Genomic DNA, 71,425 nt, shown 5'->3' with positions numbered 1-71,425 from the left:
CCCAGATAAAAGCACCCTCCAGATGTACTCTTCCTATCATCTAAATTTCCAGCCCAATCCGAGTCACTATATCCTACTAATGACATATTGGAATCATTTGTATACCATAGACCAAACTCAGTTGTACCAACCACATATTTCATAATCCTCTTAACAGCTGTAAGATGAGACTCAGTAGGAGAGGACTGATAACTACCACACAAGCCAACACTAAAACAAATGTCAGGTCTACTATTAGTCAGATAAAGAAGACTCCATATCATACTACGAAAGAGTGTTGGATCTATAGGTTTGCCTGACATGTCTTTAATAAGCTTAGATGTTGTGCCTATAGGAGTTCTAGCATACCTAGAATGATCAAGACCAAATTTTTTCAACATGTTAAGAGTATATTTAGACTGGGAAATAAAAATTTCATTTGACAACTGTTTGATCTGCAACCCTAGGAAAAACGAAAGATCACATATCATGCTCATCTCAAAGTCAGACTGCATTAAATCAACAAAATTATTTATAGCAATAGGGCAAGTGGATCCGAAAATGATATCATCTACATAAATTTGAGATCCTGCATAAGGAAGATAAAGTCTGGAGGGACAGGACTAGTCGTCTAATTTAGATATTATGGAGGAACAACAAGGTCGAGTAAGTGACATGGGAATTTGAGACAAATATTAGGGAATCAGTATCCCGAATTGTTCAGATAAATTTCGAGGACGAAATTTCTATAAGGAGGGGATAGTTGTAACGTCTCAAAATTCATAATAAGACTTAGGGCATTGATTAGGGTGTCAGGAGGGCATAAGTCGAATTATATGTGAATTAATTGAATATTTATGTGATTATGTGAATTGCATGGGTTATATTATATATGACTGATATTGTATGTTTAATTGTATTAAATATGCTTATAGGTCCATTTTTGTTAAAAATGACATTTTCGTAATTTTAACCCGTTGAGGGTATAATTGTGATGTACTCTTCCTATCATCTAAATCTGGAAATTGTGAGTAATGCGGGATTAGAGAGTCAAAATGACTATTCTGCCCTTGTGGGCTTTAAGGAATGAGTTATTGGGCAGGAGCATTTTGGTCATTTCTCAGCCATGGGATAGGCTTAGTGTGTCAAGGGGAAGCTTTCAAAACCAAACCAAAATACAAAAGAAATAGCTTCTCTCTCTCCCTCATTTTCTCTTTCTCTCTTGGGTGTGTGTGTGGGTTCTTTGAGTTTTTGGAAGGAAAACTCTTGAATTGAAGCTTGAAGGAGATTTTAGGGCTGGGAAGTGAAGGAGTGCAGCTAGGGGTTCAGATTTATCCAACTGAGGTAAGAATTTTCCCTTGATTGTGTGAGTTTTTCTTGTGTTTTTGGTGTGTTCTTGAGCTTTGAAGCTCAAGTGTTGATTTTTAGTTTTAGTGAGAGTTTGGTTGAGTTTTATGGTGGGTTTTGATGTTTATGAGACACTGAGACCATTTCCATGGTCAAAATTAGTTAAAATCGTGTTTTGGGACGATTTTAGGGAGGATTGCGATTTCTAGAATCGTTGAAATTATGGGTTCACGCGGCTGAGCCACATCGCTGTTCTTGGGGCATTGCAGCCCGCATGAACCCAGCGAGACAAGGAGATACCTTTAACCGCCTTAGTGCCGCAACACTAGGTGGGTTGCGTCGTGTCGCATGCCCTATGGTTTTGGGCTCGGGGCTTTCTAACTTGTTGAGCATCGCGACCCTTAATGGGGGCCGTGGTAGCTCAAATTGGGAAAAAATTAGAAATCAGGTTTTGGGTTACAGGAACCTAAACCTAAGGTCTCGGGAATGGTTATACTACCCGGTTTAGTAGACTTCAAAGTCTTGGAGGCTAGGACTTGGTTCAAAAGCCTTTATTAGTTCGATTCTTGATGAGTATTCCTTATTTGGTTGTGACTAGGGTGTATTGCTAGGCTCGGGAGAAAATGATCGCACTCAGGATCATTATACCTAGTTTGCTCAGGACTTGAGGTAAGAAAACTGCACCTGGAGTGTGCTTAGGGCTTGAGCCCCAGTTATCGAATATGATTATAACTGTGCTTATGATGTTTTATTAAACATAGTTGACTGCGCTATGCATATTTGTGTTAAGTGATGTATGCTTACTGTTATATCTGAATATAGAAGCTCGACTTATAAACCAAGAGCAACAATAGTGTGCGAAATGCAGGCCGGAATGGCAGGGCCAATATAGCAGCTCGACTTATAAGCTGAAAGCGGCAAAGCATGCGAAACACAGGTCGTGAAGGCGAGTCCAATGTGAGGGTGCAGTCCCCACTTGTTCGACAAGAATTGGAGATGAATGCTTAAGTATGCATCTCTCTCGGTTGGGTCGGACGACCATCGCATTGAGCGTAGGGCTGCTCGGCAAAGCGTGTGGAACGCAGGTCATGAAGGTGAGTCCAGTGTGAGGGTGCAATCCCCACTCGCCCAACAAGAACCGGAGTTGAATGCCTATGTACGCATCTCGATCGGTTGGGGTTGGTTGGCTGGGCCACTCGGCAGGACTGTTTCTTGGGCCGTGTAATTAAGAGCGAGTTCTGTTTAAGGGTGTAGTACCCACTCACCGGCTAGAATCATAAGTTATGTACCTGAGTACGCACTTCGCTCGGTTGGGCCGCTCGGCAGGGCTGTTTCCCTGGGCCGTGCAGTTGATTCAGAGAATAAAAATGATCTATTTGTAAACTGTAAAAATATGTTTACTAGTTGTATGATTGGAATAAATGTATTGGATAATTGTGAAACATGCGTTTATTGCTTTGAATATTTGGATATTGTTATGCCTTGTGAGGTTTTCTTGCTGGGCCTCGGCTCACTGGTGCTCTATGGTGCAGGTAAGGGCAAAGAATAGCTGGACCAGCCATGAGTTGGAGGGCTTCGGGGGCGTTGTGAACATATGCGGCCTGCTCGACCACCACGGGCGAGATTACTTGCTGGATCTAGGATTGAACCCTAATTTTGCTGCCTAGGCCGTCCCTTTGTATCTATTTTTGTGTATGTAACACTTTATAAACCCATTTTGGGATCTTGTGTACAAAGTTAAACCTTTTTAATAAAACGATTACTATTTGACCAAAAATTTTAATACCTAATCTTCAAGTTAGTCTTAATTACACATTTTAAGTCTAAATGACTCGTTTAACGAGTTAAGCACTATTTTAAAATACATAGTGTAACAGTCCTGGATTAGTAGAGCATTACACAAATGTTTTATTTTCTTTTGGACTATAAAATATACCTCCTATCGTCTCTTTGGAATACCCTACAAACATGAAAAATAAAACTCTAGTTCGTTTCTCGGATGTACCCTCTCTCCTAAGCAATCGAAGACACTTCCCACATTAGCGATATACGCTTCGTCGTCTACTTGGGATGGATTGTTGCAGACTGAGCGGCTGACTAATCTCTCGCTTTTGTTATAGGCCAAGGGTACTTGGCGACCTTCCAGGTTTGTCAGTGGCGGGGAACGATCTGCCCGACTTCGAGGCCACTCAAGGTTCGCTACTCTCAAAATATCAGTATTTCGACGTTGAGGTTGCACTTCCTCATTTATTAGCGGTGTGCCCCCTTCAATTTACTCTCAAACACGCCGTGCAAGCAGCCGAACGTTGCAGCAAGTCGCCACTTATTGGGAGTAAATCACTAATGGGAGGGTTGTGCAGCGTCGTAGTGGGAGAGTTGTTAAACAAATTTTTTGCTCTGAACATGAAGCATATGTCTTTGTATTAGACGCTGATAAGGACGATCCAAACCCTCAAATTTCCATTTCATGGGATAGCTTTACCTTTTTTGTTTTTTTTCTTGGGTTTTAGGTTTGTTGTATTAGATCATTCTTTATTGATTGTTTTGTGGGACATGGTGCAAAATAACATTTAATGATGTGTGAACGTAAGTAAATGTCCATGTTTTTAATTTTGTAGTAAAATAGTCTAATCTTCTCCTTAATATCACATATTACCAAATATGTCATTTAACAAATTACTATTTTATTCTAAATATTTTAATATTATGATATATGTATATTAGTTTTGTTTAATTAGTTTTTATTTTAAAGTTATTTTGATTTTTTTTCGTTTTTTATGGGTTGTTGAATGATATATCATACCACAAAATATATATACTGAGTTGAAAAATAATATACCATCAAAACTTACAAAATTATTACTAAAAAATGTATATATTATGCTAACAAAGTTATATACTACTATTAAAATGTATATAACATGATACAAAATTATATACTACCACTATGTATAATAAAATAGAAACTAAATATCATAAATATATATACTATACCACAAAAAACATATATACTAATTGAAAAATAATATACCAACAACTTATAAAAAACTTAAAAAATCAATATAACATTAAAATAAAAACTAATTAAACAAAACTAATATATATATATACCACTATATTACAGTCCTAAATAAATTATAAAAAATGACAATTTAGGTAATCACTAATGTAAAAGAATCATTTCTCTACAATTTAATCTACAATTTAAAAAATAATTACATTAACTTCTTCCCCTTATTTTGATCATTTCCTATCATTTCTCTTAAAAAAAAATTAGGAGCAAAAATGTATACAACTAAAATAAAACTTTACTAGTCCAAGTAACTTTTGGCCATTGGTGTCTATCCATAATTATTAGAGGAAGCAAAAATTTTAAAGCCACATTCTGCGCCGGCGGGAAGATTAAATCATCGGAAAGAGAGTGGTTTGTTCTGTGAGGATTAGGGCTAAAATGACAGTGAATTTTTCTGGCTTCGCAGGACGCAGATTGGATCTGAAACCCTAACCTACATTGTCTAATTCAGAGTATTCCTGACTTGAATTTCAGCTTTAAAGCCTTTCTGTACAGGTAATCAATTGTCATTTTCCACGAGAAACCCCAATTCTGATCTCCAAGTCTGTATTAATATTTTAATACTTGCATTGGAGTAGACATTCTGGTCTGGGTTGCCGTTGTTAGAAGCTTTTGCTATCATCTTCATGGGAAAACCTCTTTGCTATGGTATTGTTTTCTCGTCTTTTCCTTTTCTGGGTTTAGTAGCTTCGTGTTGTAAAATTCATGGTTTATTATAGTGTGTAACGGTGATTGTGACTTGTGCAGTACAGTTTGAAATTGAATGCTGTTGTCGTTTGTTTTGTTATCAGATGCGGGGAAAATTGAAGTTTCTGAAAGTTTTATCAATAGAATATATGGTGTTTTCTCTGAAGGCACACACTTTGCTTCACCACTTTCCTCCTTGAGGACAAATGAATTCGACTTGGTAATGACTTATTCTTATCTAGTTTGTTTTTGATTGTGTTATAGTTTTTCTTCTATGATTTCCAACTCACAATTCATTTGTAAATTACTTTGAAAGGTGCGAGCTTTACTTGAAATGTTACAAGGGTTTTCTAGTTCCTTATTTTATTGGGACAATGATGTGAACCGTTTTCGTGCCAAAACTGGGATATATGTTGCTCATCTTTCTCTGACAAGTCTTAACGCCGTTATCAATCAACTTATGTATACCGGAACTTGCTTGCAACTAGTGGGAGTTGTGGTCGCCAAAGTTGAGAAACGGGCAGGATCTTCTCCACCTACTTTGAGAGCATTTGCATGCTCTGCTTCTGCTTGGCTTCGTGTATGTATCTGAAAGCTAAACATCTAATAAAAGTATGTTCATTCTAAAATTTTGTTATAATTTTCTTTCTCTAACTTGTTCTCTTGTATCAGAGATTACGTGATATTGCTCTAAAGGAACAGACGAAGATGAGCAATGCTGGAACTGGATTTACTCCTACCTTGTTGGGATTGACAAATTCTTTATCCAGGTTTGTAATGATCGTTAATTTAGCTTTAAGTACTCTTATCTGAGTCAGGGGTAATCCCTAATTGTTGTTGATTGAGCTGTCCTTACCGAAACTGATATACCAATATTTTATTTATTTATTGTTATTTGTCTAAGTTTAAATTTCTGTATTCTTTTCACCTGAATCATTTTCTAATGTAAATTTGTTTGCTCAGTAAATCAATTAAAATAAGGTTTGTGAGTGGACACATTTTGTTTTTCTTTTCTCAAAAGAGTTACCAGCATGAATTTGTTTATAGGTAGACATGCTTGTTTACGTATTGTCTATGTTACTTTATTTCCTTGACCAATCATGTCTGACACATGCTGCCTTCAGTTTGCTAAAATTGTCTCAGTTCCATCAATGATACATTAATTGAAAGTGCACTCTTGATTTTTCTTATGTAGATTGCTGATTACTGTTTATTGATATTAGCCTTTGTTCAGGTGCTGAGTACCTATTGCAAATAGTGCATAGTGCTGTTCCTCAACTATTTTTCGACTCTAATTCTTCTGTTCCAGCAGCTGACATAGCAGTTCATATCCTTGATTATCTTTACAAGAAACTAGATGAAGTGTGTCTTGTGCAAGGTGGTGAGGTTGTGACTGGTTTCATGGCACAGTATTATGCTTTTAGTTATGTTCTCTTCATCATGCAATCAAAGTTCATAATTTTTAATAATTTCAGGAGGAAGGATATCAGATGCTACTTTATATATTTATTGGAAGTCTGTTGCCCTATATTGAAGGTCTTGATTCGTGGCTTTTTGAAGGAACACTTGATGATCCTTATGAAGAGGTAATTGTATTAAAACCTTTTTTTTTGTCCTAAAAGTTTAACAATTTTGTTGTGTTTCGGGCATTTGAAGATAATTTATTCTTTCTCCTAATCTTACAAGAAGGATAATGTGGCACAAAAAAGGAAGTATATAAATGAGTACTTTTTTTTGGGTCCTGTGAGTGTGTATTTGATAGATTGATTACTCTCTTTTATTTATTAGTTGAATGTTTTCTACCTTGCATTTTATTTGTACCATGTATAGATTTCATTTCATTATTTGTGTAGGCAGAGTATAGTTTGAGGTGTTCTTTGTTTTAAGAATGCTATATTTATATACTCTAGGCTTTTCTGATCTTGTTTTCTTCTTTGCAGATGTTCTTCTATGCTAATAGAACAACATCTGTTGATGAGGCTGACTTCTGGGAAAAGAGCTATCTGTTTAGGCAAACACAGTGTCTAGAGTTAGATTCTGATATAACTGCTCTAATTTCTTCCTGTGGCCTTGGTACTATGGTAAATGAAAAGAAGGAAGTTGGCCAAAGGGAATCCATCTCGATTTCTAGTTCTAAAGGGAAGGACCGGAGCAATGTGGACCTTCAAGCCTATCCTTTGTTTATCAAGGACATAGCTAGGGCAATTGTTTCTGCTGGAAAGTCATTGCAGCTGATTCGGCATATTCCAATAACATCCTCAGTAATAGCTGGCAGAGGATATGAGTATGACGTTGATACTGGTTTTGGCAATTTAAAGGATGGTTTTTCTCACGGTCAAAGCATTGCTGGTTTAACATTGTCAGAAGCTTTTTGTGTGTCATTATCGGGTCTTATAGGTCATGGTGATCACATCTTCCGATACCTTTATCAAGACGACTGGCATAAGAACAATATTATTCAATCATTTGGACTTTCTTTGAATCAAGAAAAAATTGGAAGCGATGAACATGAACTTTTGCCTGGGGCTTGCTTTGAAAAATTTTGGTATAAATATTTTGTTGATACACTATTGGAGAAAAAACTGATTAATGTTGAAACAAATGGAGCTATAACAAGTGGAGAGAAAATGACTGAAGCTGATGCAAATAAATTACTTCTTTTGAGAGCCTTCTGTCCAGAAAATCCTGCTATTACTGTGTGCCAAGAAATCCTTTCTAGGAATAAGGAGGCCTGGAAAGCATTAAATTTATCCAGAAATTTCTATTTGCCCCCTCTAAATGATGAGGTCTTACGAAAGGCTATATTTTGTGAGAGTGACACAATTTCTGCTGTGGAAGGAACAGACTATACTTTTGGTTTCCAGTTTGGTGAATCTGGGTATCTTCGTACACAGGATGACTCTAAGATGTTGGAAACCTTGTTTCCTTTTCCTACTGTTCTTCCTTCCTATAGGGTACCTTTTATTTTTCACGATTTCTGCAAGTTCCATTCCTCCCCAAATCTGGAGCTTCTATAGATTTCCTTCGGTGGATTTTTGTAATTGTTTTTATTGTTTCTTGGAAACAGGATAGTTCTTGTCTGTTAGAGCTCTTACCTTTCCAGAAAAATAGCACCCTTCCATCAAGAGTTCTTAGCTGGGTTCGGAATTTCAAGCCTAAAAATAATCTACTTCCTGTGGTTGTTATGCAAGAGTGCCTTACTGTGTATATCAAGAAGCAGGTAAAACTGAGCCAGACTTGGTGCGTTTTTTTGGTTAATAATGCTGTTCATGTATATAAAATTCACTTATGTTGTAGGTGGATTGTATTGGCCAACATATATTGTCAAAATTAATGAATGATTGGAGGTTAATGGAGGAGCTAGCTGTTTTGCGTGCCATTTTTTTGTTAGGATCAGGTATCTATTAAATTGAAATTCTCATTTTCTCTGTCTCTTATAGACATTGACACATTCCGTTCTCTCTGTAGGTGATCTGTTACAGCACTTTTTGACAGTGATTTTCAATAAGTTGGATAAAGGAGAAACATGGGATGATGATTTTGAGTTGAACTCAATATTACAGGTGCAGTGACATGTTTCTAAGAACTACTGTGTGCTGTTAGAAGTAGGTTTTATGGATATATTTTTGAAGGGAAGAAAAGTGGAGTGATATATAGAAGTGCAAGCATGTTTCTGATAATTGTTTTGACATTGTTTTTGTTTTTTGTTTTTTGTTTATTTATACACATTATTTTTATTTTTGAAATTTTATCATTGTTATTATATATATTATACCGCTATTTCTGAAAAGAAATAGAGTAAGGACTGTTGATGTTAAACTACTGACCCTAAGGGTGTAGTCTGCTGTGTCATAGAAATTACTGTCCAAAATTTCATATAATATTAATTGTTTATATTAAATGAAATTTTAGGCACTAGTCAATAACTTGGGATGAAGGAGTTCACAATTGTATGTTACTGTGTTAATTGAATTAGATCATGTGACAGTGCCTGTAGTTTTTTTCACTATAACGGATCTTATATGTTCAGGCTGTTTTTCCATTCTTTCACTCGTTTTAATGACCATACCTGTTCTTAATACTGCAGGAATCCATAAGAAACTCTGCTGATAGTGTGCTACTAAGTGCTCCAGATTCATTAATTGTGTCCCTGACAAAACATCCGGGTGTAAATGACAATGAGCAATCTAGTACGGGTTCCCTTCCATCAACTCCTCATAGAAGTCGTGCACACATCTTCGGAATCGATGGCCTTGATTTACTAAAATTTACATATAAGGTCTACTCTATTGATAGTTATGCTCTTTCTTGTAATCCATTCATGTTTATTAAATGTGTATATATTTACATTTCAACAGGTGTCGTGGCCACTTGAACTCATTGCTAATACTGAGGCAATAAAGAAGTATAACCAGGTATTTTTCCACTTTTAGTTTTAGTACCTATTTTTAGAATCTAATTCTATTTCAGACAATAATGTTTTAAATACAATGTAGGTGATGGGGTTCTTATTGAAGGTCAAGAGAGCAAAATTTCTACTCGATAAAGCTCGGAAGTGGATGTGGAAGGTTTATTTCTACCCGCTTGTTTTCTTGTTCACACTGTATTATCAAGGTGTATTAGCATGATTTTGAAGTGTTTTATGACATTAGTATATTCAACTACTGTAACTATTAGAATATGAGGAATTATCGTGATTGGATTTTTTCTTCACTAAATACCAGCTGTCTGGTGTAATTTGGCTTTTTCATTGACCTTTTTCTTTTTACTTGCAGTGTAAAGGTGCTCCAACAAATCACTATAAGCATCACTGGTTGGTGGAGCAAAAACTTCTTCATTTTGTGGATGCTTTTCACCTATATGTGATGGACAGAGTAAGCTTTTGTGAAATTAACTTGAAACTTGGACTTTTAGTTGCAATCTATGGCCTGTGGGAGTGTACAAGGTTTTTATTTTTATTTTTATTTTTTATCTCTCCTGTCCCTCACTTCTGCTTATAGTTTTGTTTGCTCTAAGGCATGTTAACGTGTGTTCTGGCTTCTTTTATCTTTTAAACCTGTGGTTTTAAAAGTTTCAGTTTACCTCTTGCTATTTTCTCCATCACCTGTTGGTTGTCAAAATTCTACTGATGTTCCTTTTTGGGTGCATTGTCCTTTATACTTCCTCTTTTTCAAGGACGGTATTTTCTTTTAAACCAACGAAGAACTTGGCTTTAGGGTATTTCATACTGAAGTTAATCTTAAAAGTTCACTTGAGGGTAGTGGTAATTATATTCTGCATTTCAGAAGCATAACATTGCCACCAGAGTATTACTTTTCCTGGTACATTTTGCATTTTGCTTATGTTTGATAAAAGGGTGAAATTTTAAATTTCTAATAGGATGTAGTAATCAGGTATATCACAGTGCATGGCAAGAACTCTGTGAGGGCATGGCAGCTGCTCGTTCTCTGGATGAAGTGATAGAAGTACATGAATCCTACTTATTGTCAATTCAGCGACAGTGCTTTGTAGTTCCAGATAAGCTGGTGGGTAGCTCTCTCTCTCTCTAACTGCCTGGATCTTGTATGATTATTCTGTCGAAAAGCTTATCAGAATTTATTGTTTTCTTTCTCCCTCAGTGGGCTCTCATTGCGAGTAGAATCAACAGCATCCTTGGATTAGCATTAGATTTCTATTCCATACAGCAGACACTGAGTGGTGGAGCAGTTTCTGCAATTAAGGCCAAATGTGAAATGGAAGTTGATCGCATTGAGAAACAGTTCGATGATTGCATTGCTTTCCTCCTAAGAGTAATCTTCTTTCATTTTCCTTGTTTCACCTCAACAAGTTTTGAGTTTTAAAAAAATTGTGCCTCTCACATGCGGTGTTAATGCAGGTACTTTCTTTCAAGCTGAACGTGGGTAACTTTCCGCATTTGGCAGATCTGGTTACACGAATCAACTATAACCACTTCTACATGTCTGATAGTGGGAACTTGATGACTGCCCCATACTCTGAAAATGCAGCAAGAGGGAGAAAATCATTTGTTGGCAGAACAGAGTGATTGTTTCTGTTGTTTGTGTGTTGTTATTTTTTTTTTCAATATAAATTTAAAAATATAGTAGTATAGTGTGCATAGCAGTGTCTACTTCACATTAGTCTGAAGAAGATCACGTGAACTTGAGCCTGAGCCTGAGCCTGAGCGAAACAGTTTGCTCAACTTTGGTTTGCCAGGATGGAAGTTCATGCATCTGCTGCCTCGGAAAATTTGGCACCGGCATCCGTCCTGTTAGTATGCAATGGAATATGTATGGATGACTTGGGATGATAATCACAATGAATTTTGAGGCTTCAATTGTGTCGAAAACAGAGTATGAAATGCTTCTCCTCAAAAAACAATGGGACACCACGCCGGTAATAAATCTCCGACTAGAAAATGGTTGATCTTAAATATGTAATTATTTGTAGTTGTACAAGCAAAGTTTGGTCTATATCCATGCTGGTTCTTGCCTTTTCCCCCACACGCAACGCAAACTTGTTTTTATGGATGTCTTACAAATTGAGGTTATATTTACTTACAAAGTGGGCATTCTGTCAAAAGAGCTGGACGTAAATGAGTATGAACTAATTAGAGGGCCCAAATAGTTGTAAAAAGTTATATTTATAATAGTACTACACCATAGTTTAACAAAATAAATTTGTTATTATAAAAAATATCAATATCATTCTTTAATGGGAATAAAATATTCCTGTATAAAATAAATCTATCCTCCACACTAAGAAACACGAAAATAAGTTTAATGCATGTAAAATTGGTTAGCAAAGCTTCAGAAAACTTGTCAATGCTCCAAACTCCAAAAATTGGAGATTTGTGCTCACATTCCGAATTCATGAGATGGCTATACTATACAACACCCTATTGAATATTTAGCATCCTATTCCTTAGCCATGGACGAAGTTATCAGACCATTATTAGGTTGAATTAATGGGTTTGAGGGGTTGTCCAGCTTAAAGCTGCAAAATGTTGGCCAGATTTTTTGACATGGTATGAGTTCGGTACGAGTGAGGCATGAGCAAGACACTACATGGAAAATATGAGCTTCGTCAGACAACATGTGATTGTAGGTTGTGCCAGGCCCAGTTGTCAAGCACAAAGACACAACACGACAAGTTTGAATGCACGGTACAAAATCATAAACAAACTGGTTTAAAAGTTCGACACTTGTATGAAAATTACTAATTTTTATATTTAAGCCAAAGGTATGAAACTTATAAATTATAATAATTATTTTATATTTTTAATACAAATTTAACAAGTAATATTTAAATAAAATATGTAATTTTTAAAAAAAAAATTATTTGCATACGTGGTATCTATTCATAAAAATTAAAATATTTAAAATATAAATATAAAGAGATCCTATTATGTATTTGCCTACTTATTTGCTTCAGTATCATTTTATAAACTTGTTTAATTAATACAAAAATACAATGCTCTACTTTACAAATCAATATAAGTACAATTTTAGTCATATTTATTTACAATATGACATAAATGATCATTTTAATCACATAGTATTTCTAATTTGATAGAAAACACAACTAAAAATTAAAGCACTTGATCATATTAAGCTTGTGCATATACATATGTGTACATTTATATTAATGAACAAACAAATGAAAGACAAGTTACAAATGATAGAAAAGAAAAAAAATGATTATCATTTATTTTTAGGACAAATGAGATTTTTTTCTCCTCGAACTATGGTCCTTATAGAGTTTTGCCCTTTAAGTTTTTTTTATGGCACATTTCTAATAATTTTTATAGTTTGAGGAATTTTTGTCACGCAAAAAAATGTAAGGAGAAAAAATTCCTATTTATTCTTATTTTTAATTACTGACTTTAGAGACTAACACAAATATATTAAGTGGACAAATTATATAACAACACAATGAAAAGACAAAAAATGATAGATGTGCGAGTACAAGGCCAAGTAATGTAGGGTGAATGGAGTGGGAAATTTGACTATTGATGAAATAAATGGGATCGTATAACAAAATGACACCAAGCTAAAAAAAAACCTCACATTTTTATTATAGTATTCTCCTGGTTTCCCAAAATGCTCTTAACATAAATTTTCCTTTCTTTTTCTCCTATTGTTCTCCCTCTCTATCTCTCACATTTTCCCTATCTCTCAAGCTCTCATACATTAAAAAAAAAAAAAAAAAAAAAAGGCAGCCACTATTATCTTAATCTATACTAATTTTTGAGCTTGGATTTCAGGGGCAAGCTGTGAATCCTTTCAAGGCAAGAACTTCATTTTGAATTTTGGATATAGGGGCAAAAATCGTATGTGTAAGTATATATTTGTTATATGTAGTGAGGAAACTTGTTTATCTACATTGCTTTTGCTATTTCGAACAAATATGTGTATATCTTCGTGTTTTATTGTAATTTTTCACTGTCGGAATGGATTTTTGCTCCTTTCTTGGTTTTTTTTTCTGGGTTTTTTGTCTGCCTCGATAAGGCTCGATGGTCCTCAATTGACCTTGATAAAACATTCATATGTTTATATTAATTGGCTACCTCGATATGCCTCGATGAGACTTAATGGACCTCGATAAAACCCTCACACATTTAGGGAAAATGGTACCTCGATAGAGGCATAGAACTTAATGTATGTAGTATATGCGTAGATGGGGCTCGATGGGTTCATAAGAAATTTGTTGGACAGTCTGCCTCGATTGTACTCGATAGACCTCGATAGGTTGACCTCGATAGGTCTCGACATATCTTGACAAAAATCGATGTTTTGTTGTTTTATGTTATAGTTTTAATTTTTGACCTATTTTTTTGTTTTTTCGATACAGATTCAACTGTTTTCATATTTGTTGTATTCAATGGTGTTTGGGAACTGGAAAATAGGGATTGGATTTTCAGGGATGCGAAAATCAAGTTCTGCCTTTGGAGAAGGGTGTGACGTATGAGCAACTGCTTGACATTCTGTACGATGAGCTTGAAGTGGATAAATGTTTGCATGACTTGAAAATTGAGGTCCCGTACACATGCCTATCACAATCCATCAAACTTACCGTTATAAAAAAATGATAGGCATGTGCGTGTATTCATTGGGTTAGCATCGAAATCTATAGAGAAGCTAATTCCTCTATGTGTGACATTGGTTAAGAAGGGAGGTATAAGAAATGCATCGGTCTCTCCCAGTGTCAATAAAGAAGTTCGATTTGAAGAGAACATTTCTCTCCCATGTCATGGTTTCAAAGGAACTCAAAGTGAGATTGGGACATTTGTTCCCGAGACAAATCCAGATGTTATAGTCCATGATGATATCCCTGTTAGAGATTCATCATATTTTCATGACACAACAGTGTACGATCCCTATGGCTACGATCCTTATGTCAATGACGATCTTGTTGCTGATGCAACAAATCTTGGTGGGCTAGATATTAGGGCAAATTTTCCAACATAGAGTTCAGATGTTATGGTAGTTGAGGAGCGCATAATAGAAGATCGGCAAACATCTGGGACAAGCAGTAGTCATCCAGGTCCAAGTAGAACCGATGATAGTTTTAGATTAAGTTCTCCATTGGACTTAGCTGAAGATCGTAGAACATGATGTGCTCCCATGTTCACCAAAGAGGATATAGAAGCCTCACATCAACATCATTCCTCAACCGACAAAGCTTCAAGAGAATGGCACCTTGGCAAGTTCTTTAAGAACAAGCTTGAATTGAAAACCAAAGCATCCATATTTGCGATGAATAATAATTTTGAGTTTATGGTGAAGAAATCTGGGATTGGTATGTGGTACATTACCTGCAATGATCTTGATTGTGGTTGGAGATTGAGGGGTAAGAAAAAATGCAATCAGAAATGTTCAAGATTACTGTATACAACGAAGTACACACTTGCTCACAAGAAATTCGAGATAAGGACCACCGTCAAGCATCACCGTGGGTTGTTGGCCATCTAATCAAGAGGAAATTTGCTACCGATGGTACTCGGTACATGGCAAACAACATAAGGGAGGGCATGAAACACCATTTTGGGGTTGAAAATGAGCTATGAGAAGGCATGGAGATGCAAAACAAAAGTTCTTATGTAAGTCAGAGGGACACATGAGGAATCATACTCCAAGTTACCTGGATACCTGTGTTAGTTGTTGCAGAAGATTGTGTATTAATATGACCTTATCGAGGAAGATTTGGTACAGTATTATTTTGGACTTGTCGAGGCCAATCGAGTCCTATCGAGGCCAATCGAGGCAGATTTGTTTAAGCATCAATTTACCTATCGAGGCCAATCGAGTCCTATCAAGACAAATTTGGTTAAGTATTATTTTTTACCTATCAAGGCAGTTCGTTTGACTTGTCGAGTTTTGTTGAGGTAGACACATTATGTGAATTTAGTAGTTTTTTATTTAATAACTTTATCAAAAAATAATGTTTGATAAAAAAACCATATACAAAACTAACTATATACTATACTATACAAGAGATGTATCAAGAAAATGTAAAGAGCATCACGGTGACAAATTCTGATAGAATAGGTCCACACACCACTTGGTCTTGAAATGCTGCATGTTCTCATCGATAACGGTATCGAGTGGTAGCCTGGAAACCAAATGCTCGATATGTTTGATGGCAAACATACCACAATCCCCACTGCATATAATCGATTTTGTGTCAATATAAGAAAAAAATAACTTTAATATTCAGATTTCAAAAAACACTAATTAAATAGGAGAATACATTCTCTTAGTCTGAGGACACTCCTCAGGAGAAATACGACAATATGAAAAAGGCTTTGCTTTCTGCTCAAGATATTTCTGGAGGTCGTCATGGTCGTCAAACATGCAGAACACCACAACAACAAAGGCAACAATAAGCACCAATGTTTGATCACTACCTCCAACAGAGTCGTACTAAGCACGCTATGGTTGGAATCATAAATGTTGATGCACCACAATGAAATGGATACTTCAATGGCAATCCAATGCGCAGCTTGCTCGACGTGCAAGGCAAAATATACTTCACTCACATTGTGCCAGGATGCGAGGGGCTGATTATCATTGCCCTTCAGCATTTTCAGCACATCGTCGTCCCATGTATACTTAGTGCCGATATCTTTGAAATGATTCCAACAACCTAGGCACACTTGGGGGAATGTGGTGTTCATGATCGCAACATCTTGCCGAAATGCAGCATGATAAAAGTGGTGTCGGCAGCATAGCATGTGCAGAGCGACATCAATATTCTGTAAAAACATGAAAATTCGTTAGTATCATCAACGAATTTTATTTGTTAGTACCATGAAGATTGACTAAATTGTTGTCTTTAAGTGGTTTTGGTTGGGACAATGAGCATATGATGTTATTATGTGAAAAAAGTGCATTTGATGAGTGGGTGAAGGTAAATACAATATAGTTTGACATATATTTATATATAATCATATATATATATTAATGTTTGTTATTTATGAGAACATGCGATTGCATTGTTTTATGAATACACATAAACGTAAAGATGCAAGTGGATTATATGGAAAATCATTTCCTTATTACTACAAGCTAGCAGAAATATATGGTCGAGATCATGCTATTGGAACAAATGCTGGTAATGCTGGCGATGATGAAGAGGAAATACAACAAGAGGATACAATTGGTGTGGATTTTGGAGTTGATGATAATATAGCTGATGGAGGGGATGATGAAGAAATAGATGGGTTTGATGGTGTCTCAAATACTCAACACCCTAGTAATATGCATCGTAGATCCACTTAGAGTACTACTAGTGTCCAACAATCTAATAAAAATAAAAGGTCAAATGTAATGGATGGTATGTCAGATAATATTGGTGTATTAGCAGAATCTGTATCAGAAATCGTCCCTAAGCTTCAAGGACTGATCAATGCATTATCGAATGATAAAGAAGTAGCTGATATGCAAGCCAATTTATATACTGAAATAAACAAGATTGACAGCCTAACTACAATACAATGTATTAAAGCCACCAACATGTTAGCAGAAAAGCCCTCATTGATGCGATTGTTTTATGCAATGTCAAATGAGGAGAAAATGCAATATATTATGAATATGTTGCAAAATGATGCCTAATAGTTATTTTGAGATATTAGAACATTACTATTTATGTTACAACCTAGACTTTTGTGTTTGTGTTTAAGTTTGATATTTTTTAAGATTGTTATTAGCAATAATTTTTTTGGATTGATTATATTGACTTCATAAATAAATAATGTGTATATTTATTTTTTTTCTTAACAATAATATACTAATCTAGTAAGTCTAAGTCTACGATTTGATAAATAACGTTAAAAAATATTATTATATTTATGGGTAACATTTTATAATTATAATATTATATTTTAAAAATATATACCACTCATAGTATTTCATATACATTTAAGAATATATATATTTTTATTTATTTTTAATTTTTTAATTATATATATAATTAAATAAAAAATAAAATAAAATTAGTAATTTTGTCAATTAAACATTCCGATTCTTTTTTTTTGGTTATATATACAAAATAAAATGATTCTGATTCTTTTTCAGTCAATTTTAGTAAACAAAATAATATAATAATAATAATAATACAATAATAAAGATTTAAATTAATTTATTCTAATTCAGATTATTTAGTAAACGTGCCATTAGTATAGCCATTCCAAAAGTTAAAACCCCCGTCGTTCCTTCTCCTTCTCTCGTTCCCGCTCTTTCGCTCCCGCTCTATTGAACATTTACAGGAGAGAGAGAGAGAGCTTTGAAAAGTTAATGCCGTCCTCTGAAACTTTTCATGGAGGAAGCCAAGCTCCTCACAATCGCCGACCTAATCCATGGTGCTCGTCCTCTCACTGCCTCATTCTCTCTCCACTCACACCTCCGGAGCACTGCGCTCTCCACTGCATCCTCCCATTCCGATCAGTTACCCTCTAGGTCTTCTGCTCGACCTCTTCGTCCCAAACATGATTTCAACTCTAACCCTAATCCCAAGCCTGAAGTTCTCACTCCACTTGACTATCCGGCTATCGTTATCGGAACTGTAACTCTCCCAGCGGTTGTAGATGGTGCTTCTTCCTCTTCTAATCGTACCCTTCGTTGCTCCCACAACTCTTGCTTCCAGTTCTCCGATGGTTCGTCCACTGTCTGCTGCGACATTCTTGACCTCGATCTGTCGATGATTGGAAAGAAAATCCGTGTTCTTGGTTGGAATTTCATTCCTTTTAAACGGGGAGGTGGTTTCTTAGAGATTATTCGATGGAGATTTTCGGACTTAGAATGTGGTTCTCCTCGGCATTTCGATGCGGAGTCTTATTCATTAGTTTCAGGCTCTTCCCATGGCTGTGAAAATGGTTCCAAGTCTCGCTACCGCCTCCACGGCGTATTGGAGTTTATTAGCCCGATTTCTGTGGTTCCCTGTGCATCAGGTGCTGGCAACTTGCGGAACACTGCTGAATTTAAAACAATTTCTGGTTTGAATCTTCGCGGATTTTTGGTTCAGATTTTGGTCTGTGAGTGTAGATTGTGTAGTTCTAAGGAGTCCATTTCCGTCTTGAATGATTCAATTCAAGAGCAGAGTAATCATTCTTTTTCCAAACCCTTTATTGTATATTTTTGTGGGCAAGCTTCATCTTGGCACCCAGTAATTACAAAACAAATTGGGAATGTTGTAACTATCTCAGGTTTGAAGAAAAAGTTAGTTTACATAGGAAACGAACAATCTCGTTTGATGTATGTTACTGTGGAGAAGTCTTCTTTAAGCATTTCTAGATATCGGCATAAATTTCTTCCAAGTATCAAACTTAACGTCGAGGGGAAAGGAGAATGTGGATCCTATACTGGCATAGTGCGAGGGGTATACATGCAAGGGATGGTTGTCGAGCTTGATAATGAAGTGTGGCTTTTACTAACTAACCAACTGATTACTCCGCCGCATAGTCTCAGGGTTGGCGCTCTGGTAAGTAGCTTTACTTAATTAATTTTCCTGACATCAGAATGAAATTGATGAACTCTATATGTGCCTTATCTCCCTTTACTGGTTTCTGTTTAGATATCTTTGAGAAATGTTCATTTTGTGAATCCAAGCTTTTCCTGGACGAAGATGGTTATACTTGGTGCTTGCTACAAGACTAGTATTACCGTGAAGTGCTTCTCTCCATTGGTAACTGGGTATGTTTTGCCAAATGTAAATTATATGAATTCTCATGGTAGCCATCTGTGGTCTGAATCATGAAAATTTAAACTTGCTCCTCGTGCGTTTGAATGAATCAATATCGTGATGAATCTAGAAGAAAAGGGGGAAAGCCTCCGTTCTCCTCTCTAATTTGGGTTTTGCTATGTCCTACTTACATCTAAATATTTGTTTCCTCATTCTAGAAGATGATTTGCCTTGCATATGCCACTGTAATTTAGACTTTAGGTTTTCTTGTAAAAAAATGCCCATTTAGAAAAATAAAGTAATAGTCAATTATCTGTTGCAGGTGTCATATGATATCACAATCACCCAGTATGTTGGGGAACTTCATTGAGTCGTTAGTCTTTTCTGCCAGATTATGGTACATTTTTCCTTACTTGTTTGTTCTGAAATTTATGGTTCTATAAAATGTTTGAAAATGTATATGCTGTTACTGTCGAATTTACTAGCTAATTGGTATTATTTTTCAGGGTGTTACTTCTTGTTTCATGTTTTCGGAAAAAGTTTGCAAGTATGCTTTCTGAGAAGGAGATATTGGGGTCAAAACATGTAACTCCCCTTGTTTTAACTTTAGTCATTTGAAGCTTTCTTTTTTGTACGTGTTGTAAAACAACAAACAAAAGAACTAATTAAAGAATCAATGTAAACAAGAAATAAAAACAAGATAACAACACAAAGATTACTTGGTTCGGTTCACTTTTATGAACCTACTCCGAGGGTCTGACAGCCTTATAATGGCTGACTTACTTTATTCATCAAGAGTATTACCATGGAGAGATGTTACAATGCAGACTTGCTCTCTATCACCAATGGTTTCTTGAACCAATCTTCCCCTCAAATTCCCTGTTTACAAGATACACTCTTCTCACCAAGTAGTCTAAAAAACTAAGTGTTGTTATATCCGAAACTCTAAAATGCCTAAACTATATATATAGGCAGTAGGCCTTAACAAACTTAACTGATTTAAGTAAGGCCACGTAAGCCAGCTCTCTAATGTTGCTGAATCACTTTCAACAAATCCACCTTGATTTAGTCACTTAAGAGATTAAAATATTAAGTTCTGAACATACCAGAGCCAATTTGGCTCAATCAACATGCTCCAAATCCAATCAAGTTTAGGCAGTGCCTAAACTTGTTCACTGTCACTCTTTCTCAAAATGTCAGCTGGATTATCTTCTCTGTTGACCTTCGTAGCTAACACTTGCTTCTTCTGTGCTACAATGTCTTGGATGAAATGAAACTTTTTGTCGATGTGTTTTGACCTTTCATGCAGCATTGGATTTTTAATCAAGTGTATACTGTTGTGTTGTCTGAATCTATTCCAAATTCACGAGTCAAACCCTTCAGCCAAGAGCTTCTTTGAAAGCTTCCGTGGCTGCCATATATTCTGCTTCTGTAGTTGATAAGGCTACAACTTTCTAAAGGTTTGATTTCTAGCTAACAGCCACCAAGAACTTTGAAAACAAATCCTGTCAATGACCTTGTATCAACATTAGCTGCATAATCAGAGTTGACATAACCAAATCACTGTTTCTTGTGAATCATCAACATTTCCATAGATCAGACATTGATTTAATGAACCTTTTATGTACCTCAAAATCCATTTTAATGCTGCCCAATGCTCTTCCCCAGGATCAGCCATAAATCTGCTCACAATACTCATAGCATGGCCCAAATTAGAAACTGGGTAATTTTCTAGTATTTTATTTCTCCACATTTAACATATACAAGGTTAGGTTACCCTAATTGTGAAAGAAACCCTAGAATTAATACAAAGAAATTTGTATAATAATTATTTTCCTATCATAGACAATTGCTAGAATATTCTACACTTTACAACAAATAAACTAAAAACAGAAACTTTCTAAAATAGTTTGATTTTTTCCAACACTCCCCCTCAAGCTGGCTTGTAGATATTCTCCATAGCCAGCTCGCTACTCAACAAATCAAACTGTTTCTTGAACAATCTTTTTGTGAAGATATCAGCCACTTGCTCTCCGGTAGGGATATAGGTCATACAAACTGATCCATCTTCCACCTTTTCATTAATGAAGTGTTTATCCACTTCCACATGTTTTGTGCGATCATGAAGAATTGGATTATGAGCAATCGAAATAGTAGCCATGTTATCACAATACAACCTCATAGGTGATGATGGTGATATCTTCAATTCTCCCAACCATCTTCTTATCCACAGAATCTCACACATACCATGTGCTACAACTCTAAACTCTGCTTTGGCACTGTTTCTAACTACCACATTCTGCTTTTTACTTCGCCATGTAACTAAGTTACCTCCAAGGAATGTGCAATAGCCCGAGGTAGGCCTTCTGTCAACTACACTTCTAGCTCAATCTGCATCTGTATAAGCTTCAACTTGTAGATGTCCCCGTGGTCTAAACATAAGGCCTTTCCTAGGTTTTCCTTTTAGTTACCTTAGAATTCTGTAGATTGCCTCGAAATGAAGTGGTCAGGTGAGTGCATAAACTGACTCACCATACTCACTGCTAATGCTATGTCTGGTTGTGTGTGAGATAAATAGTTCAGCCTCCCAACCGATCTCTGATAACACTCTCGGTCCTTTACATCTGCCAATGGCGTGGGTTGCAACTTCACATTTGGTTCTACCGATTTCTCCCCCTGAATTGAATTTTTGGTAAATTATTGAGTATTTCCTAAGAAAGTAACATCCATAGATGTATAAAACTGTTTGGTAACAGGGTTAAAACATTTATAACCCCGTTTATTAGGAGGATATCTTAGGAAGACACACCTTTCGGCTCTAGGTTCAAGCTTAGACCTAGATTTTTTAGGGATGTGCACATAAGCAGTGCAACCAAAAAATTTCAGAGGTAAGTGAATAAATTCTTGAACCTGAATTTTTTTTTTTCAAGCATTTTAAGTGAGTAATGTACTGCAAAACACGAATAGGCATCCTATTAATAAGATAAGAAGCAGTGAGAACGTCTCCCCATAGATATTTAGGAATGTTCATATGAAACATCATAGCCCTAGCTACTTCTAGCAAATGTTTATCTTTACATTTAGCCAAGTCATTTTGTTCAGGGTATCGGGACAAGTGGATTGATGTAAAATCTTTTTTTTTTTGTTAAAAAACTGCCGAAGATTTTATTAAAATATTCAGTCCCATTATCAAATCTTAGAATACTCATTTTGGTTTGAAATTGGGTTTCAATCATAGAGTAAAAATCTCGAAAACTGTGTGCTACTTCAGATTTTTCTTTCATTAAATAAACCCAACAAAGACAAGTATGGTCGTCAATAAAAGTAACTAACCAATTTTTACCGGAAATAGTGTTAACCTTAGAAGGTCCCCAAGCATCACTATGAAAAAGATAAAATGGTTGTGAAGGATGATAAAATTTGGGAATATAAGATTTACAGTGGCTCTTGGCCAAGAAACAACTATCAAAATGAAAAGATAAATGATTCAATTTTTTGAATAATCCAGAAACAGATGTTTAAAGTAAGAGAAACTAGGATGACTAAATCTATAGTGCCAAATCATTATTTGATCATAAACAAAAAAAGAATTGATACTACTAAGTCCTTGAGCATTTTTATTACTAGATAAAATATTCCCAAAATAATAGAGACCATTAATCATCCTAGCTCTGCCAATCGTCTTCCCCGAGTTCAGGTCCTGAAAAATGCAATGAGATTCATAGAAAACAACCTAATAATTAGAATCTTTAGATAATTTGCTAACAGATAAAGGATTACAATGAAGTTGAGGAATATGGAGAACAAATTTAAGATCTATTCCCTCAGATAATTTAACTAAGCCTTTTCCTGAAACAGGTGAGAAACTACCATTAGCAATCCTAACTTTTTCAGTACCAGGATATGGATTATAGGATTTAAATAATTTAAGTGAATTGGTCATATGGTCGGAAGCTCCGGAATCAATGATCCACGGAGTGGTTGGTGTAAAAAAATAGTTGAGAGCAGAATTGTGGGTTGGACTTTAGCAGCGCCTGAAGATGCTCCATCTGCTCTTTGGTGAAGGGGCTTGTTTCGGCCTTATTGGCTGTAGGAGTTCCACGTCCTGCCTTGTCAGCCTTGCTCTTTCAATTGTCTGGTTTCCCATGAATCTTCTAGCAAGTCTCACAGGTATGGCGTGGCTTCTACAGAAATCACACCAGGCCCTTGACTTGTCATCAGATCTTGGTGAACCAGTCCTTTAACCTCCTGAAAATGCCAAGGCTGATCTGACAGTAGTTCCAGCAACCTGTTTTCCCAGCATAACATTCCTTCTGCTCTCTTCTCTTCTAACCTCCGAAAAAACTTCACAAATGGAAGGCAGAGGTTGCCTACCAATAATCCTCCCCTTTACTTCATCAAACTCAACATTAAGTCCAGCTAAGAACTTGTAAGTCGTATTATCCTCAACAGTCTTTTATGGTGATGACCATCCTCAGCAAATTTCCACTCATAAATGTCAAACAAATCTAGATCTTGCCATATTCTTTTCAACAAAGTAAAATATTCAGTAACATTATCCTCACTTTGTTTTACATCACCGAGTTTGAGATTCAACTCAAAGATTTGAGATTGATTCCCTAAATCAGAGTAAATCTCGGTCACATTGTCCCATAGTTCTTTAGCAGTGGGGTAACATATGTAATTCGAGCTAATCTCCTCCTCCATAGAATTGACCAGCCAAGTGATAACCATAGAATTCTCTGCATCCTTTGTAGCAAACACTGGATCATCCTCGTTAGGAGTCACCTTCTCACTAGTCAAGTAGCCTGTCTTTCCACGTCCTCTCATATACATCCGGATCAATTGAGATCATCTCAAAAAATTATCACCATTAAGTTTAATGGTGGTAATTTGAACAGGGTGGGATTTAGAGGTGATTTTAGGGTTTTCGGTAGTGTTAGGAGTGACAGTGGCATTGGTTGGGTTGGTGTCAGATTCAATGGAGATTTCAGACATTGTGAAGGTAAGAGAGAGAGGGTCGGCACTGATACCAAGTCAGAAATTGAGTAATTTTCTGATATTTTATTTATTCACATTTAACATATATTTATACAAGGCTAGGTTACCCTAATTTTGAAAGAAAGAAACCCTAGAATTAATACAAAGAAATCTGCATAATAACTATTTTCCTATCATAGACAATTGCTAGAATATTTTACACTTTATAGCAAATAAACTTAAAATAGAAACTTCCTAAAATAGTTTGATTTTTTCCAACAACAAACCATAGCATACGAAAGGCACCCAACAATATTAGTCTAAGGTAACTTAGACATATACTTCTTTTCTTCTTCAGTCTTTGGTGCCTGAGATTGAGAGAGCTTGAAGTGGTTTGCAAGAGGTGTTGTCACTGGCTTTGCATAGTTCAAGTTAAATCTGTTTAATACCTTCTCGAGGTTGCCTTTCTGAGATAGTTTGATCAATTTTGGCCTATGCCTGATTATTTCAATTCCCAGTATCTTACTTGTTGGTCCTAGATCTTTCATTTCAAATTCACCATTCAGTTTAGCTTTGAGCTTATCTATTTCAGTTCTACCCTTGCCAACAATCAGAATGTCATCAACATATAGCAATAAAAATTCTTGACTGTTGGAGTAAACACATGGATCATATGAGCTTTTAACAAAACCAATGATGGTAATAAACTCATCAAATCTGATGTTCCATTGTCTAGGAGTCTGTTTTAATCCATAAAGAGATCTTTTAAGTAAGCATACTTGATTTGGATTTCCATTGTCAAAGCCTTCTGGTTGCTTCAAAAATATTTTCTCATCAAGTTTCCCACGTAAGAAGGCTGTCTTTACATCCATTTGGTCAACCTCAAGATCATACTTAGCTGCCTTAGCCATTATAACTCGAATGGATGTTTGTTTCACTACAGGAGAGAATATATCATTGAAATCCACTCCTTCTTTCTGAGTGAAATCTTTGGCAACTAATCTTCCCTTGAACCTTTCCTTTTCTCTCTGGTATACCTTCCTTTTTCTTAAAGATTCATTTGCAATCTACAAGTTTTTGTCCCTTTTCTTTATCTTCAATATCCCAGGTGTTATTCTTCATAAGAGACTCCATCTCATTTTCCATAGCAAGTCTCCATTCAATACCCTCTTTACCGTTTATTGCCTCATTGTAAGTTGTAGGTTCAGAGTTGTCAATTTCTTCAGTTGCCGCAAGTGCAAAGGCTATGAAATCTGCATAACCAAACTTGTCTGGTGCTCTAACCTCTTTTCCTTCTCTATCTATGGCCAACTGATAACTGCTTAGATCAATCTGAGTGCTAGTAGAGCTCTTACTTTCTTCTGATCTTGTAACAGGTTCTGTGGTTTGAATTTTATTGAGGTTTTCCACCTCAATTCTAGCAGTACTACTGTCTTGATTCTGATCAGATTCCTTCACCTTTTTCATGGGCATTTCTTCTTCCCTGAAGACAACATCCCTGCTTATTATACACTTGTTGAAACGAGGTTCAAGACACCACAACTTATAACCTATTACCCCATCAGGATAACCAATGAACATGCACTTCACAGCTCTTGGTTGTAATTTATCTTGCCTGATGTGAGCAAAAGTTGTGCATCCAAACACCCTTAAATTATCATAGGCAGGTTTCCTTTTTGTCTAGATTACTTGTGGTGTTTTGAAATTCAGAGCAACTGAGGGACATCTATTTATCAAGTAGCCTGCAATCTTGACTACCTCTCCCCAAAAATTCTTCTCTAGTCCGGCTCCTTTTAACATACATCTTACTCTTTCAAGTAAAATCCTGTTCTTCCTTTCAGCTAAGCCGTTTTGTTGGGGAGTTTTTCTCACTGTATAATGTCTAGCTATGCCTTCCCTTTTACAGAAATCATTAAAGTCACCTGAGCAAAATTCTAGCCCATTATCTGTTCGAAACTTCTTTACTTTCCTACCAATTTGATTCTCTGTCAGCCTTTTCCAATTCTTGAAAATGTCCAATGCCTGATCTTTTGATTTTAGCAATATCACCCACACTTTCCTGGAGAAGTCATCTATCATACTCATGAAATAGTTAGCTCCACCTAGAGTTTGTACCTTTGATGGCCTTCGAGGGTAAGTAGTCTAATGGTCCTTCTGTAATATGTTTCCCAATGTCAAGCTATACTCTGCAGATCTTCTGAGATGCCTCTCTCACTGACATGCCCCAATTTGAAATGCCGTAATTTTTCCATATCATTGTCCCTGCCTGTTACATTTGCACCTACACCAGTGATAATTTTTCCATTCAGAAAATAGACCCGATTTATGTACTATCCTTTAATCACAACAAGAGACCCTTTCATAACTTTCATTGAAGTTTCATCAATCTTTACTGTACAGCCACCTGATGCAAAAGTACCAATGGATAGTAAGTTTTTTCTGAGATCTGGAACATACCTTACATTTTGAATGGTTCTCTGAATGCCATCATGCATCTTTATGATCACGAAACCAATCCCTTGAACTTTACATGCTTTGTTGTCACCTAGCAGTACAGTTCCACCTGTTATTTCTTTGAAGCAACAAAACAGGTTCTTATTTGGATTCGTATGAAAAGAGCATCTAGAATCCAATATCCAATCTTGACCAGAATCCATGTTCGATACCAGTAGTACATCAGCTGAGTCATACCCTTCATTGTCAGATGCAACACTTGCTTCCCCTCTCTCATTTTTCTTATCACGGCTTTGCTTGTTTTTTAGGAAGTAGCAATCACTTTTGTAATGCCCTTTCTTGCAGTAATTACAAATTTTCTCAGGCTTGAACTTTGATTTTGATCTATGATTGCTTTGACTCCTGTGGACATTTGAATTTTTGTAATTTTTGGAATTTCTTTTATCACTTCTTCCTCTGACCATAGACCCTCTCTACTAAAATCTCCTTTTTCTTCAGATTTTTTTTGAATTTCTTTTGAGTTTAAAGCTGCCTTAACTTCAGATATTATTAGAGTATCTTTTCCATACAGTATAGTATCAACAAAACGTTCATATGATTTAGGTAATGAGTTGAGTAAAATATACCTTGGTCTTCTTCTTCTATATTTACCCCTATGTTGTTCAGCTCCAAGATAATCTTGTTGAAGTCATCAAGATGCTTTCTCAGTTCTTTTTCATCATCCATTCGAATTGTATACAACTTCCTTTTGAGATATAGCTTATTAGCCAGAGATTTCTTGAGATAAATTGTTGCCAATTTCTTCCATAACCCAATTGCAGTCTCCTCATTCGACACTTCTCTCAAGACTTCATCACCAAGACTCAATAGAATGGCATTGTGTGCTTTAGTTTCTGTATCTTTCTTCACCTTCTCATCTTTGAGTTCCTTCAATGGATCTTCATTAATGGCCTCCGAGATACCTTGATGCACTAGCAATGCCTTCATTTTTGATCCTCTACAAACTGAAATCATTTTCTCCAGTAAACTTATCCACTTCAAATTTTGCTGAAGCCATTCTTGTTCTGATTCTTGATCACCCTAGATGATCACCAAGTAGTTCTTGGTTCTTCTCAGGAACCTGACCTTTGGTACCACTTGTTGTAAAACAATAAACAAAAGAACTAATCAAAGAATCAGTGTAAACAAGAAATAAAAACAAGATAACAACACAAGGATTACTTGGTTTGGTTCACTTTTATGAACCTACTTCAAGGGTCTGGACAGCCTTATAATGGTTGACTTACTTTATTCATCAAGAGTATTACAATGGAGACTTGCTCTCTATCACCAATGGTTTCTTGAACCAATCTTCCTCCCAAACTCTCTGTTTACAAAATACACTCTTCTCACCAAGTAGTCTCAAAAACTAAGTATGTTGTTATATCCGAAACTAGGCAGTAGGCCTTAACAAACTTAACTGATTTAAGTAAGGCCATGTAAGCCAACTCTCTTAAGTTGCTGAATCACTTTCAACAGTACGCAGTACTTGTTACGTAATTATGTGATAAGGTGATATTTGATGATTGCAAGGTGTTATCAGAAGGAAGGATTGGTTCAGGTATATGCTAATTCACATCTACCTTCATCGATGTTTCGATCTCCTGTGAATCGGGTAATTTATAATATAATAATATTCAATTTGCCATTATAAACATTTTTTGGGTAATATTTGTGCTATAATTTTTCTATGATGGTTATATGAAATTCCGTTTTGCAGCATGGAGTATTTATGTCACTGTGCAAGTATAATTCGTGTGGCTGTGAGGGACATAGCAGTGACTTGAAATTGGTAAATTCATACCCGAGAAGCATTTACTTGTATACTTTATAATGTCCATATATCTCTTGAGTTGATTTCTGTCACATCTCTTATATAGGAGCAATGCCAATACCTTTTTTTTTTATTGTAGCTAATGAAAATCACAAACTAAGCTATTTTTCTTTCAATATTTTAGGTTGTACCTCTATCTACTTTTATCCATCATTGTGATGGCACATGGATGAGAACAGTACAATTGCAAAATGTTAAAGAGTTACAAGAGAACAACTTATACAGCCGTTTCTCATGTGAAGGGAGATCATACGATCAACCAATTAGGAAGGTTTTCTCAAGTGAAGATATAGGCGTTGTATTAATTGGAAATCTGAAGGTTTATACTTTGATTTCATCTTTCATTTCTCAATACCTGTTCAGATGTTTTGGAGTGCATTAACGTTTTGAGGTGTACCATACCAAACATCTACATGAATGATGCATGTTGATATATCCTTGAACATTAAGGCTTTTGCTACTCTTGTTATCATCATCATCAGCATTATCATATATTGATTGTGTATTCAACTACTCAATAAAGTTGGTTCTGAATCATCTTTTTTCTGTTTTGGTAACTTTTAAATGCAGTTGATCTAATGATAATTCGTGTTAATGATTCAGATTTCTCCATCTTCCGGCAGATTGCAGTTGGTTGATGCCACTAGTAGTGTTGATGTTATTATACCAGACCTTCCATCAACTTGGAATTCCAGCAGTATATATGAGGTATATATTCTGGCAGTTTCTATGATCATGCCATATTATTATTTATTCAGAATTGGATTGGAAGTTTCATTGATAGGTCATATATGTCCATTTTCCTCATCTTTTCAGGTGGTTGACTATATTCTTGTTCTTGAAGGCATGCCTGGACTGATGGATTATTCGGGATTGATTGACAAGCCATTCTCATGCAAAAGTGTCTTAAACTTTATCCCATTAGCTAGGGCAGTAAATTTGGCCATTTATGTTCAATTTCACCTGCGAAATGCAGCATGCAGAAATTCGCTATTTTATCCTCATACTGAATTGGGAAAATATATGGAGAGATTTGAAAGTGGAATTTATCATCTGCTTCATGTAACTCATAAATTCCCAGTTCTAGGCAGGGTAGTCTATCTGTTTTCTCAGTGTAGTTGTCAGAGTTCTAAATCATTTTTATTTTAAATTTAAATAAAAAATTATCTTAAAGAAATAAAAAAGGGGTATATATTTGAGATATAATTTTTATCATTCATTACTTTATTTGTCAGTAATCCACTTTAATGATCAACAGTTTCAAGGCGACACAGTTACCCCAGACAAATCAAACATATTTGTTGAGGCTGTGATCTTTCATTGGAATTTATTCCTTAATGAAAAAGACGGACATGCAACTATGGATTCAGGAGATCAGCTGAAGAAACGCATGAAACATTGCGATGACAGGAATAACGATGAACATATTTTTAAAAGATGTAAAAATGATCATATATCAAGCATGGAATTGTCAGATTTGGTAGATATTCCTTGCAAGGCTGTTGGGCAATTGAGGCCTCGTTTGAATTTTTCTGAATCCAGTGAGAAGCAGAGCTTTTGCAACTTTACTTCTCACCAAATTTCTTGTTCTGCAACTGTTAGAGGTGTAAATAATCATAGTGTGGTTCGTTCAGTTATTCTGCCTTATACAGGAGCCTTAAATGGTTGTGGCTTTTGCAGACCAAGTGCACAAAAAGTTTTGCTGGAGTTGAAGCCTGAAAGCTTTCATATGTATCAAGTGCGTGATATTTCTACTTTTCACTGTTTCTTACCTGATGAAGGGATGAGAAAACATTTCAGTTTTTGATATTTGATAAGTAACCATCTACTTTTATATAACTTGTGTTCATTTTCTTTTGATTCTAGTTCCTGCAGATTGGTTGCTATTATATTACAAAGCATGATGGTGAAGATTCTTTATGTAGTTTTAAAGATTCTGACCATGTCAGCGGTTCCAAATTTTTTGTAACTTCCAGACATCATCTCTTGAGCCTTTCATTTATTCCTGACGACGCTCTTCCAGGAAGTAATTTACCAAGTTGTCCTCCATTAGATAATTCTTGTTCAATCAGTGATGAGGTTTCTTTAAAAAATTGCAATGAAGTCTGTCTCCATGTAGCAAATGGTGATTCTTTAGAAACCTCTTCAGATGTTTCTTTGCGTGTGCCTGTAAATATGATTAGTTTATTGGACATAAATTTGAGAGAAGTGAAAGGGGGCCTCATTAAACCAGCTGTGACATCTGAAGACATTGCTGAGGTTTATCCATGCCCGGGGACTGTGGCCTCTTGCCCTCCATCCTTTTCTAATTCTAATTGCCTGCTACCTGAGGGAAATTTAATGACTTTGCAAGGGCATGTGGTTGCTGCACACTTAGACTCTCAACACCATGGTGATCATCTCCAATCAAAATTCTTAAATGGAATTGCAAGCACTTCTTGTTTTCATGTGTTGGTTGAGCATCAAATTGTAAGCTTCCGTAGCTATTTTTATTTCTCTTTTATGTAATTTTAAAATATTATGCATCATCTCATTGGATCTTCTAAATGGAACAGGTGAAGATAGTTGGTTCTTTGAGTAAATATGTTCTCCCTCCTGGTCTTGGGCCTGGTGTAGATGCAATATTTCATCGAGTTCTTGAATTGGGGTTGGTAATCTCATTGTGCTTTGAGTTCTGCGATCTGAATGCTTTTTGTGCCATGTAGTATGATATTGTATTCTTTCAAAGTTTAATAACTCGTTGCAACCTATATAAGGTTTAAATTATAGCTTTTCTTTATGTCTTTGTAATGTTTCAAAATGGTTTTCCAGGGGCCAGAATAGATGGGTGCTGACACCTGTGTCATTTATTGTGATAACTTCTATTGGGGCTGTGAATAATTCTTTCAATGATCGGTGTCCTACTCTTGTTCCAGAAATGAGTTGTTTTACCTCCATGGACACATCATTTTCGGGTTTGGTTTCTGGTTTTTCCTCTCTGGAGAATTCATCCTCGAGTCTGATTTCGAAGTTGGTTCAACAACCTAATTGCAGGTTAATGCAGATACGTTGCAGGGTAACTTTTATAAGCTGAAAACCTTTTATATCGTTAAGCTGGTTGATTTAGTTTATTTCTCAAACTTTTGTCCGTTGGGTTCTTGTTCCTAGATAGGTTGCACATTGATTTATTAATGCCCCACGAGAGTACACTATCTTCTTGTGACAGGTTGTTGCTGTTAATATCGTGGTTTTTGAGAAATACAGAAAATGGGTTCACCATCTACCTAAGGCCAGTCCTCGGCAACATCTAGTCAACATTCCTATTGCTAGTTTTGTCTTGGGTTAGTATTTATCTATTTTGGAGTACACTATTGTGATTCAATAAAAGGTGGTCCAATTCTGATTATTGGATTAGTAATTTTACATAAAGACTAATAAAAAAAATTACCAAGCAAGGATGTGGAACCTGCTTTCCTATATGCTTAACTCACAAGTACATTATGTTTATGAGTTTCCTAGTATGGCATCTAACTTACTATTTGTAGAAATATCATAAAAAATAGGACTAATTATTAGGCAGAAATATTGTAATTAATTCGGTATCATCACAGCTAAAGAATCTGAATTTTATTTTGTGTATATTGCTTGATTCTAGGACTAATTAGTTGACCTAGGTAGCTGTCAGATTTATTCTGATTTGTACAGCTTAAAAGCTGATTGTATCTATCATCCTAAGTATAGGATACTGTTTGTAAAGGAAAATATATCAATATACATTTTTCTACACTTTCCTAGCTTGCTTCTTTGTATGCTCTCACACACCTGTTCTTCACCCCTTTCCTGTAGTCTAAATTGTTGACAGATAAGAGAATCAAAGAAAATAAAATCTTATGATTTGGTTGTAGCTGTAAATTACTAGTTTTCCTTGTTTAGATGATTTGTAGCTATTTTTGTGATTTGTTGATTATTCTGTAATTAAGAGGATTAGGTGTGAAAATTGTATAAATGGGGTTGTGTTTACCGATTGTAAATATAAAAAAAGAAATAAAATTTCTCTTACAAATTTCTATATGGTATCAAAGCCGTACGGCTCTCTCTCCCTCTTCTCTGATCGGGTCCGGTCACCTTTGTCTAGTCCGGCGACCTCTGCAGCTTTAGGCGACTACTCGCCAACCTCCAGTCCTCAGCAACCGTGGCATTCTCTGCAATCACGCACACCGGTAGTGTTCTAGGTCCAGTCCGACGTTTTTCGTCCAATCCGACTCGCCGTTACCCTTCGACCAGTGCCACCTGTCAGTTCAGTCCAGTCCGACTCGCCGTTACCCTCAATCGTGCCCACCAGCTTTAGTTTTTTTTTTCTTCACTCACACCCAACCAAAACTCTCACCTCTTCACCTTCTCTCAAAAGTGTCCAGCCCAAGTCCTAGCCACATACCCCTCACCCTAACCCTCAATACCTGCCAGCTTTCTGATAAAAATATAAATATATATATATATATATAAATACAAAAGACATAAACAAAACCTGCCAGCCCTAGCCACTTGTCACCATGTCCCAAAGTGGAGATTTCCTCTCAAACCAGTGGGCCCAATCCTCTTCTAGCCCAAACTCAGGCCCACAATCAGCCCACTAGCTCCATGGGCTCCATTTACAGTCATGATACTAGCTCTCTCCACATCACAGCCCACAAACTTGATGGTAGGAATTATCTATAATGGGCGCAGTCAGTAAAGTTGGTCATCTGTGAGTGTGGAAAACTTGGGTACCTCACTGGTGACCTTCCTGCCCGTCCTCTGACTAACTCCACTTACAAGGTATGACAAACTGAGAATTCTATTGTCCTTGGATGGCTTATTATTCGATGGATCCCAAAATCAGTCGCAGGTATTTATTTTTTTAGACTGCTAAGGAAGTGTGGGATGCTGCTAAGATGTACTCTGACCTTGGGAATGTCTCAGATTTTTGAGATTCGTACAATACTCAAAGAAATCAAACTAGGTACTCACATTGTAACCTAACATTTCTCAGACTTACAAGCTCTGTGGCAGGAACTCGATTTGTATCTGGATACTACTTCTTTATGTGCTACCTGCACCATACTCTAGCACCAACAATTAGAAAAGGAGTGGGTCTTTGAATTCCTTACTGGGTTGAACAGTAATCTTGATGAAGTTCGGGGTCGTTTGGTTAGTTGTTCTCCATTTCTTGACACTGAAGAAGCTTTCTCTAAGGTCAGACGTGAAGAAGCACGTTGTTGTGTCATGCTCACTACTCTAGAATTGCCCGCCGTTGAAAGCTCTGCCCTTGTCTCCAAGTCTGGCCCCTGCCATTTGGCAGAACCAATCCTGACCCTTGACCTAATCGACCTAATCGTAAGGGGGAACGACCTTGGTATGATCACTGTCAATGTCATGGCCACACTCGCTCCACTTGTTGGGAAATTCATGGAAAACCACCAAACTGGACTCCTCGTCGCCAGAATGACAAAGGCCTATCAAACTCAGACTGCAAATGGTACCCCTCCGTGCACTCATGCTGCCCCTTCGTTCTGTCAGGAACAACTCGCACATTTATACATGCTCCTCAGTCAATCCTCCATGAAACCCAAGTCGGGTCTCGAATCTCAGTGCATTTGTTGCACATTTTGGTAACTTTTCTTCCACTTTCCAAACCCCATGGATCATTGATTCCGACTCCATTGATCACATGACAGGTTTACCTCATTTGTTTGATTCTTATTGTCCCTGCTCTACTACCTCTAGTGTTAAGATTGCAGATGTAACTCACTCACCTATTGCAGGAATTGGCACCATAAAATTGTCTTATGATTTACTTCTTAAATCAGTACTTCACGTTCCTTCATTAAAATGCAATTTAATCTCTGTTCAGAAATTGACTTTTGATAATCACTGTCTTGCTAAATTTGTCTCTGATTCTTGTCAATTTCAGGATCCATCATCGAGGAGGATGATTGGCAGTGTTAGGATTCATGACAGACTTTATTTCTTTCAACATCTGCCTAACGAGCAGCCTCCTTTGCATTGTTTGGCTTCAAGTTCTATGTCTAAGTCTGTTTTTAATTCAAATTCTCGAACAATTATGTTATGGTATAGTCAACTTGGACATCCAAGGTTTTTATATTTAAAACACTTGTTTCCGTCTTTGTTTATCAATAAAAAAGTTGCTGATTTTCAATGTGATATTTGCCAAATTGCTAAACATACTCGTGTTTTGTTTCCTCACAAACTATATGCACCTTCCAGCTCATTTTCTCTTGTTCACAGTGACATGTGGGGTTCGTCAAAGGTAACTACCTCTTCTGGTAAGCGTTGGTTTATCACATTCATTGATGATCATACGCGAATCACTAGGGTTTATCTACTTAGGCACAAATCCGAAACCTGCCAAGTCGTCCAAAATTACACAAAATGATCCAAACACAGTACCAAACGTCTATCCAGACGCTTCGTACCGATAATGGTACTGAATATTTCAGTTCCACCATCGGTCCCTATCTTCTACAGAATGGAGTAGTCGAAAGAAAAAATTGACATTTCTTAGAAGTAGTTCGTGCCATTATGTTCAATATGCATGTTCCAAAATATCTTTAGGGCGACGTTGTCCTTACTGCTACTCATCTCATTAATCGCCTTCCCAGTAGGCCCCTTCAATTCAAAACACCACACTCCATTTTTCGGTCTTTCTATCCTCACACTTCCACCAATGCTCTCCTAGTCAAAGCTTTTGGCTGCACTGCCTTTGTCCACGTTCACTCCCAACACCGGAGTAAACTAGATCCTAGAGCCATAAAAATAGTTTTCCTAGGATATTCCCCTGCACAGAAGGGCTACCGTTGTTACTGTCACCTCACCAAGAAATCCTACACCTCCAGGGATGTCACTTTTTTTTAAAATTCTCCTTATTTCACTCCCACTTCGCTTCAGAGGGAGCCCATCCATCACGAGTAAGAAGCTCAGTGGTTGTGGGGTTTAGAATTACCCCTAGACACTTCATTCCCTTCAGAGCTAGAAATCACTCCTGCTCATCAACCTTCTCATGCTTCTCAAGTTCATCCACCTTCTCATGCTTCTCAAGTTCATTCATCTTGTCCTGCTTCTCAAGGTCATCCACCTTCTCATGCTTCTCAAGATCAAAAGATACAGAAAGAAATACGAGTATATACCAGAAGAGATAAATAAACAAGTAACGAATCTTTATCACACTCAAGAGCTTGATCCGATGATAGACCACTTCCCTCAGAAGATCTAGGTAAACTTCAAACACTCAGTCAGATCTAGATATTCCTATTGCATTAAGGAAAGGAACTAGATCTTGTACCCAACACTCTATTTTAAAATTTATCTCTTATGCCAAATTATCATCTCCATTTAGAGCTTTTACTTGTAGTCTGTCAGATGTTGTGATTCCCAGGAATATCAATGAAACACTTGGTACTCCTCAATGGAAGACGACAGTTCTTGAAGAGGCACTTGAGCGGAATGGAACCTGGAAATTAGTGGAGTTACCACCTGACAAAAAAGTGACAGAGTGCAAATGGGTATTCACAGTCAAATACAATGTAAATGGATCTATTGAAAGGTGCAAAACATGGTCTATTGAAAAATGTCAATACTGATCATGTAAGTTGATGATATCATTGTCACTGGCAACCATACTGAAGAGATGATTCTGATCAAAGAAATGTTGGCAACAGAGTTCAAAGTCAAGGATTTGGGTGCACTCAGGTATTTTCTGGGAATGGAATTTGCTAGTAGCAAAAGAAGATTTCCTTATCTCATAGAAAATGCACTCTTGCTCTTAAATGAAACAGGAATGCTTGGCAGTAAACCTAGCAAAACTCCAATCAAGCTCGGAGACAAGAAAAAAATATTTGAAGCAAATTCAGTTGACAAAGGAAGATACTAGCAACTAGAAGGGAAGCTTATCTACCTCTCACATACCAGACCTGATATTGCCTTTGCAGTAAGTCTCGTCAGTCAATATATGCATGATCCATGTCCAGGACATCTTAAGGTAGTATACAGAATTCTTAGGTATCTCAAACAAACACCAGGACAAGGTCTTTTCTTCAAAAAGACAGCCGAAAGGAAGGTTGAAGTATTTACATATGCAGATTGGGTTGGGTCAGTTGATGATAGAAAATCTACATCTGGGTAAATGTAGTCTACCTATGCACAATTGTATGGGGAAATGTAGTGACATGGCGAAATAAAAAGCAAACAATTGTTGTAAAAAGTAGCGCAGAAGCTGAGTATAGAGCCATGGTCCATGGAGTGTGCAAAACAATATGGATCAAACGCCTATTAGAAGAATTGAAAATTGAATATGAAGCTCCCATTCAGTTCTGATGTGATAATCAATCCACCGTCAGTATTGCACATAACCCTATACATCATGACAGAACTAAGCACGTCGAAATAGATTGTCACTTTATTAAAAAAAAGATTGATGGAGGCACTATAAGCATTAAATATGTACATACGGGCTGATATCCTCATAAAGGGTTTACGAGTTTTTGATTTTCTAATAAACAAACTTGAACTCATTAATATTTACAGTCCAGCTTGAGGGGGAGTGTTGATAGTTAAGAGAATCAAAGAAAATCAAATCTCATGATTTGGTTGTAGCTGAAAATTAGTAGTTTTCCTTATTTAGGTGATTTGTATCTATTTTTATGATTTGTTGATTATTCTGTAATTAAAAGGATTAGGTGTGAAAATTGTATAAATAGGGTTGTGTTCACCGATTGTATATATAAAAAAAAGAAGAAATAAAATTTCTCTTACAAATTTCTATATAAATCATTGAGCACAATGCAATTCGGCTTTGTTTAACTGCAATTGCAAAATTAGTAAATTGCATAGATTCAGACTCGGTTATGTTATGATACATTTTCATGGAATAATATTTGAATATATTAAAGTTGGCTATGCTAGTGATCATTGTGTTGCAACTTGGATGTCACCATTTTGATAAATCTTCAATGCTTGGATGCATGGTGATTGAATAGCAAAAGTTCTTGTTGCTTAATTTCAGCCATCTCTATAGATTCTCTGTTGTGATGATAAATTATGTTCTCTATATTCAGTAATATTATATATTCTGTTTTCTCTTGTGTAGATGATGGGTCATCTCCATGCTTTTGCTGGGCAAATGCTGAAAGAGCTACAAGCCTTCTCAGGCTGCATGAGGAACTTCCCAAGAAAGTCCATGAACGCAACAACTGGACATTAAAGGGGGTTGGGACTGATAATAATACGTGCGGCACCATCAGTTATCATCTTGGGAGAATTTTAGAGAACCATGACAGGATTACAGTAAAAAACTTTGGATCACTGTTTGATTCTTCTTACCAAGATCTTGTTGTATCTGTTAGTCCAGAAAATGCCCTTGGTGGTTCAGATGAGAACTTCCTCAAATCTGTTGTCATGAATGCTTGTTTTGGTACATCTTGGGTAAGTTTCTTTACGATGTGGAGTGAAATTGTTGTTATTCTAGTTAATAGACAAAGCAAACATGAAATAAAAAAGATCTTCGCATGTGAAAATATTGAAGGGATACTTCTTCCTTAATCTTTGCAGACAATTGTTGCGTCGTTGATGGGTTTCGATGCTGTTGGCCAGTTGGAGAAAGAAAAACTTTTACGACCGGAGATTAGCATAAATTCCATGAAAAATGTATGGGCCAAAGAAGTTCATATTACAAACCCCTTCAGCGAGGCTAGGAATGTTATTCAAGAATTGCTAGGCAGGTAAATGACATTTAGTACATGGCTCGATTCTGATGTTATTTAGTATATGATTTTTTTTTAAAGATGTAACGAGTTTTTTACTTGTATATCTGTATCTTGTATGTAAAATCTTCCGAGTTCAATTCCAAGGCGCATTGACATAACAGAGGTCGCGTTCAATGTTATATGTCATGAATTGAGCCAAGATTATATGACAAGACATCATCAAGCTGTCGAGGGAGGGTCGAATTCTTATGATATAGCGTGGTGATTTATTGTATTAGTATTTCTAATATTCTTTTCATTAAGTAGACATTATGTATTAGACACAAGGTATTCAATGTTAATCCATTTTGTAATAGAACCATTGTTTTGGAAAAATTTCGCGCCTTTATTATGGACTGGCCATCACCCATCAGTCGATGCAATGCAATAATTGTTTTTGGTCAACAATCTGGTAACCCTCACACGATGAGGTTTAAAACAAAATTTGACCGACTCTTTAAGCTTGTAGCTTTTTTAACCCCACCCCAATCCCTCTTTTCAAATTTCAATTATTTTGGTTCATACCACGTGATGTGGAGTTGATGATGCAGCTTTTGTTTTGCTTTTTTTTGACGTATTTTATTTAATTGCATGGGGTCTTGTTGTCTATGTAGATTTATGCAAGTTTCTGCAGTGGTCCAATTGAGGCCAGGCTTGTGATAGGCATAAATAGTAACGGGCACAGCCGCATAGTATGTGGGTGTTCAAATGGCTTGAATATCTCGAGGAGTTTCTGTTTGAGTGAGAGAGAGAGAGAAGTCGTTGTCGAAATAACGTTGTGGGCTGAGCGTCACTATTGGTCAAAATGGTTATGAAAATGGAAAGTAGAGTTATTGAATATGAAGACCTATTACTCTTTTAATTCAACCTGAGAGGAAAGTAACACCTGCGCTGCGCTGCGCTGCTCTGAGATCCAGAATCTGAGAAAGACGAAGGAAGTCGTATTCATCATAATTTTACTTTCACCAATATTTCGAATCAAGCCACTTATTATTATTTGTTTCGTCTTTATTATTGCATTATTTTTCAGTCTTCACGGACTCCCATACCTTTGACCCTTTGACGCTATGCACTTGTTCTAAGTTTTTAACTTCACTATTCTCCTCTTCTCCAGTCATTAATTTCATTTCGTTGTGTATTTCATTAGGTGTTCTTTCTTAGTGAAACGCCTCACTGTGTCACTACACTACAATCCCCAGCTGTTTCGTCTTTCTCTTCTTGGTAATTAGGGAGCATATGAATCTATTGTCATTGTGGTCAGCTTCTGTTCATTCATCTCTTTAAAAATGTCGTCGCAATCTCCACCGCTGTCTGTAGCGTCGCAGCAGCACGTGGTGAGCCATGGTCCATCACCATCTTCGTCTGTTGGTCCAGTTGTTGGCGTCTTAGTTGCTATTCTGATCTTGGGAGCAATGGCAGTAATGGTGGGTCGGTTGTGCTCGGGCAAGAGAATTATGGGCTATGGCAATTTCGACTTGGAGAGCTGGGCCGAAACCAAGTGCTCCTCCTGCATTGACGGTAAAATCCACGTTAACACCCCATTACCCAAACCCAACGATTCTTCTGCTGCCTCCCAGTGAAGAAGAAACAACCTAATACTCATCCATCATCCTACCTATTGATATTATGGGGTTTGTGTTTCTGGATTGGTGGTGGGTCTTTTCTTTTCTCTTCTTTCAGTAGCCAAGAATATGTTATCTGATGACTTGGTGTCTTATATCTGGATGATAAGTTTGTTTTAGTTCCATTCAATTCAAGTTTTAGTACTCTTGTCTATTGAGTTGATTTTAATCAAGGCTCCATTTTCTGGTTGCTTATTCATTGGGTTATTATCACAGTCATTACAGTTCACATGCATCCAGGTGCCGTTTACAAATTAGAACAATAGTCCTTTTTAAGCTTTAATTATTTTTCCATTGTTTACTTATCCATATTTGACCTTAATATTGCATCATTCACACAATTAATAAGATAAGAAGAAATAAGTTCATATTTTATTTGTTTATTTATTCTCGTACATTTCTGATTCTTTTCCATCGCCAACTTTTTATTCTTGATTAATTTTGTTCAACTGCTGTTCTAATCCAAGCTATTCCACTTTCGCGTCTTCTATTCCTTCGCTAAAAACCCATTTATTTGTTAAACCTCTTATGAATTTTCAAGTTCAATGATTTACAAATGTGAAAGTGCATGCACTAAAGCTTGCCATATTTTTTTCAACAAAACATGTGCTCTCAAGATAACCATTATGACAATTCAAATTTAAAGAGGTAACATGCAATGAATGATGTTGCCCGTTGAAATAATCTAGGCTTCCTGACCAGACTACTGTCTAAGGAGCATCATTCTCATTCACTCACTCAACAAACTCTCTGAACATGAAGATCAAACCCACAAAGTTTAGCTCTCTCTTTCCTTCTTTTCATTAATATTATTAAAGTTTTACGTCCTTTTAGCTCATTAAACCTGTCATTTACAGTCAATGCCATAGCTCCATTATAAGCCTGTGAGCAGCAGAAGAAAAGGACCTTCAAGACACATAAGAAAAAGTATATACTTGATGGAATCGCATGGCCAAAGGATGCACATTCGCCATCATTACTTGCTCTCAGTGTTTTGAAAAATATAATTTAAGGCATCAAAGAATACTCTATTCCTCACATTGGACTTTGGGCATTCGAGCTCAACTTCCATCCACGCTAGCATGTGATTGAACTGAATTGGCTGGCTCCACATGACAGCCAGCCATTACCAATAAGAGAAATCAATTCAAAAGACTTATCTAAGCCTACATAATTCAAGATAATATTATGTTCTGAAAATATTAGGTTGTGTAGCTCTAGCTCTTGCCTTATTGTACGTAGCACAGTTCAATAAAGTCTGGTGCCATTACATAATTACATAAACACTAAGACTTTAGAATCTAGACACTATTAAGTTGCAAGGGCATAGGATGACTCAATGAAGAGTTTCATTATTTTTGGTCCCCACACAAATTTGACTCATTAAAAAATTCCATGACCATTGCAATACTAATGTTAAATATTATTTTTCAGTTTTAAAATCGATGCTTAATATCTCAACACTATCAACATTACAGACTATATTTGAGTTGGTATTCTCTAAAAAATATAATCTGAGGCTCGTATCGATAATCCCAGGACTAGACAATAGAATTACTAGATCAAGTCTTTGAAGCACTAATGTAATATTGTCGACTACATTTGCTTTTGTCAAGCTGAGGTCTAATCTAATCACACACCTTCGTTCTGCGAGGTGTTTCTCAAGCAAGCCAGCTGCATTGGGCATTAAAGCAGTAGCAAAACAACAGGATCCATTTTCTGATGAGAACACCCTCGTACATAAAAATCATGAAATGTTGAACATACTAAATACTGATCTCACGACATGTTAAACACGAATGTATAAGAATAGTTTCACAGTATAGTCGATCTTATAATAAACACAATTACTACTTTATTGGGGTCGTTTCATTTTGAGGAGATGAGAGAGACCTGCTATTACATGTAGCCGGCTGCTCGGAACACCTGTCTTTGCTAGTGCCCTCCCTTTCTTGTCAAGCAGCACAAAGCAAGGCACATATCTAATGCCATAATGGAGGAGCTAAATTGCCGAAGAGAAAAATAATGAGGTACAAAACCAAAGAAGAAGAAACTTGAAAACTATGGTATGTACAACAAACCCAACATTTTTTTTCCCCTTATTGTTGATAACAAGAATACTAAATAAGTTACATGTTAATGTTAATAGGAGTTTGGCGGTACCTCGGGAAGCCATTTATCGTTCTCTGCGTCTGCCATCACAATGTTCATCCAATCTGAATTCCTGCCCTCAATCTCCATAACAAAATTCACCAGGGAATTACACAACCTGCACTTGGGTGAGTAGAACTCAATTACTGTAGCATCTTTACAACTCGCTAGTGCTGATGCAAATGCTCTGTGCTCTGCCTCTCCTTGCTCTTCAGGATTCAAGCTTAGTTTTGACTTTAAGGTCTTATTTTGGATGGTTCCAGTTCCAGCATCAAATTGAAAGGGTTTGAATTTATTTGTCAAAGGATCCGAGGATTTTGAAATTGAGTTGATGAAATTAAAGGCCATGGATCCAACACTTTGCAAAGATCTAAATAGCCAAGGAGCCTCAAAAGTGCAGTCACTAGGACTTTTAGAATTTTGGTTCACATCCCATGGTAGCTTGAGACAAAATAAAGGTCTGTTGGGAATAGAACCCATTGTTCTTTAAAAAAGTTTCCTTTACTGTATTATTATTAAACCAACCAATGTAGACGGATGGGACAGCATATTAGCGAATACATTCACACACAAGACATCAGTGAACGTAGTATACTGCACAGAATATCAAAAACTAGGAAAATGAATGCATTTGCAGAAAATAACAAAAGAAATGAGAATGTTAAAAAATAATCAGAAAAGTGTTGAGAAATTGTTCAAGATTAAGCAGAACACATATATTTTAATCATTCACTCCAATTATATATATATATATATATTACGAAAACAAGTAAAGCAAAATAATGTATAAACTCGGAAGCAAAATGCATACTTTTCAGCAGCCAAGGAATTGCGATTTAATAACAAATTTGGGAACAAATAAATAATCATCATCATTCCTTTAGGAATCAAGTTCAACTCTACCAAAACTGACTTCAAAGTTCTTATAGAGAATTCTAACCAAGATTTCATTTTCACAAACAAGAATGTAAGCTCAAGACTATATTTTTAAAATTTCTAATAAAAAAATATTTAGAAATGAAAATAAAGGACAACAAACATAATATACCTGTAGCGATGGAAGGTAGAGAGCCGGAGAAGTGGGTTGGCCGGAGGACCCAACTGGAGCGGCAGCAGAGAGATAATTTGGGAATTTTTGTGTGAATTTGAGAAAGAAGTAATAGTTTAGCTGTGCCGGAGGAAGCATTGACTTGGGTTGGGTTTAGCCGATGATGGATTCGGAGTGAGAGGAGCCAAATTCACTGTCCCTTTTCTCTCTCCCATTTCCTGTACCACCCAATCACAATGTAACACCTCACCTAAAATGTCAACTAAATAATTAACACTTGTGTTTTTTTTTTAATTTGCTGTAAATTGTAAAAAAAAAAACACAATTTCTCAGATGAATACAAAATATTTGTGGAGCCAAATTTTTTTTTTGTTGTTTTGGCAAAGTGATTTATTTTTGTACTAGTTTTGATAACTTTTTACACTTTCGATAATTGGCCAACGGTGGTTGACAGATATTATTTTGTAAAAAATTATCCAAACTAGAAAATAAATTAAAAAGAATAAGACCATTTTCACCTATTCTTTTTTTAAGGGGAAGTTTTGACATTTGTTATATTTAATTATTTTATTTTATTAGAATTTTTTTCAACCCATTGCAATCAATATAAATTAATATCTAACGGTAAAATACAACTAATGAAAAAAGTTTTAACTTTTAATTTTATTAAATTTTTCACATAACCAAAATGAGACTTTTCATTTTCAAAAAAGATAAAGAAAGAAAATCCATTTCTATTCATCTGGGAAAGACAAAAAAATATCTCTTATTTATTTTCCCACCATTTTACATATTGGGTTTAAATAGATGGGGTGGGACATGATGAAGACGCTGATCCATTTATATGGTTTCCCCTAAAACGAATCAAAATTCCTTAATCTGCCATACATTAAAAGACTCCTGCTCAACAAGATTACAAATAAAGAATTTAGAATAGATAATTCTCATTGAATATCCAAAATTTTCTTGAGAACAACAGGTTTGACTTCCTCAGCTTCACTGAATTTGGGGTAGGAAAATTCCCACATTCAACAAGTATGCTTTGCTTTATTACAATTATTATGTAATCATATAATAAAAACCAGATCTAGGCATCACAGGCTCACCAAAAAAATTGTATGGGTTTGCTTGTTGAAGTCTTTATCAATTGACATTGTGGTAAGAATCAATGATTGCATCTGCAAGGTATTCGCATTTGGCCAAAGATAAGCCAGCCAAGGATATCCTTCCATCCTTTGTCATGTACACATGCCACTTGTCGGTCATGTTGTCACTCTGATCAACAATGAAGCAAAGAAAAATTATGATTTATATAATCTGTTCCTGTAATAATTGATCTGATCACACTCACACATAAATAGTTGACTTGTTACATAATCACGAAAGAGTAATAATATGTGCACCCAAAATATACATCCAAATATTACACACAGCAATGAAACCCAGCCAACCACATTTATTAAAACTGGGACCCACTATTTTAAAAAGCAGTGACACCTGTGTGTAATGTTTAGGTGCATATTTTGGGTGCACATATCATTACTCATCACTCATCAGGGAATACGGTTGTAAGGGGTGATTATTAGAAATGTTAGAGATGGGAATAGGAATTTAATTTACCTGCGCTTTGTTTAAGCCTGTGAATGAAAACATGCCAATCTGCTCAAGTACAAATGACCAATCCTTTCCACTCTTGTCTTTTGAACTAAGGCTGTCGTATAATTTCTGTCTTACGTTCTTTATCCTTCCAGCCATCAATTCCATCTCTGCTTTCCATTCATTAAAGAGAGTTGGATCCCCAACCACATTAGCCACAATCCTTGCCCCGTGAATAGGAGGGTTTGAGTACATAGGTCGAGCAATCCTCTTCAGTTGACTTTTCACCCTGAATAACATAAACATAATAAACTTGTTAGCAGGTTCTTGACATAATGTTCCACTAAATAACCAACAGATTTCCTGAAAAGTATTTGGTTCGGCTAGAACAAGGCAATGAAAAATATGATAAATTCACTTCTGCTAACAAAGGAACAAGCATACAGGATGAATCTATGATGTGAATGCTTTCAAATATTCTGTATTACCACTATAATTTTGTGTCTTAAAATTTATTGTTTGTTAATATTTTGTAGTTTATTTTACTTCTTAAGTGAGTAAAGTGTATTTTGTAGTTTGGAAAGTTATTGGAGCGAACATAGGGGATGCAAGAAGAATTGAGGAAGAAATCTAGTGCAAATCACCACTTAGCGTCGCAACGGCTTGCTTCTGATTCGCGACGCCAATGGAATTCTGTGAAGCAGATTTTGGCTGCACGTTGCTATAGTCAGTGCCAGTGTCGTGACGCAGAGCAGAAATTCAGAAATGAAAAACTTGTCCTATTTGCTTAGTTTTCCTACAAGTTTTGACCTAGGCTATAGAGGACGAATGTGGGACATCTTGGAGAGGTAAAACAGGCCCTAAACACAAGAGGGAGAATAGAAGAGATCAAGGATTGACGAGCTAAAGAGTTTTTATTCTCTTTTCTTCTTAGCCTTGTTTGTTCTTCCATTGAAAACTCCGCGATGGAGTTTATACTAGTGTGATGATGAACTAATATCTCATTCTAGGATAGCAATTAAAACTCAATATTTGGCTTGAATTAATTATTTGAACTTGATTCTGAAATCAATATTAAGTTTATTCTATTTTGTGCTTTTGCTTCTGATTAATTGGCCATTAATTAAATTGATTAGAAAAACCTTACGAAACTTGGAAAAAGGAATTTTGTATTTAACCATGAATGGAATGATGTTTGATCGCCGAGTAAATCTGTGAGTTTCATATAATGTAGAGCACATGGGGTGAATGCCTAAGTTCAAGGAAGGAAGGGCAAAGATGGTTCATTTCACCATACTAATATGAGTGGCACTCAAGAAGAGAATTTGATTGACAAGCATAAAGAATTTGAAGAATACAAGACTGGAATGGGCTGGTGCAAAGGAAATATATATGAAGTCTCAAGAGAATGTCAAGCCGATGGCGTTAAATAAAGCGCTTATTGGAAGGCAAGCCGAGGTCTTTTCTTTGTTTTTCTTGTTTTATGCTTTGTTAAAAAAACAAGAAAAAGAGGGAGAAAAAAGTAAAAAAAAAATTCAGGATTAGGCGTCGCGACGTCTTCACCTAAGCGTCGCAACACCAAGCTACGAAACACGAACTATTCATAGGTGTTGCAACAACTCCTAGTGTGTTGCGATGCTTATTGTAAAATGCCCAATTCTCCAAGTCAAGTGCTAAGCGTCGCAACACTAACCTTGTGTGTCGCGATGTCGTCCTACTTTGAAAAAAACAAACCAAAACTGGAGCAATAATGTGAAGTTCTTGCTGGTTTATTCTTGAAATTCTTATGCTATTTGTTGAGGAAAGTCTGTGGGTTGAGGAACAGACTCTTAGTTGAGTAGTACACTGTGGGATTGTGTTTTAGTTACTGTCCTTGTTGTTGAACTTATTTGGAATCAAGCTTAGGGCTGCATGGTGATGAATTGTGATGATGGTTAAAATTATGCTTGTTCTTGACTAAGATTTTGGAAGTTGGAAGAGGCATTTTGTGGGATGATTTTTTTTCTTCTTCTTTTCTTTCTCGAGCCAATGATCATTGGGTGAGATTGAAAATGGTTGTGGATAAATTTGCTACTAATTTGAGCATTCTCAGGGCTTAAATTCTGTGGGGATAAAGTATCAAGAGGCTACACTTATTATTGATGATTGAAGTTGTTTATGCCTTGTATTGTTGTGGCTTACTTCTAGGGATTAAAAATTTGGCTAAAGATCACCAGAGTTGCAGCAGAGATCACTTGGGCAAGCTTCATGAACATGAGCTTGCCTCAGCCCATCCCTTGGCCTACACATCCAGTACCTTCTTTAACGATTTACCCACCATGCTCAGATCCAGGTGTACCTGACACGAGTGAGGACATTGGCAATGGTGATGTTGAGTGAACTATCATCTAACTATTCTCCTATCTTTCTCTTTACTTTTGTACATTGAGGGCAATGCTCTATTCAAGTTTGTAGATGTTTTTGATTTTACTTTCTTTTGTATTGTTTAGATGTTTGTCTTGTCTTTTAGTCGAGTTGTTTTAGTTTTCCATGTTTAGTGCTTTCTTGTCTGTCAACAAAATTCGATGATAAGAATTTGGTTGAAAATTGAATATTGTATTGGGATGATAAATGTTGCTTGGTGAGATTGTTGTTGATTGAAGTGGACTTATATATCATGTTGTTTCTTGAAATCTCTTTTGCACATAACCTAAATGCCTATATCTTGTACAACATGCTTGAAGAAAGCTTTTGTACATATTCTCTCTGTTATGATCTCATTGACTCTAGAACTTGATTGACTGATTCTTGAGATGAAATCCCAGCCAAGGCAATATTAAGGAGATGATTTATGTAATGTTTTTGAACTGTTTGAGCTTTTCGAGGATTAATTTATCCCTAGTTAGCCCTTTGAGCCTCATTGTTATATTAGATTTTTTTCTTTCAATTTAGTCATATTATCTTGAATTCCGTCCTTTTTTGCAAGAGAATTCATAAAATTCTTATGTGCTACCATAGAAAAAAAAAAAAAAAATATATATATATATATGCGTGTAAATGAAAGAAATTCAAGAAATAAGTTTGGGGAAAAGGGTAGAGTTAGTTGATCCAAAAAAAAAATTCCCTAAAGAAGTTTGGGGTGTGCTAAGGAGAAATATCTATATATATAAAATGTAAGAAAGGAAGAGAAATTAAATGGGGGAAACAAATTCAAATTAAAAAATAAAAGTACTCCAAATTAGAAGAGAAATTTCTTTCCCTTGAATTGAGTTTGATGGCTTGAGTTTTGATAGAATTTCATGATAATTTCTTCCCTTGTCATATTTTATCCTTTCTTTCATAAGCCAAAACTGAGCTAACATTACAACTTTTAAAAAACCTTTTGATCTTTATTATTGCCTATGCCATCATTAGTGGAGAAAAGATTGAAAATCAAGTCCATGGAATCATATATATAAAAAAATATCCATGTTATAGAGATCTTGTGTGATTAAATGTAGACAATCCTATTTAGGTAGTGAAAGTGACTAGATATGAAAGGTTATACACACTTTTCAGGAATTCAGCATGATTGATCTAAAAGTCTTTGAAGCAATATTCTTACTATTGTAGCATTTGTTTGATCTTGAACCATATACATTATGCAATTTTTAAGGCATATTGGTTGAACAACTTATTTGTTTATCTTTAGTTTTGTTTGCTCGGGACTAGCAAGCCTTTAAGTTTGGGGTATTTAATATCGTCTGTTAACATTATAATTTTGTACCTTAGAATTTGTAGTTTGTTTTGATTAATTTAAGTGTGTTTTGTAGTTTGGAGAGTCATTGAAGCAAGCGATGGGGATACAAGAAGAACTGAGAAAGAAAGAAGAAATCTAGTGCAAAATCAACGCTAGGTGTCGCGACTCAAAAGGCCAACGAAATTTTGTGAAGCAGATTTTGGCTAGGCGTTGCTACGGCTAGTCCTAGCATCACGACGCAGAGCATAAATTCAAAAATGGGAAACTTGCCTTATTTGCATACTTTTCTATAAAGGACTGATTATTGGACGAATTTGGGATGTCTTGGAGAGGAGAAATAGGTCCTAAGCACTAGAGAGAGAATAGAAGAGATCAAGGATTGCAGAGCTAAAGATTCGCATCATATAAAGAGTTTTTATTCTCTTTTCTTCTTAATCTTGTTTGTTCTTCCATTGTAAACTCCATGATAGATTTGTTTAATATATTTTTCTTGGTTTACATTAGTGTGATGATGAACTACTAATTTCTCATTCTAAGGATTGCAATTGGAACTCAAACTGTAGCTTGAACTAATTATTTTACCTTAATTCTGAAATCAATATGAATCTCTTCATTTTATTTTGTACTTATTGCTTCTGCTTAACTGACTAATAATTAAATTGATTAGAAAATCAAGGAACTTGGAAAAAGATTTTTTTTTGTTTGACTTTCATGATTTATGATAGCTAAGTAAATCTGTGAGTTTAGCATATGATACGAATATACCTGTGTGACATGTAAAGGAATTTGTGCTTGTGCTTAATGAGTTTTATTCTCATTTGATTATCATAGGAATAGAAATAATTGGTTAAATAAGATATTTATGCGTGTGTGGTCAACAATTTACATTAATTGATAGAATTAAGAGAGAATAATTATGTTCAAGTGAAATACTTTAGGAAAAATTGTAATATTCTACTTACACTGCACTTGTTGCGATACCATATACTTGAGTTGGTTAAAACTCCACAACAATTTCTCCAATCATTTACTAGACAACTAGTTAATGGGTCACTCTTTAATAACGGGTGTGTTGATATTGTATTCCATATTATCATACTTCTATTTACCTAAGTGATACTTAAGTCTAAAAGACAGACACACCCGCGCCTTTTTACTACCAATTACACATGACTTACATATCCTCCACTTTCTCCGGTTAGTACACAAGTATCCGCTGCGCTTACTGGAGAGAACACACATAACTAGGTTGTCGTATCTAGATCTTTGGTAGGTTCTAGACTGAAATTTCAACTAAAGGCAGACTACAACTTTATTATTCTATGGTAAAGGTTATTTTATGAATCCAAGTAACTAAGATACTGGAAAAATGGAACAATCTCACATGAAGATTTAATATCATTATCCGAGCATGAGAAAATAAATAATGAAAATAAAAGTTCAAGAACTCACCTTGCTGCTGCATCTGCTGAACTGCAGACAACATTCATTGCTCCAATCCTTTCTGAATAGAGACCCAAGTTTTTACTATAAGACTGAGCAATCAAAACTTCCAGGCCACGTGCAGCAAACAACCTCACTGATGATGCATCAGCATCAAGGCTCCCACTAGCAAATCCCTGTAAAGAAAAATAATAATAATAAAATAATATAAAGGTGACAGTTAAATTACGACTCAACAGAATGTTCTAAATGTTACATAACTCCCACATAGTTGAGAAAGAGAGAGAAGACTTGAAATGCTGTGCAAAAAGTGTGATCTCATTCATTGAAGAAGACCATATATAGATTACATGAGAAGCTTAAAGAAGCAAGTGGAAATAGTTGGTTACAACGGAATTGGTTTTGACAGCTAGGCTTATGAACAGTAAATAACAGAATGCTAACTAACATAGCTGTCCTAAGAATCAGTTATATCCCTAATACACATGATGTTCCATCAAAATAAGAAAATTGCATTGCCACACAAAATCTTAAAATCATAGTGTAAATCGAGAATGAATCTACTGCAAAATTTCAAACATTGATACCTGGTATGCAACATCAAAAAATGGTATAAGGTTCTTCTTTTGGATGACATCGGCAATTTTCTCCCACTGTTCGGGAGTTGGATCTATACCAGTTGGGTTGTGAGCACAGCCATGAAGCAGCACAAAAGACCCTTCAGGTGCTTCCTGAAGAAAATTACACACAAATCACTAATTAGAAAAGGGTGAAACACACTCCGAAATGCATAAAAATACAACGCATGTGAAAATACAAAAAGGCAGGTCATTTTTACATGCAGGAACACATAATCTTATAGATAAAATTTGTCCAATTTGTCATTCAACACTATACAAAAAGGAAGTCCTTACATTATGAACTTGACTTCTTTTTCAAAAACAAAAGAGAAAGTTATTAGGGGAAAAAAGAAAGACTCTACATATATATACTACAATTTACAAATTGAAACTAATGAAATAACACAAGTGAGAATGTCCAAGATTGAGCCAGTGTACTACACAAGTAGGCTCAAGGTTTCGTTGCTGTCAATTGAAAAAAACGCAACAAGATTTGACTACACTGTTATAATCCATAATACTATGAAATGTTGATCAAGCAGTTCGTAACTGATCATTATGTTTACCTCAATGTCAGCTATCATCCCCTCAAAATCCAAACCAACTGTTTTTGGATCGTAGTATCGGTATTCAGACCAGGGTACCCTTGCATCATTGAAAATATTCTTGTGATTGCCTGCAATGAAAATTTATTTTTGGCATAAAAATGAATTTTAAGGAGACAGATCAAAAACAAATTCAAGATAGCGATTTTGGCATTACACACCCCAGGTTGGAGCTGATATCAAAACTTTAGCCCCAGGAAAATATCTTTCAATGAGAGCTGCAGCGAGACGGAGAGAACCTGTTCCTGAAAGTCCTTGAACGGTTGCAACCTGACAGAAAGCAGAGAAATATGAGAAAAATAATCAAAGAACCATGAAAAGAATTATTTCTTTTGACTCAAGTTCGAAATTCGTCCGTACTCTTTGTTCTTTGATTACTGGGTTATCTGCTCCAAACAATAATTCTGCCGTCGCCTTATTGAATGCGGCCAAACCTTCAATGGGAAGGTACTACAAACATAAACAAATAGCATTAGTAACTATCATCAAAAGAGATCAAATTTAAGTCAACAAACATTTTGACCACTTGGATTTACCTCTTTGTTTTCTCCCCTCTTAAGCATAAGATCCTCCGCCTACAGAAAACAAAAAGACACTGTATTTATCAAAAGATACTATGACAACTAAAATCATCATCAGATTTGTTAAAGTTGAAAAACAAAATCAACCTTCTTAACGACATCAAGCACGTAAGGATGAAGTTCCTCAGTTCGATAGGCCCCGACTCCAAGGTTAAGCTTCAAATCGTTGGTGTCTGCTTTGAATGCTTCTGAGACTCCAAGGATTGGATCAGGCGGGGCCATGGGCACTCCCTCAAACCGAGAAGCGTTGACAGCAACAACCATAGATACTCGGCCAGAAGACTATCAAACCAGTTCGATTCACTTAGGAAATGCATCATAAAGAATCAAAGCTCTATATCGATAAGCATATATAGTTCTATATACATGTATATATGTACTTTTGCATTTGAAAAAAGGTTGACTTTCTCCTTGGTGAAGCTCAATCTTGAACTGCGAAGCTTCCATCTTCCCTGTTGAAAAACAAACCATACCAAAAAGGTTTGGATCGAAAGTCGCAATTACCAGGACCCGGACTTTTGAAACTAACCAACAAAAAAAATCTCAACAGTGTTTGTTTTGATCCAATTTCGTAAATTTTCTCAGCAAGCAAAGAAAATATAGAAATCAGTAAATAAAACAAAAAGGAAAAGCTAACCTTGAAAGAGTCCTCCGTAGAGACCGAAGCTGATGGTGAAGGAGAGAGTGGAGTTAAAGAGAGCACTGAAGAAGCCATTCTGAATCGAAATGGATAATATGAGTTAAGAACACAATTTGTTTCTGAAATTAATTACAAATGGATTAGAATTCAGAAGAACAGAAAGAGAAATAGTAAAGACCTTTTTAGATCAAATCAAAGGAGAAGGAGTTGCTAGCTGAGCTGTAGCAGAGTCAGAGGTCGATGAGTACGAAGCGTCGCATGTGAATGTGATATTTGCTTCGCTGTGTAGCAGCGCAGATTTTCGATTCCAGTCGCAGGAGAGATCGCCAATTGTCCCACATTTACTGGGTAGTTTGATGGGCTTCATTATGTGGGCCTGCTAAGATGGGCCCATTACTATCGATATTTGTCATTTTCAAGTTTCTTGCGAAAATAGCACACCACAAATCATACAATAGTAATTAGTTATTTTGCGGCTGTATTTTTAATATGAAAAATTAAACTATATTTTATTTTGAAAAAAAAAAATTCAATATTTTTTCCTACATTTTTGTACGACAGCAACCTTTTTTTTATTAATTTTTTCCATAAAACAATTAGTAAAACATAGTCAACTGTATTAAAAAAACAAGTTGTAAAAATTAAAGGAAAAAAAAATATTGCTGATGTCGTAAATTTGATTAATAAAACATCAACTGTAAAGCTATCTCCAATATTTCACAAAAAAAATTATATTTGGTGTAGGAGACATTTCAATATATACATATTTAATTTGTACAATATATATACCGTGTACTGTAACATACGTATTCTTTTTTTTTTTCTTTCATTATTTTATTATATATAATTATTATTTATATATATATTTATGTTATTATATATATAATTTAGAATTTAGTTTATTATGTGGAGATTAAATTGTATATACTACAAATTATTTTTTTAATTATAATTTAAATAAAACATTATTAAATATTTGTATTTTTTTTAATATTACACAATCCAAACATTACAAATTTAAAGACACATTAAAAAAATTAAAATTGAACACATTAAACATCACATTCTTATTATAATCAATAGTACACATTCTCAACATTCACAATCACATTACAATTTTTTTTAAATATTAATCATAGTAATGCATACAAAACATACTCAAAATTATACAATAAAACATTATAAACTTAAATCATAGTCAATATTACACAATAAAAACGTTATAAACTTAAACATACATTGAAAAATTAAAATTAAACACGCCAAAATCAAACGGAAAGCAATAACATAGAAATGAACCTTATGAGATACAAAGACAACAATTCAATAATGTGGAAAATTATTCCCTGTTCCGCCAAGATAGTCAAAATATGGACTATAATCTTGTGAGTTATTTTCAGATCTATTATTGTCATGTAATTAATGAGTAGTTTTATTTAAAATATTAATTAGATATAATAATTGTGATGATTTTGATAAATTAATATAATAATAAAAACAATATTCAATTTATTTAAAAATAATAATATAATAATTAGAATATTTTTTTTGTGTGTAGTTTTTAGTGTTGTGATTGGAGTGAAAATAGTTTTTGACACCAAATTTGATGTTGGTGTGACACCAAATAAGATGTCAAGGTTGAAGATGCTGTAAAAGAAAATTATTTTGTTATCTTCTTACAAATATATTTAAATATTTTTTTAAAGTAGTATAATTAACATATTTATAAAGATTAATTTTTTTAAAAGAAATTATTTGCTAATGATTTTGCCATTCCGGTTAAATATGTTCTTATTCAAAAACTATTTAAAAAAGTCAATATGTAATTTTCAGCTCTTTTTCTTCTCTTCTTCTCTCTCGGTGGTTTCGCTGGAGCTATGGCTAAGGGAGCTCAGAATGAGGGAAAAGCTAAGGGAAAGAGTAACGGCAAGAAGCGAGGACCATCTTCTTCGGATAGAATCATCAAAACGAGGTCCATGGATGAAATCTTAGGAGTACAGGAATTGGAAATTACAGATGATGTTGAGCTGGAAAATATGCAATCACAAATGGATTCTTCTCGAGTACTGCCGGAATCCATGCCTGAATCCACACCAAAGCAAGCATACCTCTACTCCGATATTGAAATCTCCTATTATAGATCCATCTGCCTGGTCTACTGGGGAATCATCAAAAGGAATTCAGTCTACTCAAACTCAGGGGAGGAAAATTGGAGTCAAAATTGAACTAGAAGATATAGAGGATGAGATTAATTTCTGGCAGCCTTCCATTGTGTGTTATGTTGTGGGAGCTAATCCTCCGGTGAATGTCTTAGATGGATTTGTTCGAAGGATCTGGAAGGAAAATGTAGATAAAGTAGGAGTGCTTTCACGAGGAGTATTCATTATCAGGTTCTGCAACTTGGAATTTCGAGATCGAGTGCTAAATGGAGGCTACTTATTCCTGGGTAAGAAATCGTTGGTTATGAAGCCTTGGAATTCAGTGGATGATTTCACAAAGGAGGATATTACTATGGTTCCCACTTGGATTCAACTGGGAGGACTGGATATCAAGTATTGGGGTGAGAAATCTCTATTCAAGATTGTGGAGCAAATCGGGAAGCCAATTCAAGTAGATAATATCACCAAGTATAGAGATCGGCTTCATTATCCACGCATTCTTATTGAGATCAATATGGACCAACAATTTCCAGCCACAATCAGCTTTGTTAATGAGTTTGATCAGGAAATTGATTCAAGTTGAGTATGAATGGGTTCCAGTTATTTGTAAAAACTGTTCTGGGATTGGGCATGATGCTCAAGTTTGTAGGAAAAAGACTCAAGGGACACAAGTCTGGGTACCTAAAAAGTTGGAAACTGTGAAGAACTCGGAGCCAGTAGTAGATGAGGATGGATTTCAAAGATCCACCAAAGGAGTCAGGAGGACGGTGGTTTCTGCTCTAGCAACAGTTATGGCAAACAAGTTTGATATCTTGGCTGAGGAGGCAGAGGAAGGAGGAACAAGCAGGTTGAATACAGAAGAGGAGGGAGCTCCCTCTCCAGGGCATGGATAAAATCTTGTGTTGGAATGTGAGAGGGGTTAACAGCCAACTTAAACATAGAGAGATCAAGAACTTAATCATATCTAAAAAAGTTGGGCTGGTTAGTCTCTTAGAAACAAAGGTCAAGAATAAGAGCATGGGCAACTTATACTCGAGTTTATTTTCTGGTTGGTGTTTCACTACTAATAATCCTTGGATAGGCAAAGGAAGAATAATAGTAGCTTGGAATCCGAATTTGTATACTGTTGATATTAGAAGCTGCTCTAGTCAATTCATTCATTGTTATGTTCAAGCCACTCACATGACAGGAAGCTTTTTCATTACCTTTGTATATGGATTTAATGATGGAAAATTGAGGGAGCAATTGTGGTTGGATATTCAGGCATTAGCTATGAAGATAAATGAGGCTTGGATTATCTTGGGGGATTATAATGAGATTTTGCATCAGAATGAGAGAGCTGGAAAGAAGACTGTCATAAAACCTTCCTTGAGCCTCAGAGATTGTATGTCTCACTGTCAAATGGAAGATTTGAAGTTTTCTGGGTGTTTTTATACATGGACAAACAAACAGAGGCATGAGGATCGTGTATACTCCAAAATTGATAGAGCTATGGTTAACATCAAATGGACTGAACAATACACAAATTCTGAAGCTGTTTTTCTCCCTGAAGATATCTTTGATCATAGTCCCATTCTTATTTCTTTCTATTTGGATGTGGCAATTGGGAAACAACCATTCAGGTATTTTAGAATGTGGAAGGAGGCTCCTTCATATGCTACTAAGCTGTGCACTCTCTGGAAACAACCAGTTTCGGGTACTGAAATGTATAAAGTTGTCCTGAAGCTAAAAAGGCTTAAACAGATATTCAGAGATATCAATAGAGAGGGATACCATGATATTCATAAGGCCGAAGTACATGCTAAGCTTCACATGCTAGACATACAACAAAGTTTGCATCAAGATCCTCTCAATGAGTCCTTAATTCACCAGGAGAACTTAGCTAGGGAAGAATATACACGGTTAAATAGAGCGTATCTGTTATTCTTAGCACAGAAAGCCAAATCCACTTGGGTGATGAATAGGGATGAAAACACTACTATTTTCCATGCTTCGTTGAAAGTTAGAAGGCTTCAAAATCGCATCTACTCTATACAATCTGAGCAAGGTAACTGGGTGGATACAACAGATGGGGTATAGAGAGCTTTTCTAGATTATTATCAGAGCTTATTGGGAACTCAAATGCTGAGAAGAAAGAAGGTTTCACAGGCCTTTGTTGATTTAGGTCCTGGAATTTCTGAGGAGCACTCTAAGTTGCTGTCTATTCCGTTTACTGCACGGGAAGTTAAAAAGGCATTATTCTCCATTTCAGGTCTAAAGGCTCCTGGGCCTGATGGATATTGTAGTTATTTTTATCAAGATAACTGGGATTTAGTAGGTCCGGAGGTGTGTGCAGCTGTTCTAGACTTCCTAACCACAGGGAAATTACTTAAAGAAATTAATGCTACAACCATCACCCTCATTCCAAAAACCAAATGCCCTGCCAAAGTGAGTGATTTTAGACCAATTTCCTGTTGTAATGTGCTGTATAAAATTGCTTCGAAAATGATATGTGCAAGGTTGAGAAGGGTATTACCAGATTTGATTGCAGAAAACCAAGGATGATTTGTTCATGGGAGGTACATAGGCCACAACATCATGATCTGTCAAGACCTTGTGCAACACTATGGAAGGAAAGTCAGTAAGCCAAGTTGTTTGCTTAAAGTTGACTTGCAGAAGGCATATGATACAATAGAGTGGGATTTCATAGAGGAAATGCTTTATGCTTTCAAGTTTCCAAAGAAGTTATCAACCTCATCATGATATGTGTTCGAACTCCTAAATTCTCCCTAATGATCAATGGCTCTCTATGTGGTTTTTTTGCAGCAAAAAGAGGAATAAGGCAAGGAGATCCATTATCTCCATTACTGTTTGTATTAGGTATGGAGTACCTCTCTCGGATCATGATTAAAGTAGGATCTTTCTCAGATTATAAATATCATGTTAAGTGTAAATCTTTGAGATTGAACCATTTATGCTTTGCGGATGACCTACTACTGTTTTGCCATGGAGACTTTGTTTCGATTTTATGGATGCTAAGAAGGCTCAAGCTTTTTTCGGGGACTTCTGGCCTAGTACCAAATCAAAGTAAATCTGCATTATACTGTAGTGGTATGGCAGAGTCTGAGGTTAATCGAATCATAGCAGCTTCAGGATTTGCTAGGAGTCAATTGCCATTCCGATATCTTGGTATTCCAATCTGCTCTAAGAGAATCTCATCAGTGGAATGTGGCCTTATTTTAGAGAAAATGGTTCATCGAATTAGGCAATGGAGCTCAAGAAACTTATCTTATATGGGCAGAGTCACTCTAATAAATTCAGTTCTCCTGTCTATACATTCTTATTGGGCCCAAATTCTGATATTGCCGAAGAAAGTCTTGAAGGACATTGATGCCATTTGTAGAGCATTCCTTTGGAGAGGAATGAGTGATAATGCAGGGCCTGGACTTGTGGCTTGGCATAATATCTGCAATGCTAAAACAGGTGGAGGGCTGGGGTTTAAGAGAGTTGTTGATTGGAATATTGCAGCTATAGGGAAATACATATGGGCAATTGCTTCAAAAAAAGATAACCTATGGGTTAAATGGATACATAACATCTATTTGAAGCAAATGGACTGGTGGGATTACAAAGCTCCCTTGGCTAGCAGCTGGTATTGGAGGAAAATGGTGGCTGTTAAGGATATGTTTAAAGCTAAAATTGATAAGGCATCTTTTGCAACACTGAAGTTCAGTATCAAAGTAAGTCATCATTTGTTGTTTGATTCTCCTCTCAAAGTACACTGGGCAAAGTATGTTTGGGAGATGTTTTCTGTACCAAAACACATATTTGTCTTCTGGTTAGCCATGATGCAGAGATTGTGCACCAGAATGTTCATTCAAAAGTATGATTCCTCCATTGACTCATCATGCTTATTCTGTGGAGATTTTAGTGAAGATGTTCATCACCTATTTTTTCAATGCAAGTATAGTAGTACATGTCTAATACAGGTGAAAGAGTGGCTGGGTTGGAAAGTTAAAACAGAGGAATATGGGCGCCTGCTGCATTGGATTGGGAAAACTAGGAGATGGAGCAGGTTTGGGAAAAGCACTTTGACAGCAGTTCTTGCTTCTTTGATTTATCATATTTGGAGAGTGAGAAATGACATTCTGTGGTCTCAAAAAATTTGGTCCATAGATCATACAGTTCAAGCAATACAAAGGGATATAAGATTGAGGATATACCCTTTAATTTCAAGCAAAACAAAGTCCTTAGATAAAGATTGGTTTCAGGCAATTTGTCAAAGTAGTTAATGAGAATATACAAAGATACTGATGTATTAAAGTTAGTCTTAGTGGGGAAATATATTGGGAAATTGTAGATTGGGAATATATAGACATATAACATACATGGTAGCTTGTACATGAATTGGAGTTTGTACATGAATTGGTTTTGAGCAATACAATGATCTTATTTACCAAAAAAAAATATGTAATTTTCATATTGAGGTAGTTTGTGTTCGTTTATGTAAATGAACAAAAGGAAAACAAGACCTTATATAATTAAGCTATTAATGAAATTTAGTTTACAAATCTTTGTTATTCAAGAAAGTATGAATCAAGTGTTACAACACGAGTTATTACATCATGAATTCAAGTATAATTTTAGCAAAGTTTAGGTATGAATGTACTGGTGTGTCTTCTTATTTATAGTAGAGATAAATAACCACTTTCCCCAAAAGCAACTACTTTCTAGATTATTTTGAATTTAAATATCACATTTGAATATAATCTACAATCTCAACTCATCCATTTTTTTTTATTTCTATTTTGTCTTCTTGTTTGGTTTATGTATTTTGTTTTTATGCTTTTCCTTAATAAACTTGTTATGTCTTATTCAAGACAAAATAACAATCTCACTCCTCTAATGTAATTATTCCTTTTTTTTTTCAATCTTTTTTATACGACAACTCATTAAAAGCAAAATACATTACATTATAAAATTTTAAATCATGAACATTACTCTACTTTTCATTATTTTTTTAATATAAGATTATAGATAAAATTTTAATTAATAAAAATAAGGTAAATATTATTTTGGACCCTATATTGTGCCAACGTTACTGGTCGGATTTTCTATTTTGTTAAATTGCAATTTGGACTTTATGTTTTACAAAATTGAATATTTTAATATCCTGACCCTAATTTTGGTCAAACAATTTTTTAATATAACAAAAATACCCTTACTTTTTTTTTTAAAATTAGTTAATTTATCAATTTAAAATAAAATATTATTAAATTAAAAATAAATAAAATTTGAAAAAAACATTTTTTCATTAATTTTTTTTAACAAAATATAACCTCAATTACATTAAAATTAAAACTAAATAAAAACCTTATCCCCAAATTCTTTAATTAACAATATACCTGCATAAAAATTAAGATTCAATGCATATTCAAATTAGGATTCCAACAATATCAGATGCAGAAACTCATTAAAATAAAAAACTAATCCAGGAAACATTTCTCACAAATTCAAATGGAATTCATGGTTGCATTAGTACTGTTCATTTTCTTCTCAAGCATCAATCCAACATCGCTCCAAACTCATACCTTTCATGCTTGTACCTCACACTCTCTCTCTCCTTTTCGATACAATAAAAACCCATAAAAATATAAAACCCTCGTCGCCAAGCTTCACAAAGACACCACAGATTTGACATAAGAAAAAACCCAGAAACAAATAGAAACAAACACACAAATTTTCCACCCCGCTCACCATCTTATCAACTCTAGAGAATGACTTCTTTATCGTCAACAGAATCATCAGTTTGTAGGTGTGGGTTACATTAGCTCGTGGCATCCCAAAATCCAGATTTGAGATTCTCACTCATTTATGAACAATGAAGACGACGACGACGATGATGATGGAGCATCCACGAACGACCCATATCCGAGATCCTTGATCATGCATTAGCGAGAACCGAGGTATCCATGTTCCACCCAGAACCTTCGACCCAAGCACCATGAATGAGAGTACATCGATTTCCAGCCTCAATTGCTAGATTCTCGATCCAGCCATTGAAGATGATTTCGAGTTTCAATCTCCTTCCAACAACAACTTCGCTGCAGGATTCGGGAGGAAGAAGGTCATGGTTGATGATGAAGGTGAGGGTCACGGTCAAGAGAAGAAGAAGAAAAAGAAGAAGAAGAAGAGAAGAGGGAAAATAAAAAGTTCTAATTTTATTTTTAATTTTTGTTTTGTATTTCTACAAGGATGTCAATTTTGGGGTTTGATATTAGTTTTTTTTGTTTGTTGATAAGTTTAGGGTTTATATTTAATTTTGATTATAATTTAAACTTAAAACTAAAATTATAAATTTTGGTCATATTAAAAAATTGTTTGACCAAAATCGGATTCAGAGTATTAAAATGTTTTATTTTGCAAAACATATGGTCCAAATTGTCATTTAACAAAACCGATGGTCTGATCGATAACTTGTGCAAAACACGGAGTCCAAAATAGTATTTACCCATAAAAATATATTATTCTAAAAACAAAGAAATATAAAGAACATAAATTGAAATATTCTCTTGTAAGTATTTTCAAATAAAAAGTATAAGTTGCTATTATATAAAATATGGATTATACTATTTGGATCGTGTATTTTGTCTCCTTATCTGTTTGGACCCTGTGTTTTAACAAAAATTTTTTTGGACCACGTGTTTTGTAAAATGGTTCAAATAGACCCCTAACCCTAATTTTTATGAACAAAAAATTGAACATAACAGCAAGGTTTTCAAGCAGAATGATTGCGTTTTTATTTCGAGTTGTTAGTTTGGTGAATTATTTGTTATTTTAGTTCAAAATTTTTTGATCGAAATTGGATTCAGGGGTCTATTTGAACTATTTTACAAAACACAGGGTCCAAAAAATAATTTATCAAAACACAGAGTCTAAACATGTAATGAGACAAAATACAGAGCCCAAAATAGTATAATTCTTATAAAATATTTTATTACAAAAAATTTGTCTAATATACAAAAAAGTAGCAATTAATTATGATAGGAAACTATTATTCTTATTAGCCATATCTATCCTCACCTTGCACAGAGTTAACTACATATGCTTTTATTTTTTATTATTTTATTATTTTTAAGTGATATTTTTATTCATTAAGTAAGATTTTCTTGATTTTTTTAGAAAAAAAGTATTATAATAAGTACAAATTCTGGCAAGCACAATATATGAATTAATACAAACAAGTTCTATGAAAATAAATTTGTACTTTTTTATATAAACTCTACAACTATATTAATATTGTACTCAACACTTAAGCTACATTTTGATAAAAATACATATAACATTAATATGTGCCTTTATAATATTTTCCATATTATATTAATCATAATATAGTTATGATATATTAATCATAATATAATTAATGACTTATTCATTAGTTTAACATATATTTTTGCGATTTTATGTACAAAAATTGATAATTTTTAATTAATATCATCATCTTCAATTAAGTGCTTCTTGCCTCTCTCTCTTTTTATTTGTTTCTTCTTGTTGTTAGAGATTTCTATTTCAACAACCTATTATTGGATTAATCTCAAAATTATTATAAGTATCTAAAATTATTTTCTTTTTTAATTTCTCAATATACTAATTAAACAAATATTTTAATCTAAATAATGATATATTCTTAATTCATTTTATCAAACTATTTTACTAAACACATGCCGGATCTAGTAATACAAAAATATGATTGATTCCTTACAAAGTGAACCACAATCAATTACAACTAACTTTTGAATATAAGTTAAGTAAAACAAAACTAAAGAAGCATTCAGAAATTTTGGTGAACCGACCCAAACATCTCTCCCTCTTTCTCTCCTTCGGTTCTCTCCCTTCTCTCTCTTGTGTTTGAAGATTTTGATGAGTTAAAGAATTGGCAAGCTTAGTTCTTAAGGGATTGAAGCTGGTTGTGGTTGAGGATTAGTTCAAGGGCAAAGCTATCAGTTAAGGTAAGGATTCTAGCACTTAATTAAGTGAATTATGCTGAGTTTTGTTGGTGTTTAAAAGTTATGCATGTGAGCTAGGTGGTGGATCACTTTTGAGTATCTAGATGAGGTTTGGGGTTAATTCTTGTTAGGTTTTGTTACTGAGACTATAGTGAAACTTCTGTAGTGAATGAATTGGATTGTTAGATTGATTTTTGGGTAAATTGGCTTGATTTTGGTGGTGAAAATGGAGGATTTTTCTGGGTTCGAAGGGTTGGGCCACGACATTGTTCTTGCTAAGTCGCGGCCCTCTAGAACAATTGGGAGGCTAGGAAGAAGGGCGAGCCGTGGCACACCAAGGATTGGGCTGCGGCGCACATGGGCAGAATTTTGAGGATGAGCCTCTGGTTGAGGCGGGCCGCGGTATAGGGTCATGGCACTTAGTGGGTTTTTGGACCCCAAGGAGGGTTTAGGCTTGGGAATCCAAAAGTTAAGGCTCGGGATGGATTGTATTACCCGGATTGATAGAATTCAAGGTCCCGTAGACTAGAATTATAACCCAAAGATATTTAATGGATTAGAACTTGATGGATGGATGTTGTTGATACGTTGTGACTAGGTTTTCAATGAGGCTTGGACTAGGGGACTGTGCTCGGGATATCGGTGCTCGAAAAGCTCGGGACACAGGTAAGAAAATTGTTGTACTCGTAGAGCAGGGCGTGGCCCTATAGTTTGTATTGTAGGGCACGACCCTATGTGATTGTGATGCAGGGCGTAGCCCCATTGATTATGTTTACTTATGTTTAAGTATTTTTTGAATTATGTTATGTGTGCATATATGTGAATGAACGACAAGAACCGGGAACGGCGAAGGCCAAGAACGGCGAGGGCCAGGAACAGCGAAGGCCGAGAACGGCAAGGCCGAGTATGGCAAGGGGCTGGGAGCAGCGTTAAGCACGCAGAGTGCGAGTTGCCAGGGTGAGACCCTATTGGATACTTGGGATATCCTCACGGTGTAGACTGTAACACCCCAAATTTGCTAACAAGGTTTAGGACCTTGATTAGCGTGCCTGGAGGGCAATAAGTGAGTTGGCATGTTAATATATGAATTTAAATGAGTATGTGATTAGAATGCATGTTTAGGTGGTATAAATATGCATGTGGACCTCGTTTGTATGATAGGGGTAAATTGGTAATTCTAGCCCGTTAAGGGCATAAATGTGATAATTGTATTATATGATTAGTACCACGTGTGAGTGGTGATATTATTGTGGTGCACGTGCCGAGACGGTCCTAGGGAGCTAATTAGTTTAATAGTCACAATGGGATTAGATACCCAGCTCGGGAGGAGTCTAGGGGTATTTTGGGGATCTTATAATGTGAGTTTGGGAGCTAATGGTTAATGGTTAATGGAGATTGAGTAACTTGAGTAACCATTGGTAACCGTCAAGAGTAACAATTTTAGATGAGAAAGTGGTAAAATTGTAGGAAAGGTGAAATGACAAGATGCCCTTGAGGTTTAGTTAGGAAAGGGATTTTAGGGAAGGGTAAAATGGTCATTAGGCAGAAGTCTAGATAACCTTCAGCAGAGGGAAAAAGAGATTCATGTATTACACTTAGTCATAATTGGGTTTATGCTGAAATTTGAGGAAAAGGATAGAAGAGAAGAAGAAAGTTGAATTTGAAACCTAGGAGGAGAATCAAGAGGTTTGAGGCAACCAAAATCAAGATAAGGCTAAGATTGTTCAGAGGTAAGAGTTATGCTCTGTTTTTGGTTTAAGTTTAAGGTTGATTCTAGAGATTAAGTGTGGGAATTTAAAGAAAGTTATGGCTGGTTTGCATGGAATTCAGTTTGGATAATCAAAGGGGGAAGTGGCTTGAAGCTGAGATTGAAGAGAATTCAAACTGAAGTATTGATTGAGGTAAGGGTTTTAAACATGTTTGAATTTCGTATCTGATGTGGTTTAAGATTTTAGAAGCATGGGTTATACTTTTCAAGCTCTGGTCTAAGTTTTAGAAGCCATGGTTTAAGTTTCTGAAATCTAAAACTCAAGTGTGGATTTTGGGTGTAATTGTGCAATTGAGCTTGTTGTTGATGTTTATAGGTTGTTAAATGGTTTACTTGGGGTTTTAAATTGATTTTGCGGTTTAGGTATGTGTTTGGGTTGAATTGGAGGTGTTTTGGCTCGGGGAAAAGGCAGGGGAAAACCCAGATTTCTGGGTGCGTGAAGGGGAGCCGCGGCCCTATTCTTTGGCGTTGCGGCACGAGGCTATATTAGAACTGGGGAGCTCTCTGACTTGCTGGGCACCGTGGCCCTCACGGGTAGCGCCGCGGCGCTAGGCTATTTTCAGGACAGGGTAATTTTGCATTTTTGGGCATTTGTTCCGGGGGCTCGGGGGATGTTTCCGTTATGTTGTTTTGGGAGATTGGAGGTCCCGAGAGTACGGGATTGGTCCCGGGAGGTGGTTTTGGATTGGTTAGTATTAAAGGGTGTTTTATATGTGTTGTGACTAGGTCTTTGGAGAGGCTCGGGATAGAGGACTGTGCTCGTGGTTTTGGTGCATTGTGAAGCTCGGGATACAGGTAAGAAAACTGTAGCACCCGTAGAGCAGGGCATGGGCCCATAGTGTTGTTGCAGGGCATGGCCCTAGATTGTATTACTGTTAGGGTGTAGCTTTAATTGAATTATTATATGTTTGAATGTTGTTTGAGAATGCTATATGTGGTTATAGCAGAATGAACGACAAAGGAGCCGGGAACGGCAAAGGGCCGAGAACGGCAGTGGGGCCGGGAATAACACTTGGCACATGGAGTGCTTATGGTTAGGGTTTGACCCCAATGGATACATGGGATATCCTTACGTTGAGAACCGAGATCCCAGGCTTTGGTAACGCTTCTGGGACGGCATGGCCATACTTGTTTGGTCTGATGGACTACTTGTTTTATCTGTGGATTGTCTGATATTGTTCTATTATTTTATAATATAATGTAATATTATATTATTTTATAATATAATTTTTTAGATTAAATAAATGTGACATAGAGTGTCACATATTGTAACATATAATAGAGAGTTACATTATTTGGATATATGTGAAATATCCAAACATGTAACATATTTGGTGTTACAAATTCATCACAAATTTGTAACTCCTAAATATCACCCATTATTGTGTAGATTTGTTGTTACACAATATTGAGATGAATTTCTTAAAGCCATATGAGAAATGGCTGATAGAGATGTGATTTTAACTCCCATATTGTGTATGGAAGTTACAAAATCAAGTGGGAATAAATTGGAACGTTTTGGAAAAAACTGAAAAATTTGTTGCTGAACCTGACTGAGGGCCGCGGCGCCTGGAACAAGCGTCGCAGCCCTAGTGGCTGATAGCTTCATACAATTTCGGTTTTTATCCAATTTTGAACGATTCCAACAACCAAGTAACTCCTAAATCTCTATTTTAATTCCATAAAACACTAAATTAATCATTGGTAACAACCATGGGGGTTGGTGGAATTTTAAATTCAAAGGGTGTCTCTAAACTCTATAAATAGGAGCCTAATGCTCACTTGTAAGACACAACTTTTCTATCCACTAGAGCACTTGGCTAGAAACATCTTGAGGCTTGATTATTCCAGAAAGCATTTCCATAATCTGTGAGAGATCCCTTAGTGCTTGAGTTAGGGAGAAATAAGCTTTTGGACAAAGGTTTCAAACCTTGTTCAAGTTGGTGATCCCCAATACTCTTCACTTTGGTTGTGTGAGTGAGAGTTCTTTGTTCATTGTTCTTATTCTTGTTCTTTTATTCTATTGCTTTTCTTTTCTTCTATTATTCACTCTTTTAAATGTATCTTTTATTTTAGAGTTGTAATCTCATCTATATCTTTTCATTATACTACTTCTAGTTTATTTGTATATTTTGTCTTAGAGTTGTATTTTCTATTTCTATCATCTTCTACCTCTTTCTTTATATTTACATGTATCTTTTGTCATAGAGTTGTAACACTTTTTAATCGATCAACATTTATTTGTAATATATTTTCTAGAGTTGTAATATTATCTTACCATTTCCATTGAGGCAATATTATTTTTCCTAACAAATATGTTGGCTATATAATATGCGTATGTTATGTGCTGTGTGAGTTTTCTTGCTGGGCTTCGACTCACGGGTGCTCTGTGTTGCAGGTAAGGGCAAGGAAAAAGTCATCCAACCATGAGTACGGAGAGCGTGGGGCGACGCGTACATGTTTGGCCTGCCCGACTGCTTTGGTTGGGGGCATTTTGAGAAATGGCTGTATTAAACTACGTTTTTGATAATTAGTCATCTGTAAACCTATTTTGAGTTGTAAATATTTTATAAACTTGATTTTGGGATCCCAAATGTTAAACTCTTGGAATTTTCAATGTAATAGAGTACTTTTAAAGATTACAGCCTTGATTTCTGTTTAATCACACTTTTGTTCTAAAAACCTCGTTTAGCAAGTTAATTGCACATTTTAAACTCACTTAGTAACGACTCTAAGATAGTAGGGCATTACATAGACCGTGAACCCAGGGCCTGGTAAAACACCTGTACATATTTGGCCTGCCTGGCTGCCACGGCCAGGGGTATTTTTGGAAGATGTTTGTATTAAACCTAGTTTTGTCGTTTAGTCGAATTTAATCATATTTTTGAGTTGTAAATATTTCTAAACAGTATTTTGGGATCCTAAATGTATATCGCTTTATAATTATCAATGAATGATTATATTTTCAAATTGCATGACTTTTATTACGGTTTAGCTACACTTTTAACCTAAAACCTCGATTGGCGAGTTAATTGCACATTTTAAACTCACTTAGTAACGGATCTAAGGAAGTAGGGCGTTACACATGATCTGGAATTGGTGGCGGTGGTATTTGCACTTAAGGTTTGGAGACACCACTTATATGGCGAGAATTGCAAAATATACATCGACCATAAGACTTTGAAGTGCTTCTTTACTCAGAAGGATCTGAAATATGCGCCAGAGGCATTGGCTGGAATTGGTAAAGGATTACGATTGTGATATTCTATACCATCCTGGGAAGGCCAATATGGTGGCCGACGCGCTGAGTCGGAGGGGCCCAAGACAGTTGTTCAATTTGAGGCAAGTATCAGATAAGTTAGCTAAAGAGATGACTAGAGCAGTTATAGTGTAATGTCCTAAATTCCCTAATGTGGCTTAATGCTTGGATTAGGGGGCCAAGAGGCCCATAATTGATTTAATATGTAAATTGTGATTAAATGCATGATTATATGATGATAATTGCATGCCTGTGGGCCCACTTCTTATTAGAAGGATATTTTCGTAATTTTGATCTGTTAATAGTGTATATGTATATTTATATGCATGTTGGTGATTTATGGATAAGACCACATTATTATGTTGATATGTTCGAGCTATTTGGCATGAGACGATCCTAGAACGCAAGTTAGCAGTTTGGTCATAACGGGATTAATTTATAAGCTCAGGGTAAGTCTGGGGGTAATTTGATGCTTAGTACATTACTGGGAATGAATGGGTAATGAGATATGATTTAATTATTATTTGAGAATATTGGGAATAACAGGAATTTGAGGACGTTAATTATGATTAACGAAATAGACGGGAAATGACTGTTTTGCCCTTAGGTGGCTGTAAAGGAACTAATTGACCCTAGGGGCATTTTGGTCTTTTGACCATGGGATATGTTTAAACTTAGAGGGCTGTAGAAGGTTAAGGCTGATGCAAAACATAGTTTCTTTCTCCTTCTCTCTCTCGTGGTTGAGATTTTGAAACTTAGCTTGAGGATTCAACTTGGGGAATTAGGGCTTGTGAGCTTAGGATTGTGTTACAGTCATTGAAGGGGGTTTAGTTAAAGTTTGAGGTAAGGATTTTAGTTTAATTTTTTGGTTTTGCTCTATTTTGTAGGTTAGTTTAAGGCTTTAGAGTTTTGATCTTGGAAGTGGTTATTTGGTGTTTTAAAGCTTGGGTTTTATGGTTTAATTGATGGATATGTTGTGTTAATGATTGGTTGTGATTTTGGGATTAATTTGTTGAGGTTTTGGCTGGTTTTGAATTGAGAAATAGGTAGGGGAGCTGGGTTCGCAGGGTCAAGTCGTGACCGAGTTCATGCAAGTTGCGACTTGAACCTATTTTAGAGCCTCCCCTGGGCTCTGTCTAGTAGGCGCGCTGCGACCCACTAGGTCAAGTCATGGCCCGCCCCTTCCTTTTGTGCTAGAAGGGGTTTTCAAGGGTTTTAAGCGTGGGTTTTCATTTCCTAAGTCTCGGTATTGAATCTACTAACCGTTTTAGTATGATTCGAGGCCCAGAAGCGGGGTTTCGACCATGAACCTTTTATTATTTATTTTTATTGATGGGATTTCATATTTGGTTATGACTAGGTAACCGCTAAGGGACTTGAGGACCGATCGTTCTCAAAGGTCGTTCTTTTATTATTTCATGCTCGAACCAGAGGTAAGAAAACTACACCCAGTATGTGACATGTATGGTTATTGATGAGGCATGTTGAGTGCTCTATATATGGACATTGATTGCATAGTAAATGCATAGCAGCTTTGCTTATCTGTGTATGGAACTGACTTAGTAGTCAGGGAACGACAATGGTGTTTAATATTGATCGTGAAGCTGTGACTTATCAGTCAAGTTCAGCGGTGATACTGAGCACTGATCGTATGGTATTGGCTTAAGAGTCAAGAAAAACATTAATGTGTTTAACACAAACCGAAATGATTAGATCTAATCAACATGAGCATGAAATGCTTGATCGACCCAAAGGTCGAAGAAAACTAAAAGCGCTTATCTAGTCTAAAGGCTAGTTACGTAGAGTCAGGGCCAAAAGACTCAGGTGACTGAAACGTCACATGGCTTAGGGAGCGGATCCTCGGAGACAGACTTATTAGTCATCTATTCAGAGAGTGACCTATTAGTCATCTATCCAGAGATAGACTTATTAGTCATCTACCCAGAGTGTAACTCATTAGTCACCTATCTGTTTAGGGTGCGGAGCCTCAGAGTGTGAATCATTAGTCACCTATTATCTGATTAGGGCTGCAAGCCCCAGAATGATTACCAGAATCATTTATTGATATTGCATACATGCAGTAATAAGTTTTCTTATTGAGCCTTGACTCACGGGTGCTATGTGGTGCAAGTAAAGGGAAAGAAAAGCTCACCCAGCCTTGAGTGGAGAGCTTAGGTGGCGATGTGTACATATGCGGCAGCTTGACCACCATGGCCAAGGTGTTTCTCAGAGGAACTAGGGGTTAACCCTATTTTTGTCGCTTAGGTCGGCGGATTGTAATTTTTGTACTATAATGACCATTTTGGATTGTAAATAACTTTGCAAACACTTTTATGGGCCCATGTATAGTTTAAATGTTTTAAATAAAATATATCTGTAATGCCCCGAATTCTCCGATGTGTTAATGGCGGGAGTAGTAGGCCGGGAGGGCCATACTTGTTTAATTATGCCATTAAATGACTATATGCATGTTTATGAGAATTATATTATAATATGATGTTAAATGCATGCACGTGGGTCCACATTTGTGTATAGGGGTATTTTGGTAATTTGGCCCATTGAGGGCATAATTGTATATTTGTTTGCATGTCAATGATATATTGTGAGGCCACATTATAATGTGGATTGGTTCGAGTTATTAGGCATGAGACAATCTTTAAATATAAATTATTGGTTTGGTCATAACAGGCTTAAGCTCGGGGCTCAGGGTGAGTCTCGGGGTGTTTTGGTGAATAGAGCGTTACCGGGAATTAGAGGGTAACGGGATAAGAATATTTGATATTTGGGAATATTGAGATTAGCGGGAATTGGAAAGCGTTAATTGTGATTAACGAGATAGGTGGGAAATACCAATTTTAGACTATAGAAACTTTAAATGACCTAGGGGCATTAAGGTCATTTGGCTTGGGTTTATATGAGGCTTTGGTTGGCTGTAGAAGAACAAAACAAAAACAGAGCCCTAATTTCTCCTTCTCGTGCATCACCTTCTCATTGTCTTCCTTTGGAGTTTTTGAGCCCAAATTGAGGAATCAAGCTAGGAAATCAAGGAGTTGAGTTTATAGAGCTGGTACATCCATTGAAGGGGGTTTAATCTCAAGTTTGAGGTGAGTTCTAGCCATTAGTTTCTAGTTTTACTCTGTTTTGGCTTTAGTTTTCAGTTTGTGTTTTCTTTGTGGATAGTTGGAATTAATGGAAGTTTGGTTGATGTTTAACTTGGGGTTTGATGAGGGTGAGTTGTAGATGAAGTTTAGGGGTTGAATTGGATGTTGGGTTGATGTCTGGGATTGGTTTGAAGGGTTAGTTTCAAGGGAAAACGCAGGGGAGAAAAATCTGGTTCCTTGCTGTTTTGCGTAATGAGCCGCGACCCGTGCTGTTTTCTAGGAAGGGCCGCCTCTGTCTGTGGGGCGAGCCGCGGCGAGTTTAGGGAGGGACGCGGCCCATAAGGGCATTTTTGGCCAGAAATGAGTTTTTAGCTTGGGGATTCAAGCCTTAGGCCTCGGGATCGATCCTACTACCCGGTTAGGTAGGATTCGATGTCTCGGAGGCTAGGTTTTGGTTTGGGATCCTTTATTATTCATTTTATTAATGGAATCCCATAATTGGTTATGACCAGGTAAGCACTAAAGAACCAAAAGGTTGATCGTTCTCAGGGGTCGTTCTTATTATATTTTTCACTCGAACCAGAGGTAAGAAAACTGTATCCCATAAGTGACATGCATGGTTATTCTTGAGGCATGTTGATTGTGTAAATGTGGACATGGATTGATTATTGAATGCTTAGCAAATCTTGCTCACTTGTGCATGGTACTGACTCATTAGTTAGATTTGGCAAGGGTGTCAGTGTCAACTGTGAAGCTGTGATTCATTAGTCAGGTTCGGCAGT

General features: G+C 36.0%; 5 protein-coding genes across 9 annotated transcripts; 3 read left to right on the top strand and 2 right to left on the bottom strand.

The window, feature by feature from the left end:
- The first annotated feature begins 4,648 nt into the window (after positions 1-4,648).
- LOC133806986 (uncharacterized) lies at positions 4,649-11,586 on the top strand. Of its 2 annotated transcripts, XM_062245082.1 has the most exons (18): positions 4,649-4,894; positions 4,978-5,047; positions 5,191-5,306; positions 5,403-5,666; positions 5,759-5,856; positions 6,310-6,472; positions 6,562-6,672; positions 7,027-8,040; positions 8,154-8,306; positions 8,384-8,483; positions 8,555-8,649; positions 9,174-9,365; positions 9,445-9,501; positions 9,583-9,654; positions 9,862-9,960; positions 10,480-10,611; positions 10,705-10,875; positions 10,962-11,586. In XM_062245082.1, exons 2-18 carry the CDS (start codon positions 5,026-5,028, stop codon positions 11,127-11,129), a joined length of 3,027 nt encoding a protein of 1,008 aa, XP_062101066.1. In that variant the 5' UTR covers positions 4,649-4,894; positions 4,978-5,025; the 3' UTR covers positions 11,130-11,586. The 2 variants fall into 2 exon arrangements, with proteins under 2 accessions (XP_062101066.1, XP_062101067.1); XM_062245083.1 differs by having other exon boundaries at positions 4,649-5,047.
- A 6,213-nt stretch (positions 11,587-17,799) lies between these two features.
- On the top strand, positions 17,800-38,754 carry LOC133803583 (CST complex subunit CTC1). Of its 3 annotated transcripts, XM_062241678.1 has the most exons (17): positions 17,801-18,683; positions 18,789-19,063; positions 19,157-19,275; positions 19,587-19,661; positions 19,771-19,849; positions 28,281-28,352; positions 28,458-28,529; positions 28,696-28,890; positions 29,175-29,279; positions 29,388-29,663; positions 29,830-30,309; positions 30,438-31,040; positions 31,127-31,218; positions 31,383-31,626; positions 31,777-31,891; positions 37,693-38,027; positions 38,154-38,754. In XM_062241678.1, exons 1-17 carry the CDS (start codon positions 17,903-17,905, stop codon positions 38,325-38,327), a joined length of 4,092 nt encoding a protein of 1,363 aa, XP_062097662.1. In that variant the 5' UTR covers positions 17,801-17,902; the 3' UTR covers positions 38,328-38,754. The 3 variants fall into 3 exon arrangements, with proteins under 3 accessions (XP_062097663.1, XP_062097662.1, XP_062097661.1); XM_062241677.1 differs by having other exon boundaries at positions 17,801-19,063; XM_062241679.1 differs by lacking the exons at positions 37,693-38,027; positions 38,154-38,754 and adding an exon at positions 34,501-34,750 and having other exon boundaries at positions 17,800-19,063.
- Positions 38,755-41,453: 2,699 nt separating this feature from the next.
- On the bottom strand, positions 41,454-43,393 carry LOC133803841 (thioredoxin-like protein HCF164, chloroplastic). Of its 2 annotated transcripts, none has more exons than XM_062241980.1 (3): positions 43,169-43,393; positions 42,133-42,624; positions 41,454-41,971 (listed from the first exon to the last, which is right to left on the bottom strand). In XM_062241980.1, the coding sequence occupies exons 2-3, from the start codon at positions 42,598-42,600 to the stop codon at positions 41,825-41,827; spliced, it is 615 nt and encodes a 204-aa protein (XP_062097964.1). In that variant the 5' UTR covers positions 42,601-42,624; positions 43,169-43,393; the 3' UTR covers positions 41,454-41,824. The 2 variants fall into 2 exon arrangements, with proteins under 2 accessions (XP_062097964.1, XP_062097963.1); XM_062241979.1 differs by having other exon boundaries at positions 42,133-42,714; positions 43,169-43,391.
- Positions 43,394-44,088: 695 nt separating this feature from the next.
- Positions 44,089-52,701, bottom strand: LOC133807118 (aspartate aminotransferase P2, mitochondrial). Its single transcript, XM_062245279.1, has 12 exons — positions 52,550-52,701; positions 52,369-52,447; positions 52,112-52,183; positions 51,819-52,013; positions 51,687-51,725; positions 51,511-51,600; positions 51,312-51,420; positions 51,112-51,221; positions 50,513-50,656; positions 49,935-50,101; positions 44,789-45,053; positions 44,089-44,443 (listed from the first exon to the last, which is right to left on the bottom strand). The coding sequence occupies exons 2-12, from the start codon at positions 52,444-52,446 to the stop codon at positions 44,312-44,314; spliced, it is 1,401 nt and encodes a 466-aa protein (XP_062101263.1). The 5' UTR covers position 52,447; positions 52,550-52,701; the 3' UTR covers positions 44,089-44,311.
- Positions 52,702-55,547: 2,846 nt separating this feature from the next.
- Positions 55,548-56,609, top strand: LOC133806525 (uncharacterized). Its single transcript, XM_062244616.1, has one exon. It carries the CDS (start codon positions 55,548-55,550, stop codon positions 56,607-56,609), a length of 1,062 nt encoding a protein of 353 aa, XP_062100600.1.
- Positions 56,610-71,425: the final 14,816 nt, after the last annotated feature.

Source organism: Humulus lupulus, chromosome X (assembly GCF_963169125.1).
Source record: "Humulus lupulus chromosome X, drHumLupu1.1, whole genome shotgun sequence".
In the NCBI taxonomy this organism is placed as follows: Eukaryota; Viridiplantae; Streptophyta; class Magnoliopsida; order Rosales; family Cannabaceae; genus Humulus; species Humulus lupulus.
The sequence above is the reverse complement of the archived record's forward strand: the minus strand, read 5'-3'. Positions and strand labels throughout refer to the sequence as shown.

Excerpts from the sequence above, each read along its gene's own strand:
- LOC133806986 (XM_062245082.1), top strand. The coding sequence starts at position 5,026 with ATGGGAAAACCTCTTTGCTATG. Across the intron at positions 5,857-6,309 it reads TTGACAAATTCTTTATCCAG|CCTTTGTTCAGGTGCTGAGT; the intron begins GTTTGTAATGAT and ends TATTGATATTAG. Across the intron at positions 6,473-6,561 it reads GTCTTGTGCAAGGTGGTGAG|GAGGAAGGATATCAGATGCT; the intron begins GTTGTGACTGGT and ends TAATAATTTCAG.
- LOC133803583 (XM_062241677.1), top strand. The coding sequence starts at position 17,903 with ATGGAGGAAGCCAAGCTCCTCACAATCGCCGACCTAATCCATGGTGCT. Across the intron at positions 19,276-19,586 it reads TTCTCTCCATTGGTAACTGG|GTGTCATATGATATCACAAT; the intron begins GTATGTTTTGCC and ends TATCTGTTGCAG. Across the intron at positions 28,353-28,457 it reads TTCGATCTCCTGTGAATCGG|CATGGAGTATTTATGTCACT; the intron begins GTAATTTATAAT and ends TCCGTTTTGCAG.
- LOC133803841 (XM_062241980.1), bottom strand. The coding sequence starts at position 42,600 with ATGGGTTCTATTCCCAACAGACCTTTATTTTGTCTCAAGCTACCATGG. Across the intron at positions 41,972-42,132 it reads ACGATAAATGGCTTCCCGAG|CTCCTCCATTATGGCATTAG; the intron begins GTACCGCCAAAC and ends TCGGCAATTTAG.
- LOC133807118 (XM_062245279.1), bottom strand. The coding sequence starts at position 52,446 with ATGGCTTCTTCAGTGCTCTCTTTAACTCCACTCTCTCCTTCACCATCA. Across the intron at positions 52,184-52,368 it reads CTACGGAGGACTCTTTCAAG|GGAAGATGGAAGCTTCGCAG; the intron begins GTTAGCTTTTCC and ends GTTTTTCAACAG. Across the intron at positions 51,421-51,510 it reads CAGTAATCAAAGAACAAAGA|GTTGCAACCGTTCAAGGACT; the intron begins GTACGGACGAAT and ends GCTTTCTGTCAG.
- LOC133806525 (XM_062244616.1), top strand. The coding sequence starts at position 55,548 with ATGGGCAACTTATACTCGAGTTTATTTTCTGGTTGGTGTTTCACTACT.